Source organism: Myotis yumanensis, unplaced genomic scaffold, assembly GCF_028538775.1.
Source record: "Myotis yumanensis isolate MYYU_CA2020_CCGP unplaced genomic scaffold, mMyoYum1.0.hap1 SCAF_18, whole genome shotgun sequence".
Classification (NCBI taxonomy): Eukaryota; Metazoa; Chordata; class Mammalia; order Chiroptera; family Vespertilionidae; genus Myotis; species Myotis yumanensis.
The window spans coordinates 13,990,888-14,062,231 of NW_027223769.1; the positions used below are offsets into that span (position 1 = coordinate 13,990,888).

General features: G+C 46.2%; 2 protein-coding genes across 2 annotated transcripts; one reads left to right on the forward strand and one right to left on the reverse strand.

Annotated features, from left to right (window-relative positions):
• Positions 1-19,746: 19,746 nt before the first annotated feature.
• On the reverse strand, positions 19,747-28,852 carry COX4I1 (cytochrome c oxidase subunit 4I1). The gene is made up of 5 exons (XM_070398650.1): positions 28,743-28,852; positions 27,511-27,584; positions 21,644-21,811; positions 20,876-21,007; positions 19,747-19,996 (listed from the first exon to the last, which is right to left on the reverse strand). Exons 2-5 carry the CDS (start codon positions 27,581-27,583, stop codon positions 19,860-19,862), a joined length of 510 nt encoding a protein of 169 aa, XP_070254751.1. The 5' UTR covers position 27,584; positions 28,743-28,852; the 3' UTR covers positions 19,747-19,859.
• Positions 28,853-28,968: 116 nt separating this feature from the next.
• On the forward strand, positions 28,969-48,645 carry EMC8 (ER membrane protein complex subunit 8). Its single transcript, XM_070398649.1, has 5 exons — positions 28,969-29,461; positions 37,728-37,804; positions 46,801-46,870; positions 47,542-47,636; positions 48,168-48,645. The coding sequence occupies exons 1-5, from the start codon at positions 29,231-29,233 to the stop codon at positions 48,325-48,327; spliced, it is 633 nt and encodes a 210-aa protein (XP_070254750.1). The 5' UTR covers positions 28,969-29,230; the 3' UTR covers positions 48,328-48,645.
• Positions 48,646-71,344: the final 22,699 nt, after the last annotated feature.

The following is a 71,344-nucleotide window of genomic DNA, read 5'->3' on the forward strand; positions in this document are numbered from 1 at the left end:
CTTTCTCCCTCTTCCTTCCTCCCTGAAATCAATAAAAATATTTTTTTTTAAAGAAATTTCTTCCTTCCCTCATCCCTGAGGAGGACAGCTCCCTGCCACCCGCCCAGGGTTCTAAACTCTTCCTTCAGGCTCTGCGCACCTGCCACATCCTCTGAAATGGTCTTTTGGGAACAAAGCACCCTGCACTGTGCTAATTCGAGAGCCGTCTTTGCATGGGGACCTCTGACGCAGCCGCACAGAGCTCAGGTCCTCATATGTAAATGTGGTGGTCACACCTATTTCCACGGTTTTAATGAGAATTAAGTTGACGATAAATACGAAAAAGCTTCTACTGTTATATCCACTGCAGACACAGACTTACCAAAACAGATGGGGAAAAAGGCATTTTGCTGACTGTAAATTCAGCTGAGTCAGCAGTGGGCGGGGCTGCCAAATGCAGCTAGCCTCTGGCAGTGGGCCCTGGGGTCCTAAAGAAGGGAGAGGAGAGGCCTGCTGGTCCCCTCTGGTCAGGCCACAGGGAGGCCTGTGTTCACTTCAGGCATCTCACCTGCAGACCAGACTGAGATCCGAGCTAGCGAGGGGCTGGCGAGGGGCCCGAGGCAGGAGTGGGGTTGGAAGAACCATGGCCCGTCCCTGGAAAAGGGAAGCTGTGCGGGGCCTGCCAGCCGCCTTCACTGCTCCATGACCTGGTGAGCACTTGAGTTGAGAGCTCATGGCTCCTTCGCAAAGAGCCTGGACCCCTGGGTGGGTGGGTGGGTGGGTGGAAGCTGCCAGGAGCTGGATCTGGGCTCTAAGGGAGGACGAAATTTCTAGGGACTTGAGCTTCTAAAATAAAATGCCTCCCACAAGGGAGGAGGGCTCCTGCACACATATTTATTGCAGTATTGTTGGGGGAAATTGGAGATTCAGGGACCATCGATAGAACTGTCATAGCACAGGACAGCAGGCTGCATTTAGAAAGAGCACGCTGTCCCTGGGTACTGCAGCTCTGTCATAGATGGTTGAGTGACTAGAGCAACTCACAGACATGCATGTGTAGTTGAGGACGAAAAGAAATATTAGCAGAGTTGGGTTAGAATAAAATAGGGATCCATTATGTATATTAATGTAAGTGAATAAATACATGAGGAGGAAAAGAAAGCTCTTAGAGCAGAATGCCATCTCCTGTAAGGAACAGTGGCATTTGAAAAATCACCATTTGGCCATCCTAATAGCAATCATTAATTAAAAGAAGAAATATTCGTGGATTCTAAAATTAGCAAAAGGGGGAATAAGAGACAGGATTTTACATAGTCTCAACGTTTCTCTCAACAACAAAAAAACATATTAAATACAAAAGAGGAAAGTAACTTTACAGTGAAGAAACCGAGCAGCAACATCTTAATCAAGTGATCAAAGTCAATGCCACCGGGCTGGACAAATTTCCATCATGCACTCCCTCCCCACACTCACCCCAGAGGATGCACTGAGAACTCAGCATCATTTCTGTGATTTTCCAGCCAAAATGCACAACTTGGAAACATCAGACAAATCCAAATTGAAAGGCATTGGACAGAAGACGAGTCTGTGATATTCAAACAGGTCAGGGCTGTGACTGCCGAGGGAAGCCCGCAGAACGGACCCAGACGGAAGACTGTTCCACGCGTTATGAGTCGGGCCCTAGAACAACGGCTCCGGTCTATGGGCGACTTAAATGGGATCCCTGGATGAGGGGTACACAGGAATCCTTTGTGATGTTCGTATGTTTCTGTACATTTGAAATGGTTTAAAATTAACAGGAACAATGAACGTAAAGGAGAAAAATCACAAATAAGCAAAACCAAACGCTATGGAGCTGACTTCTGTGCCTTCTGATAAGAGACAATAGGAAAGGCATGGCACCCTCTGAAATGTTCCTGCTGAAAACTGACCCCAAGCCCGGCCAGCGTGGCTCAGCGGTTGAACATCGACCCATGAACCAGGAGATCACGGTTCAATTCCTGGTCAGGGCACGTGCCCAGTTGTGGGGTTGTTCTCCAATAGGGGCGTGCAGGAGGCAGCCAATGCACGATTCTCTCTCATCATTGATGTTTCTATCTCTCTCTCCCTCTCCCTTCCTCTGAAATCAATGAAAACATTAAAACACACACACACACACACACACACACACACACTCACACACCCATGGAGACACATCATCCAAGTCAGCATGTGAAACACTCTACAGGACCACCACCCAGTTTCTTCAACAAATAAATGGCAAGAGAGAAAGTAGAAGGTAAGGGAGACCTAAGAGACAGGTTGACCTTTTTTAAAAAAAGATGTTTTTATTGATTTTAGAGAGAAATGAAGGGAGAAGGGGAGAAAGAAACAGGGATTGAACCCAAAACCCAGGTATGTGCTCTGACTGGGGATTGAACCGACAACCTTTCAGTGCAGGAGACGATACTCAACTAACTGAGCCACACTGGCCATGACCTTTTTTTGGATCCCGATTCAAGCAAACCAACTTAAGGAACAGTTCACAGAAAAGTCAGAGAAATCTGAATACTGAATGGACATTAGATGATATAAAGGCATCACTGTGAAGTTGTCTGCATGGAATCATGGTATTGCTATGATATACAGTTTTCTAAGTCCTCATCTCTAAGAGCATTTATAAATGAAACAAGATGATCTCTGGAATTTGCTTAAATAAACCAGGGTCAAACAACCTAAATGTCCACCAAAAAATGAATGGGTAAACAAAATTCGGTTTATACATACAATGGAATATTATTCAGACATAGAAAAGAAATTCTAACACATGCTACGCCATGGATGAATCTGGAGAAACATCATGATAAGTGAAAGAAGCCAGACTCAAAAGGTTAAATATTATCTCACTTATATGAGGCACCTAAATAGTCAAATTCATGGAGACAAAAAGTAGAACAGAGGTTACCAGGGGCTGGGGAGGGAGGAAGGGGAGTTCGTGTTTAATGGGTACGAAGTTTCAGTTTGGGATGATGAAAATGTTTTGGAGATGATGGTGGTGACGATTGCAGAACAATGTGAACGGGCTTAACGCCACTGAACTGAACATTTAAAAATCGCTATAATGATAACCTATATGTTATGCATGTCCTACCACAATGTTCTTTAAAGTCCAGGGCCGGTGAAGCACATGCCTATAGTTGTTGAAAGTGAATGATGAGAGCACAGAAATTCCTTTTACTACTCTCTCTACTGTTATATATGTTTGATTTTTTTTCCACACTAAAGTGCTTTCTTTTTTTTAATAATTTTTAATTTATTTCAGAGAGGGAGGAACAGAGAGTGAGAAAGAGAGAGAAACATTGATCGGCTGCCTCCTAAACATATCAGACTGGAGACTGAACCCAAAACCTAGGTATGTGCCCTGACCGGAAATCAAACCCGCCACTTTCCAGAACACAGGATGGCATTCCAACCAATTGAGCCACACCAGCCAGGGGTAACGTGCTTCTCAAAAACTTACAACTCAAATAACAGTCCAAACACCCAAGGCTGATGAGGATTAAGTATGAAAACAAAAGCAGCATGGAAAAATGCTCATGAAATTATGTTGGGTAAGAGCTGGCTCCCCAGTTATGTCTACACTCTATATCATATGCAAATATATGCATTAGGGGGAAAAGTCTGGAAGGAAATATACCAAAATTATAATAACTATAGTGTTCAGAATGTGAGATACTGGGTAAATTTTGTTTTCTTTTTTTAAACGTTCTCTAATAGACTTACTTAGATAGTTTTTAGAAATAAATTACATATACTCCAAGGTAGTCATAGGAGTGGATATTAAGAAGCAAGAAATGTGAAGGATGCTGAGTGATAAGAAAATATATAGATGATTCTAAGGACTTCCTGGGAGAGGATTTACCAGAGAGCTGCAAACCCAGACCAGGGGGTCCGCACCTTCTGCCCACCTATCTGACCCTTGGGTTTAAAGGTGGGCACCCACCCTGCGGGCTCCTCCTTGGTGTGGTGTGTGTGAAGAATGGACCCCAAGGCGCCCACCCTGCACAAAGGGGCTCGTGAGTCCAGGCTGGGGGGGCACTTCCTGTGCCAACGCCTGTGGTCGTCCGGCCCCAATCTGGGCTAGGATTGTGCAACCCGCCATGCCTTTCCTGTTCCCCTTTTCCCGAGCGTGCAGCCTCTGCAGCATCGGCTGGGGCTCTGTGGGCTCACCACAGGGAAGAGCCAGCTCCCGGCACAGCCAAACCCCCCCCCACCCCAGAGCTGTTTCCACGTCTCTGATTGTTTTCCCCTCCCCGGGTTGCTAAACAGCATATGAAGAAACCCCTTTCTTTTGCTTTTTTATTTTAGGGAAGGAGGCTAGTGCTGTCTGTTTTCGAAGATGCTAGGACGGGCCAGCTAAGGCCATGGGACAAGCCCCGCTGCACCCCAAGAACAAGGTGGAAGCAGCTCCCCCTCCTCCATCTCCATGAGCAATGGTGCCCGAATGTGTCTGGAGGTTGCATGATAATAACACCACGAATGTTTACCACCAGATCGGGGAGCAAGCCCATCCATCCCATGCTCCCAACAGCCTTCCCTCCCCCACTTCCCCTCCCCCTCCCGTGACCCTGGGGTTTAGATGAGGAAACTGCAGAGGCACCAGGAGCTGACCCAGCTGACCTGGGTCAGGCAGGGGACTGGGGGTGGGGGGTGGGGAATGGGGCGGTGAGCAGAACCAGGATTGGACCACTCACTGTCCCAGGTGCCCAAGGGCCTCAAAGGCCACTCTGAACCCTGCCGCAACAGGGGTCCTTGGGAAAAGCGAAGACTCACTCCCAACACCACACCTTTTGGAAGGAAGCTGCAGGGGCAGGGAGAACACCTATGTGGAGAAGAATGTCACTTCTCTGGGGGTTGAGAATTGAGGGGGTGATAGAGAAGGGGTCCCAGTTAATGCTTTTTTTTCTTAAGCCAGATGACAACAGGTCCATGGGGTTCATTGTATCATCCTGCATACAATTTTGTGTCTGAAATACTTCACAATCTTAATGAAAGCAAAAACAAAAGCCCAGCTGCACAGATCCCTCCCCTAACAGTGGGTAAATGATCTGAAAAATACTGGCCAATATTCTGGCGTTTGGTCTTTGCCTCAAAGACACTGGGCTCCATTGTGTATCCCAAGACACAACCTCAGGATTCCAGCTCCCGGAAGACAACATAAAAGCAAAGCCAGGCCCTCCCTGACAAAGGCCCCGCCACAACCCGCCGGCCCCGAGGACCACCTGACCTCCTTTATAAGAACCTGTGAGACTCCCCACAGCAACCCGGACTCAGAGCAATCGGCTGTGCTTTTCAAACCCAAGGGAAGAAAAATTCAGGCTGCTCAGACATCTGAAACAAACATTGGCTTCTCTGATTCTGAGACCTGCGGGGATCTTTATTATGTAAACATCTGAGAGATCTGTTCTCTGCAAATGGACAAAAATACATAATTCATTTGCAACGTAAATAGCTCAGCATTCAACTGCTCCAGACCCTAGTTATATATTATTATTTGAAAAATCTCCTGAAGGTTTCATGGCCAGTGACCAATGCTCTGTCTCCATGAGTGTAAGTCTGGCCACAACAGGCTCCGTGTGGAGTAAGGGCAGGGAGAGCCTGGACTCAGGGCAGGACACAGTCCCTGCGAAGCTGCATCCCAACACCACCCCGGCTCCTTCTGTGCCAGTGGTGTGGGACAGGGGCTGAGTTTCGAGGTTTTGTTTTCTGGGATTGCTTCAAGTTAAAAACGCTTTTACGTGGTAGCAGGCTATTATTGACACCGGTACAGCTCACCTCTCTGAACCTGGGCTTTTCACCTGTGTCTTAGGGGGAGGGTGGACTAGATCCATGGTTAAAACGTTCCCCAGGAGTTCAAGGTCCCCAAGTTGACTCCTTGAAGTGTTTTCTAATATTTTTTTAATTAATTTCAGAGAGGAAGGAAGAGGGAGAGAAAGAGATAGAAACATCAATAATGAGAGCGAATCGTTGATCAGCTGCCTCCTGCACACCCCCTACTGGGGATTGAGCCCACAGCCGGGCATGTGCCCTGATCAGGAATCAAACCCTGACTTCCTGGTTCATAGGTTGATGCTCAACCACTGAGCCACACCAGCTGGGCAACCCCATGAAGTGTTTTGAAGTCAGGGGTCTTCAGCCACCAGTAACAGGAAAACACCTATTCTAAGCAAAGGGAAAGGAATTTATGGACCCACATAACTGGAAAGTCCTAGGGTAGATCCAGCATGTGGGTCTAGAGCCTTAAATAAAACTGCCAGTATTCAGTGTGTGTGTGTACATGTACTAGTATATGTGCATGTCCATGCATGTGTGCACATTGGTATGTGTACATATACATATGTGCATGTGTTCACACATGTACATTGTCCTGTATGCATGTGCATGTGTGTTGCGTTGTGTATGCATGTGTGTTTGAGCATGTGTACATATTATGTGTGTGTGCATGTGTATCTCTGAGACCAGGCTTCACAGAAAACTCGGAGAGACAGCTGGAGCAGACCCTGGAGTGGGGGTTTTCTCTGTCTGCTTCAGAGTCTGGTTAAGAACTAAAACACCACAGAAAGCAATCCTCCAGATCCCCCGCCCAAACCAAGGCAGCCGCTGCCCTGAAGTAGCATGATCCCACATGCCCACAGCCGTCTCCTTTTCCACAGATGAAGGTGTCTGTGAGGACGGCACATCACTGCCTGATCTAACATTTCTCCACCGTGGTTTCATGTGGTCCACGTCCTCAGCACCTCCCCCCTCTCCCTCCTCCGAATGGTTCCAAGATCTTCCTGGTTGATCCAGGTGGATCTGCTGTGTCCTGATTAACTGCTGGATATGAGTCCACGGTCCATAGTCCGTTTCTCCGTTTCTCTCTCTCTTTTTTATATTTTTATTGATTTCAGAAAGGGAAGGAGAGGGCTAGAGAGATAGAAACATCAATGATGAGAGAGAATCACTGATTGGCTGCCTCCTGCACACCCCACACTGGGGATCGAGCCCACAACCTGGTCATATGCCCTGACCAGGAATTAAACCGGGACCTCTGGTTCATAGGTGGATGCTCAACCACTGAGCCACGCTGGCCAGGCACTCTGTTTCTCTCTTGATAAACAGTCAGGTTCTTTCCATTTCCTTCTATTTTATTTTTATTTTTAAAATATATTTATTTTTATTGATTTTAGAGAGAGGAAGGGAGAGATAGAGAGATAGAAACATCAATCAGCTGCCTCCTGCACGCCCCTCACTGGGGACCAAGCCCCTAAAACCCAGGCATGTGCCCCAACCAGGAATTGAACCATGTCCTCCTGGTTCATGGGCCGGTGCTCAACCACTTAGCCACACCAGCAGTGCTCTATTTTATTTTATTTTTATTTTATTTTTTTAATATTTCTCCCCAAAAAAGATTTTAAATATAATAATATTAGCCCTGACCGGTTTGGCTCAGTGGATAGAGCGTCGGCCTGCGGACTGAAAGGTCCCGGGTTCGATTCCGGCCAAGGGCATGTACCTTGGTTTCGGACACATCCCCAGTAGGAGGTGTGCAAGAGGCAGCTGATCGATGTTTCTCTCTCATCGATGTTTCTAACTCTCTATCCCTCTCTCTTCCTCTCTGTGAAAAATCAATAAAATATATTTTTAAAAAATATAATAATATTACATGCAATAAATATTAATATTTCAAGAAAAAAAGATTTTAAATATATTAATATTACCAAAACTGTACTAATATATAATATCACAAAAGTTGTAGGAAATATTAAAAATCTGCAAATAACAGGATTACTTCTATTATATTCTAAAATATTTTTTCCTCTGGCTCTATTTTTGTTCATCAATTTATGTTGTTCATTATATTCCACAAATGAGTGAGATCACGTGATATTTATCTTTCTCCGACTGGCTTATTTCGCTCAGCATAGTCAGCAGGGCTCTATTTTAAACAATGCCACAGTGCATATCCTCAGACACTGTAGGGATCTACACGCCCAGCTTCGCCCAGTATAGTAGACCATTCCCCAGTGTGGTCCCACCCATCTAGTCTCTTCCCAGCAGTGTTTGAGGACTTTCTCCTGGGAGGGAGTGCTGCGATGACTGATGTCAGAGGAGAGGAGGGAGCTCTGGCTGATCAGCGCAGGAGATGAAGGTGTGGATTCCACGCTGCTCATGCTCTGATGAGTCTGGGAAGAAGAGAGACACCATACCCAGCTCTGTCCACCTAATCTCAGAACCTGGAAGGCTCCAGTGTGGGCTTCCAAGAACTTTTTAGCCTGGGATTCTTGGTACCCAAAAGGTCCATGAAAGAGACCCCCTGAGCCAATGCGCTCCCTCGCATGCCGAAGTCTGTGTGCTGGATTCTCAAAACGGGTGGGGACTCCAAGCCTTTGAACCTCTGTTTTTCAGATGGGTTCTTCCAGTTAAGATTTTTTAAAAATCCAGTTTAATCTGACTTGAGCAAATAAAGGAGAAAAAAAGGAATGTATTGGCTCACCAGGAATAACTGGCCTCAGGTAAGGCTGAATCCAGGGGCTCACACCACACGAAAGAGCCCAAATCTCCATCTCTGGCTCTACTTTCCTGTTAGCTTCGTTGTCAGGCGGACTCACTCCACCCAGGTCCCCCAGGGTTCAGACTCACACTCTTGCAGGCAGCATAAAGGGGGACTTCCCCAGTCTCTTCAGCAGGAGGCCCGGGAGCCAGTAGACAAGCAGGCCATGTGCCCATCCTCTGGCAGAGGACTGGGATGCTCCTGGAGGGCTCAGGGTCATGGCAGGGTGGCAGGGGCAGTAAATGTCCCCTATACTCTGAAGAGGGCTACCGCCTAAGTGAGTTCAAGCTCAGGTGCTCCGGTCTTCTGTTGTGACTAGTCATGGTAGTGACCTGGCAAGCCTGGTGCCATCGGTAGGGATGGCCTGGGGCAGCAGTGCCATCTGTTTTGAGTTAAACTGTGTCCTCCAAAAGGATACGTTAAAGTTACTGAAGTCTGACCCCCGGTACCTGGGGTGACCTTATTTGGAAATAGGGTCTTAGCTGATGTAACTGGTTAAGATGCTGGAGTAGGGTGGGACCTAAATCCAGTGTCAAGCCTCCTGAAAAGAAAGGAGGGGATTGCGCAGACACAGGGAAGGCCAGGTGGGGGCACTGGAAAAGGCAAGGGCAGATCCTCCCATAGAGCCTCCGAAGGGACCATGGCCCTCCCACACCTTGACTTCAGGCTTCTGGCCTCCAGAACTGAAAGAGAATACATCCCTGTTGTTCTAAGCCTCCCAGTTAGGGGTAGTTCGTTGTGATAACGACAGGACTCGTCCACCATCCAACTCTGATCCTCGGCTATGACCTATCAGTGAATCCAGGCACTGGCATGGCTCCTAAGTCTCTCCAGCCTGTCGCCCCTGCAGCCCAGACTCATGCGGATCCCAACCTGGTGTTTTCCAACGTGGCCTCGGAGAGGTTTGAGGAAGTGGTGGCCCTAATGGCTGGGAAAGTCCTTAGGGCAGCCCTGCGATTCTGCTTTGCAGGTGACCCCAGCAGGCTACTTGATCTAAGGGGAAACCCATGAGTCTCCCTCCCACCCAGCACGGCCATCACATGTGTGGAAACACCTGGGCAGCACCAGGAGCCAACGCAGCCACTGGCCAAGAAGCCCCAAGCGTGAAATTGCTGCCTACATCCCCTGTTGGTCACATCTTCTGGACACATGGGTCAACTTCAGCTGGTGCCCTCTACTATCTGGACACTGAATTGTTTCTGTAGCCAACAAAGAAGCTAAATCAAAGCCATCCCTGAGCTCAAGTCCGACCTGATGGCTGTGCCAGAGCCTCAGGCCACCATGGTGCAGAGCGGAATGCCCAGGCTCCGCAGCTGGACAGACTGGGGTGTAGATCCTGACTCCTGGGGTACAGCCTTTGGAAGTTGTCAAACCTCTCTGTGTCCCCATCTGGAACAGATACCTATACTTGCTACCTCCTGGGATTATAGTAAGCAGTAATTGAGATAATACACAACATAAATGTTAGCATGATTAAATGATGAGGAGGCACTGATTCCATAAATATTTATTAAGTACCTAATATGTGCCAGGCAATATCCTAGAAGCGAGGATTATAGTGAGGAACAAATCAGACACAGGGATTTGGAGCTTATGAAGATGGAGAAGGTGAGGATGGTGATGGTGATGATGATGATGATGATGATGATGATGATGGTGAGAAGGAGGATGGTGGTGGTGAAGATAGGCTAAAACTCCTCTCTAGACCATGAGATCCTCATGAGCAGGAACTGTGTCTCCTACTTCCTGCCCCCCTACTGTCCAGCACAGGGCCTTGCACACAGTAAATACTCAAGAAATGTGTGTTGCCTTAGCCAGTTTGTCTCAGTGGTTAGAGCATTGTCCCGTGGACTGAAGGGTCCCGGGTTTGATTCCAGTCAAGGGCACTACCTCGGTTGCAGACTCGATCCCCAACCCCAGTGGGGAGGCATGCGGGAGGCAACCAATCTTTGAGTCTCTCTCACATCGATGTTTTTCTGTCTCTCCCCCTTCCTTCTGTCTCTCCCCCTTCCTTCCACTCTGTCTAAAAATCAATGGAAAAATATCCTTGGATGAGGCTTAACACACACACACACACAAAAAGAAATATGTGTTGTTGATGGATTGATTCTTCAAGTTGCTTTAAGCAGAGGTTCTCTCCTTCAAGGGTAGCTCAAGCTGGCCCCTATGCAAATCATTTTGAAGTTATATGTTTTATCTTTAAAACTGACATGAGCTTTTCATTCTATTCAATGACATATCCATGTTTGTTTCACTTATAAACAAGAATTTTTTTCAAAACTTTCAGTGAAAATGATGCCCCAAGAAAACATGCTCTGTTTATTCCTGCGGCTTTTGAGACACTAACAACACACACACACACACACACACACACACACACACACACACACCAGTCCCCCGCCCCAGGCCACCCCCATAGACATCCAGAGGTCCACAGAGCCCAGGGCCAGAGCATGACCCAGGCTGTCCCAGGCTGTTAGACTCTCTGGAGAAAATGAGCCTCCCTCCTGGTGGTGCCGGGGCTGGGGGAGCAGGGAGGGCCAACGCCTCGAAGGCAGCTGGAGCGCTGCTCTGTGCTCCGAAGGGCAAGGAGGCTGAGTCTGGACTCAGCGACTTTAAGCTGAGAGCCAGAGTCAAAGTAAAAGGACCCTGAAGAGGTCTCTGGAAACTTTGTTTTCCTCTTAAAACCTAGTGTCATCAACGTGAGAACCACACCATCGCCCTGGACAGACCCTGGGTTACGAAGCGGCAGCATCAGTTCTGAGAGTCCATGAGCGTAAACTCTGGGAGTGCGTGAGTCCAGCGGGCACGTAGGGAGCTGCAGCTGTGTCTGGCCAGAGTTTCAGGATTTGCTCGGGCATCTTGCCAGTTCCCCAGTGACAGACAGCAAAAACAGGCAGGAAGAGGGAAGGCCTCAGCCCGGGTCCCTCTGACTTGCTTCAGAGCCTGCTCCCTGAGTGTCTATTTCCCCATCTCTAAAGTGAGTCTTCGACATGCTCTCTTAGATGGTTTTAGCTCTGTTACATAACATTCATCCTCAGAAGCTCTGAAGCATGGGAGTGGAAAGCAGTTTGTGGGTAATTTGGTCATGACACGTGTTCATAAGTAAACTGGAATTTACTGAGCGGATGAAGGTCCCTGAGGATGGGGTCCTGTCCTTCCCACAGCAGAAGCTTAGCATCGATGAGGAAATGAACAAAGGGCATAGTCAGTCTCATTTCTCCCCCTGCGTAGGCCAGGGGTAAGTCTGGGGCCCAATCATGTCGCTCTGAGCTTTTCAAGCCAGAGGAGGCACATTGACCTTTGATGTGGGCCGTGCCAAGAGGCTGCAAAAGCATTTTCTGGGGGGAAAGGGTGTCAATTATATTTGTAACGTGTGGGAACAATTATTTCTATATTAACACAAATACAGCCCTGGCCAGTGTGGCTCAGTTGGTTGAACCTCGTCCCATGCACTGAAAGGTTGTCAGTTTGATTCCTCGTCAGATTGTGCAGGAGGCAGCCAATCTCACATCGATGTTTCTCTCTCTCTCCTTCTTCCTTCCTCTCTCTCTCAAATCAATAAAAACATATTTTTTTAAAATACAGCAGTGTCATGGAGCAAAATACAAAATTCCCATGGATTTTCACAATCAAACATAAGACTTCTAAAGAAACATCACACGCATGGCAAAACAATTCAGGCCATTGCCCCATAATCCAGATTGCACAAAATCTCCTTCTAACTTTTCAGTAGGCGAGTCTGAGAGAAAAAAAATCAATGCAGAGCCAGCCTGCATGGGTCCAAGGACAAGCACGGAGTCTGGATGCCACCTCGTGTTCACTTGGGATATGACAGCCAGCTCCATGCAGCCTTAGTGAAGATGTCTGATTCAAATGTGGACAGGTGGGGGCCGTCCCGGGAGGTGCTTCCCGGATGTGTCAATAGCATTGTAATAACTGTGCATGCTGTCAAATGGGTACTAGACATGGGGGCAGGGGGAATCACTTCATACGTTATATACATGTCTACCACTAGCAAAGCACTTAAAACTAATATAATCTTGAATCACTGGCATTTAATAACTGAAAAAAAGTTTTTAAATTTTTTAAATAAATTACAAAAAATACCACAGTTAGAGCTATTTTCTGCCTCAGTAATCGGCAGAATCAATCAGCTAAATTGCAACACTAAGAATGCAGGGCTTGAGTGCTAAAACTGGGAATGTCCCAGGGAAACCAAGACAAGTTGGTCACCCTTATCCTCAGACCTACCTCAAACTAGCAATAATTGGGGCTGGATCTCAATGAGTGCATTTTTGAGAGTAGCAGCCAGAGCATCCATTAGATCTTTAAAGGCCTTTGTAATCCCCAAAGATGATAATCCTGCTTTCCACGCTTCTCTGCGACGCAGGCCCTGGTGGTGCATGGACCGAATCTGCCACTCGCACCACACAACTACTGTTACGAAGGGAATGGGATGCCTAACACCCATCCCAGGATGAGGTGCTGCCTGCAGGGCAGGGCAGGGCAGGGCAGGCAGAAAGGGCTCAGTAACTGGTCAGTTTGAGAGCAGTGGACATCTGAGTTTAGCTGATTTTGTTGTTGAAGTTTGGTTTGGTTTGGTTTGGTTTGGTTTGGTTTGGTTTGGTTTGGTTGTGAGGTGGCTATTAGGGCAAAAGATGAAGTCCTGTGAAAAGCCCCTTAAGATTTGGGCATGTTTTCTTATTTGCTAAACACTTACTAAGCACCTACTATGTGCCAGGAGTTGCACAAGGTACCCAAGCAAAAACAGTTACACAACAGGCATTGACTGGGCTCTGGCATAGGCCAGTGGGGATTCAAATACCAGCTCTGCCTTTACTGGCTGTGTGGACTATGGACAAGACACTTGACCTCTCTGTGCCCCCTCCCTTAATCTGTAAAATGGGAGAATGACTTCACAGCTCAAATGAAAAAATAATGCACGTAGGGCAGTAAGCCGGGGCTGGGACCCAGGCAGCCCGAGTTGGTGACGGTCCACTTAACCCCTTGCCGGCCTACTTCAAAAATAAAGTCCTGTGCACTTTGACTTAGAGTGCAGTGGTGTCAGAAGCTACCTGCAACTGGCTCTCAGGAACATTTTTTCCAGCGTTGTAAGCCTACATCACACCCTCGTACATTATGTTTTGCCTTTGGTATCTGTGCCAAGTCAGAGTCGTGCAAAGATCCCTGGTGGTGAAATGAAGTTTCCAGAGCATGTCCCTGTGGGCCTGATGATTCTGCAGGACAGAGAAAAGGCAGCTGGAGAGGAAATCGCAGTGAATGCCTGGTGAGTGATGGGTTTGGCCAGAGCTGCCCTGGGAATCCCTTGCCTACTGGTGAAACACAGCTATGAGTAGAGACACGTAAAGAGGAAGGTGTGTGGACAAGTGTGCCATCCCTGCCTCACCCTCTGGGCTGGAGGAAGCTCCAGGGGAAAGCCCCTGCTCGCTCTGCCCTGGTACTGGTTTCTGGATGCCCCTCTCTACAAACAGGATGGGTTAGGTCTCAGCACACCGTCTGCTGTTCAACACTGAGAATGCAGCCCACTGAAATACCAGGTCCAACTCTCCAAGACGCAAGTCCAATCGCACCATATGAGACACCTGAAAGCTAAAGAGAACCCTTTTTTTTTTAATTAAATCTTTATTGTTCAGATTACATTTGTTCCTTTCCCCCCCCCCAGTTCCCGCCCCACCCTCTGCCCTCACTCCCCACCCACTGTCCTCATCCATAGATGCACGATTTTTGTCCAGTCTCTTCCCGCATCTCCCACTCCCCTTTCCCCCCCAAGAATAGTCAGTCCATTCCCTTTCTATGTCCCTGATTCATTATAATCACCAGTTCATTCTGTACATCAGATTATTTATTCACTTGATTCTTAGATTCATTTGTTGATAGATGCATGTTTGTTGTTTATAATTTGTATCTTTACCTTTTTCTTCTTCCTCTTCTTAAAGGATACCTTTCAGCATTTCGTATAGTACTGGTTTAGTGGTGATGAAATCCTTTAGCTTTTCCTTATCTGTGAAGCTCTTTATCTGACCTTCAATTCTGAATGATAGCTTTGCTGGATAAAGTAATCTTGGTTGTAGGTTCTTGGTATTCATCACTTTGAATATTTCTTGCCATTCCCTTCTGGCCTGCAAAGTTTCTGTTAGAAATCAGCTGACAGTCGTATGGGTCTTCCCTTGTAGGTAATTGAGTCTCTTTCTCTTGCTGCTTTTAAGATTCTCTCTTTGTCTTTTGTTCTTGGCATTTTAATTATGATGTGTCTTGGTGTGGTCCTCTGGATTCCTTTTGTTTGGGGTTCTCTGCGCTTCTTGGACCTGTAAGTCCATTTCTTTCACCAGGTGGGGGAAGTTTTCTGCCATTATTTCTTCAAATAGGTTTTCAATATCTTGTTGTCTCTCATCTTCTGGCACCCCTATAATTCTGATGTTTGTATGCTTGAAGCTGTCCCAGAGGCTCCTTTCACTATCTTCGTATTTTCGGATTCTTTTTTCATTTTGCTTTTCCGGTTGGGTGTTTTTTGCTTCTTCGCATCTCAAATCTTTGACTTGATTCTTGCACTCCTCTGGTCTGCTATTGGCTGTCTGTATAATATTCTTTATTTCAGTCAGTGTATGCTTAATTTCTAGTTGGTTCTTTATCACCGCATCGAGGGTCTCATTAGATTTCGTGAGGCTCTCATCAAGTTTATTGGCAGCTTCTAGCACATTATTGCAAGCCCTCAAAATTGCGTTTTTTAGCTCTATATCCTCCATTTCTGTCATGTTTTTTTGTCTCCGCATTTTTTATGCTTTCTTGGTGCACCCCCTTGTGGTCTTTGTGTGCAGTCTTGTTCTAGTTAAGCCTTGATTGTTGTAGTTAATACTAGAGGGATTTGACCACCTGGCCGACTGGCTGTGAGAATCACCTGTATCTGCAGTGGGAAAACTTCTGTCCTCTGGAGAGGTGCTAATCTAGCCTTTGCCTGAGACTATCCGGCAAATGGCTCTGCGCAGGGCTTGGGCGGGGCGGGATCAACAGGGCAGGAGGAGGGAGCAGTTATGGCTGCTCTCAGTCCCGTTCCCAGAGGCTCTGCTTCTCAGAACCCCAGCAACCACTGCAAACCTCGGAGAGAAAGCTGCCCTCACATTCCAACTGATGCCAGACAATCCCACTTCTCCCGTTTGAGTCTGAGTCACTAGAGACTCGCCCGGATCTGGAGCACAGAGTCTGAGACTCCCTCCTAATTGAAAACGACAACCGCGCCCTCAGCCACCAGTCCGCTTTGCGAGCGCACCTCCGCACCTTTGTATTTTCCACACTGCGCCTCCTCTGAGCCTCGGTATGCTGTTCTCTTTCCTTCTAGTTGAAGAGTCTCTCCTCAGCCAGCCTTCCTGTGGTTCTGGGTGATGTCCGTTCCGTCTTTTAGTTGTATTTTTGAAGTGGTTGTTTGCGGCAGCAATCTCCGGTGTTTACCTATGCCGCCATCTTGGTCTCTCTAAAGAGAACCCTTTAAAAGGCATCTGAGCCCCTGCTCTGGAATGGGAACTGTGGCTCAAGGCTGATGAGGACACCAGCACAAATTAACCATATCTCAAGTGGGCAAAGGACCTGAACAAACATGTTTCCAATAAATATATACTAAAGGCCAACAGGTATCTGAAAAGATGTTCAATATGACTAATCATTAGGGAAATAAAAGTTAACACCACAATGAGATATCACCTCACACCTGTTAGAATGGGTATTATAAAAAAGGTAAGAGGTAACAAATGCTGGCAGGGATGTGGAGAAAAGGGAACCCTTGCGCACGGGTGGGAATGTAAATCAGTAGAGCCACATTGCAAGCAGTATAAAGGATCCTCAAAAAAATCAAAAATATAAGTACCATATTGTGGCCTGAGTCAGTATTGAACGTGTCTGAGAGTTGCAGGAACAGTACTGGTACTCCTCATATCTAGAGCAAAACTCCAGTTTTGAAGTGAAATTAGACACAAACGACTGTCTACCTGAATTTCTGCAAAATCCCCTGTGTGTAAGGAAGTTCAAAAGATGGCCCTTTCTACACCTCCTAACCTAATAACAGCTTTTCCCCCTTCAATGCCAATATCAAAGCTAAATTAAAAATAGATGTTCAATTTATTCAATTGTTCTTTTCCAAAAAATTCACCATCCTCCCTTTCAGAGCATTCTGCGATACCTCGTGGGACCCGGGAAACCTCAGGCTTCTTAAAGCTCCGTCTGACGGCCTCTGAGCTGCACGGGAGCTCATGCAGACACTCCTCAACATCTTGGGCCTTGCTGTGTGCTGCTCTCCCCCAGCGCCTGGGCTTCTCACAGAAGTGTGCTGAGGCTGCTCCTGCAGCGTGGACACAACTGAACATCAAACGGCTGCAGCTACGGAGAGAACTGCCATTGCTGGGGTGAACACACCTGCTGGGTGACACTCACAGGAAGTAAATAGGACACCAATAGAAAGCAGACAGCAAACAGAAACAGACAGGACACAGGAAGCAGACAAGAAGAGCTCCTTTCTCCTCCAGCCTTCTAGGCTCCCTCAGGGCTCCTAGTCACAGAGGCCAAGCCAACTGGCCAAGCTGAAATTCAGTTTGCAGCCTCCCAGCGCCCACATCTGTCAGCAGGTATGGAAGGGTGGGTTTGAAGCTGCGAGACAGTAACTTACCTGGCACAGTCCGTCTCTTAGGCTACTCAGAGACCACGCACATTGCTCTACACATTTATGAAACTCCATACATCAAAACAAGTCTACAGCCCCACCAAATAAGATGCAAATATCCTTCATTCGAAAGATATTCTTGCCCTCATCCCAAAATGAGGACTCAGTAAGTCCCACAGTCATAGATTTACCCTTGAGCCGTGTGAATTGCTGCTCAAATTCAGTCACAGTTCCTTCTGAATATCCTGTTATCTAAAGGCTAAATTGTAAAATCAACCTCCAACAAAATTGTATAAAATAAGGGAAAGAGAGGCCAAAAAAAGAGACCTCAACCCAAACTCATTCCCAGGCCTGAGGCCCCATACTCAGGCATCCGCACTCTCCACCCTCATCCCCACATCCTTCCACTCTCATAGTGCTCCAGATCAGGCCCCATTGATGTCTCTTAATTCCTGAACAACCTGTCCTGCCTTAGGGGCTTTGTGTCCTTCCGAGTTTGGAACTATCTCCACCTGTCACCCATCTTCACTCAAGTTTTGGCGTGAGTGGCACCTTCTCATTCAAGTCTCATCTCACGAGTTACCTCCGCGGTGAGGTCTCTCCCAACCAAACTCAAATTGTTCCCACACCTACCCAAATATCCCCCGCCTCCCTCAGCCCCAAGGAGCATTGTTAAATCTTCCCACTATTTTATCCATTAATGTTTTACTTGTCCTTCATGAGGGTGAGGGCCCCAAGGGTCATGTTCACCATTACATCCCTATGACATAAAGATGATCAATAAACGGTCAAGTAGATCCCCAGCTTAAGGATGGTGGGTTGAATCTAGCATTAACTCTACTCCCTCCCAAATTTGCACTAAAATGACATTAAAGGGTTTTTTGGTTGTTGTTTTTTTTTAAGACCTAAACTCACAAAGACAAAGAGAATGGGAGATAAGTCACAGTTTAGAATCTGAAACTGATGTACAAGTGGAATCCTCTTAGCAAGTTCAAGAGAGCAGGCTCCTATGAGGTAAGGGGAAGACCCAGGAGAGCCTGATTATTCCATGGAAAGTCTCGGGCTCAGGGAGACTGAAGCTCTTCAAGGATAGAAACGGTTTGGGGCTCAGAAGGACTTGCAAACACCATTTCTATCGCCTACTCGTTTCCACTCAAGCAAAGCCCTGTCTCCAGCCCGTTCAGTTCCAAAGTGTAATCCAGGTTAACAGCCCCTTCTCTAGGGGTTGTTCTAAGATGGTGGTGTTGGGAGTGCCTGGCCCAGGGAAGGTACACCACCAATGTCATTTAAGAGCAGGTGATGGGCCAGGTCGGCTCACCTTGGAAAGGAACTGAAAATGGCATCACTCAGTAGGAGGTCCAAGATTTGTAGCCAAAGCCATCTCACAGCCGGACCCGCACACTCCCAGACATTTCTTTTTCCCCACCAGGCAGGAGAGCCTCCCAGGGAATCAGCTGGCCCTTTGAGAACCAGGGATCAAGGGCATTTCTAAGCAGCCAGAAGACACTACAATCACAGGCTATATTTAACCTGCTCTTAACTTTAAACTGGTTAACTACCTAAGGTCCTCCTCCTGTGACATTCCCTTAAGCAAGTTCTAGGGACAGAGTTCCCGTCCAACTTAAAGCTGGGCTTCTCCAGGGTCACCTCCCACCCTCACCTCATTCCTACACTGATACTGCTGGGAGACCCTTTGCACCAGATTCTCTGCAGCTCTCCCCATGTAGCTTGTGTTCCAGGATTTATTCTGCTTCTCCATATAGGGCAGCAGTTCTCAACCTGTGGGTCACGACCCCTTTGGGGATCGAACAACTCTTTCACAGGGGTCGCCTAAAACCATCGGAAAACATATATATAATTACATATTGTTTTTGTGATTAATCACTATGCTTTAATTATGTTCAATTTGTAACAATGAAATTGGGGGTCACCACAACATGAGAAACTGTTTTAAAGGGTCGTGGCATTAGGAAGGTTGAGAACCACTGATCTAGGGTCTCCTGGGACCAGCAAAGGGAACTAGGGTTAGAAAGGGGCAGAACAGGACAGTGGGATGAGAACCCTACAGGAATCTTGCCAAGGGCCAGGATAATGCTCCTTAAATCACTGCCTTGCCTGACATTGGCTTTGTTGTAGCTTTTTGGATCAAAGCCTGAGTAGCCAGGGAACTGAGCAAGCCACAAGTAGGCGAAGGGAAATGAGTCTATCATTGAGACCTCCTGCCCTTCCCAGGCATATGGTCCACCCACCCAGCCAACATTGATAAATGTAAGGGGAAGTGACTTCTATCCATCTGGCTACAATGAGGGGATTTTACTCATAAAAATCTCATCATAAACCGAATTAAAACATCACATATCAGATGACTCTATATTTTTAGTTTTTACATGATGTCCCTGTATACAATCTACTTTTGCTGTTTCATTTACACCCAAAATATATTACTTCAGACACTTGGGAGAAACCTCTTGTGTTACAAATAACGGACATTTTCATTTAGTTATCATCAAGAAACCAATCACAAGGATTTCAAGTAAACTGTGCGTTTATTTGCATTGGGACTGCAACAGAGCAGTTTCCAGTGAATATGCAGAACTGCAAGGAAATGACAGAACAAGGTGAGGTGTGAATGGCAGGTTCTTATTTCTTCCACTCGTTCTTGTCGTAGTCCCACTTGGCAGAGAAGCCCTGGATCGGGCTGACCTTCATGTCGAGCATCCTCTTGGTCTGCTTGGCCACCCACTCTTCTTCAAAGGTGTGCGGGATGGGGCCATACACTACAGTCCAAAACAACGACATGAGACAACAGTATCTTGACTAGTTGTTTCTAAAGTAATGCGCTATATTGGTTAGGTCTGCTAAACATACTGGCAAGCAGGTCAGTGAAGTCATCTGCCACTCAACACCAATGCCTATGCAAATGCACTGGTTTTGAATTCTGGGCACTGACAAGTCTTGATAGTTCCAAATTATTCCTTTGTACGTTAGCAATTAAACACTTAAGCTAAAGTCAGAATGTTTTCTCTAAAGGACATAGCTAATAGGGTTATAGAGTAGCACAGAGGATAAACAGAGCCAAGGTGACTTGGGAGAGGATCAAAGATATATCCACAATCAAACCGCAAGTACAAGATTATTATCTACTCAGAATGGGAAAATACCTATTCTGCCTGGACATACAGAACACAGAAGAGGCAGCACTAGGATGGGTAGACAACTCCAACACTGAGCAGAAACTGTTAGGTCTTCTGACCCAGAATTCTAGTTATTGAGATGCAGTCCCTAAACAGCTAAAACAGTCCTTTAATGAGTAAGTTTTCTTCTCTTTTTTACTACATCACCTGATAACTGACTGGTGAGCAAATATCTACTGAAAATGTGGTGTACGGTACAAAGTAGGTAAGCAGTTCACTACCATGCAGGTATGGCTCACCCTGAATGGGATTCTGGCTTAGCCAGTTTCACAAACCTGATCAACAATCCTGGGATGGAACCTAGACTGGAGGACACTACCTTATGTGAAGGCTCCCCCACCCCAGACCACTCCTGGGAACTGAAAGACGAAGGTGTGCTGGCTAACTCCGGCTCTTCTGTTGCTGGGGGCTTTTCACCTGAACCATTCCAGGCACACAGCCTCTAGTTTCCACTCTACTCACCAAAGCGCTTCTCCCAGATCAGAATGAGAGCAGTGAAGCCGATGAAGAACATGGCCGCACCCACAACTGTCTTCCATTCATTCGTGCTCCTGTTCATTTCAGCAAAGCTCTCGTTGAACTTAATGCGATACACTGGGAGCATAAAGAACAGCCATTTGCAGGCGTAACAAGCTACAGAGACCAACCACTCCCTCATCCACAGTGCTCCACCATTTCTCCCCACAACACAGTGAAGGATGAACATGGAGCTGAGAAATACAACAGAGGCCTGAGGCCATAATACACTCATGCATGTACACACACAAGCTGTCACACGTGCACATAAGGGGTCACGGAGGTAAGAAAATGCACGGAGTTTGCTTTGGGCAAAACAAACGATAAAAATTAAAGAAATGAAAAAAACTGAAAATCTTCCATAGAATACAGTATAAAGGTCAATTTAGTTATTTTCATTCCCCTTTCCTACCTGTTTTGCTGACCTTATGTCAATCATTTACAGTAAACCCAGTCCCACCCAGCAGAGGCAGAGATGCTGCATCCACATGCTACAGACTCAACTGACCCAAACTTAACTGTTCTGCATCCATGTTCATGCTTCTCCCCAGATGAGGTCCCCAGCCAGCAGACCACAGAAACTGGGCCCTGGAACAGCCCCACAGAAACACAACACACCGAGCCTCGGTGTATGCTGGTCTCTGGGCAGCACGCCAGTGCTCATAGTAAAAATGATCTCTCACACACTGTACCTTACTTCCCTTCAATACTCACATTCAACTTTTTCATCAATCGATAGACTATTCCAGGGGTTCTTCTCCTTCTCTTTCAAAGCCTTCTGGCTGGCAGAGAGGCTCTTGACGTGGGCCACATCAGGCAAGGGATAGTCACGCCGATCAACATAAGCCGGGAGAGAAAAGTCTTCACTCTTCACAACGCTCCCTAAAAAAACAGTGGATAAATATTTGAAAATTCACATAGATTCACAGTTACAAACCAGGTGGTACTTTCTAAAAACCAAAATAAGCACATGTATGCACACTCTGAAAACCTGTCATCCTAAGGGGCTGCAACCACTGTTTCAAATAGCTAAAGGACTATCATATGGAACAGGAAGCAGAATTGTCCTGTGTGGCCCAGCCGGCCGAATGAGGATGGTAGGTAAACAGTTAACAGTAGCAGGTTTCATCACAGCAAAACAGAAACCTACCAGGAGCAGCTGCTCAGAGAGGCAGCACTTCTTGGAACTAACAATAGTCACGCAGAGGTAAGACAAAGGCTCCCAGGGTTCCCTGCCCTAGATGGACACTGAACTAAAGAAAGGCCCTTCTGCAAGTGACTCAAACTAATGAAGAACAAAAACAAAACTCATAAAAGAAGTGTTTTTCTCACATCAATGTTTCTCTCTGTCTTTCCCTCTCTCATCCACTCTCTCTAAAAGACAATGGAAGCCCAGCCAGCGTGGCTCAGTGGTTGAACATCGACCTATGAACTAGGAAGTCATGGTTCAATTCCCGGTCAGAGCATATCCCCCGGTTGCAGGCTCAATCTGCAGTGTGGGATGTGCAGGAGGCAACTGATCAATGATTCTCTCTCATCATTGATGTTTCTATCTCTCCCTCTCCCTTCCTCTCTGAAATCAATAATAACATACTCTTTAAAAAAAACAATCAATAGAAAAATATCCTCGGGTAAATGTTAACAAAAACAACAACAACAAAGAAGTATTCAAAGTTGAGAAACAAAGACATATGAAAAGATGGTTACTGCTTCACTGTTTGTTATCAGGGGGGAAAAACACCTGTATCCAATACAGGTTAGCCAGCTCCTTAGAAATGTGTATCACTGAGCCATTCATTCACCTGTTCAACAAATGTTTATTGAGTATCTGCTATATCCTAAGTGTGATTCTAGACATCTGAAATCATTAGTGAACAAAGCATAGAATACCACCTACTGGTGACTACATGCTCAAAATGGGAAACAAATAAACATAACAGACATGTAAATTACAGAGCATGTTAGAAAATAAGTACTCTGGAAAAGAAAAAGAGCAAAGGAAGAGAATCAAGAGGATATATGTATAGCAGGAAACAACTCACTACAGGAGAGAGAAGATCCATGTGTTCAAAAGGAAAAAACAATCATGTACTCATCAAGTCACAGAACAATATCAGAGTTGTTTTTTCTTTTTAAAAATGTAAATCATGTATATATACTCATATAAACACAGAAACCTCTTGGCAAAGTAAATTCAAGTTGTTATCAGGAGAAGAGGAGAGGATGAAATGGGATTTCTGCTCAAATAGGAAGACATTTTAGTTCCTTAAAATAAGCATGTACCCATGTATTACTCAATTAAAGAGGGGAAAAGTTCAGATAGCAGAAAAGAATATTTTAGTTTTTACTTAGGGTTTTCCCACAGCTAAAAGCTGTTTTTTCAATTCTATCAAACATCTGCAAGGTGTTCCAAATTGATCTAGAACAGAGGTTCTCAACCTGTGCGTCGTGACCCCTTTGGGGGTCGAATGACTCTTTCACAAGGGTTGCCTAAGACTATCAGAAAACACATATATAATTACATATTGTTTTTGTGATTAATCACTATGCTTTAATTATGTTCAATTTGTAACAATGAAATTGGGTGTCACCACAACATGAGGAACTGTATTAAAGGGCATTAGGAAGGTTGAGAACCACTGATCTAGAGGTATGAAGTCCTGCAAAAATGCTTTCCTTCCATTAGCTTAGTTCCAATGGTTAAAATCTCCCATATCATGTTAATAGTAAAATAAAACAGTCAACCTAAAGCAAAGCAGTATAATTTCTCTAGATACTTATCTTTGTCACACAAATGACTACCACTTTTATATTTTTACTTAATCTTAACCCAAAAGGATCTGATATGAAAATGGCTAGAATTACTTCCCAATTTTACAATTCTAAGATTCTATTAAAATGATGAGTGAACTAAAAATAATGGCTGTATACTAGCACTCAGCTTACACATGAATTATTAAAAATACGCCTAGTGCCCAGCCAGCGTGGCTCAGTGGTTGAGCGTCGACCTATGAACCAGGAGTTCACGGTTCAATTCCCGGTCAGGGCACATCCCGGGTTGCAGGCTGAATCCCCACTATGGGGCATGCAGGAGGCAGCTGATCAATGATTCTCTCACCATTGATGTTTCTCTCTCTCTCTCTCTCTCTCTCTTTCCCTCTCCCTCTCCCTCTCCCTTCCTCTCTGAAATCAATAAATATATATTAAAAAATATATATGCCTAGTGGTGTCATAGCCTGTATAACATTGTAGCACAATGCATTACATATCACATTATTATGTGTGTTGTGGTGATGCTGGTGTAAACTTACTGTGCTTCCAGTCTTATATAAAAGTATACATGTACAGTACATATAATACTTAATAAATGACTATGTTACTGGTTTATGTATTCATTATACTGTACTTATTATTATAGTGTCCTCTTCCTACTTAGAAGTTATCTGTTAACAGTATGCCATGTTACACTGGCAGAAGCCTCATACGTCTCGAGTTTACCATTCTTAATTACGTCATTTTCTATTTCACTCAATCTCGTGTTGTTTTGTTCAGTGACATGCTGCACAGGCTTGTAGCCTAAGAGCAATAGGCTATGCCACACAGCCTAGGTGCTAAGTAGGCTCTACCATCTAGGTTTGTAAAATAGCCTAACGACATATTTGCCAGAATGTATCCCAGTTGTTAAGCGGGGCATGACTGTAAATGCTCATAACCTAGGAGCACTGTAAGCATAATACTGCATTTTCTAGAACAAGAATGGCCAATTTGTGATCTCAGATCTGCTAGAGGTTCTTTAGCACTTGGGGCCTGACCTCCAGTAAATGGAGGGGGGCAAGAAGCAAAGATTAACATACTAAACATTCCTTTTCAAAAGAGAGAAAAGGGTTTGACTCAGTGGATAGAGCATCAGTCTGCGACCAAAGGGTCCCGGGTTCAAGTCCGGTCAAGGGCACGTATCACAGCTGTAGGCTCCTCCCCAGCCCAGGCCCAGGCCAGGCACACGCAGGAGGCAACCAATCGATGTGCCTCTCTCACATCGATGTTTCTCTGTCTTTCCCTCCTTCTTCCACTCTCTCTAAAAAAAAAACAAAACAAAAAAACAAAAAATCAATGGAAAAATATCCTTGGGTGAGGTTAAAAAAAAGAGAGAAAGCTCTAGCCAGTTTGGCTCAGTGGATAGAGCATCAGCCTGCAGACTAAAGAGTCCTGGGGTCAATTCCAGTCAAGGGCATACTAGTATACCTCGGTTGCAGGCTGGGGACGTGTATGGGAGGCAACCAATCGATGTCTCTCCACATCAATGTTTCTCTCTGTCTCTGTCTCTCCCCTTCCCTTCCATTCTCCCTAAAAATCAATGGAAAAATATCCTCAGGTGAGGACTAACAAAAAAAAAGAGAGTAAATGACCTGACTTCTCTAATGGACTATAGTTTCCCCCATCTGCCTACGGTGTGCTAGAGATGCAGCAATGAGTAAGACAGGCACGGTCCCTGGACTCAAAAAACTTGCACTCTAGAGCAGTGGTTCTCAACCTTGGCTGCACATTGGAATCACCTGGGAATCTTTTTAAAATCCTGATTTCTGGGCCTCATCCTCCGGAAATTCTGTTTCTTTGTTACTAATGTTGTTGCCCCACCCCATAACAAAGAAACAGAATTTCCAGAGGATGAGGCCCAGAAATCAGGATTTTAAAAAGATTCCCAGGTGATTCTAATATGCAGCCAAGGTTGAGAACCACTGCTCTAGAGGCACCAACAGACAATACTCATATACACACACATACAAACCCACAGTATATAAGTGCTCTAAGGAAAAACAAAGCAGGGTGATGTACGACAGAGCATCTTTAGAACAGGTGCTCAGGAAAGGCTATTCTAAAGTAACATTTGCATGGAGGGAGATGATTAGAGGCAGCCTCCCACAACTCAGGAGCTGAGGCAGGAGGGACCAACCTTCTGTGTGTGAGGAAAAAAATACTGTACCACTGACAGCTGGGACTTTGAGCAAACAAGGAGGGCTGGTTGGGCTCTTTACTTGAGTATGGTATAATGAGATCAGAAAGGCCAACTTCAGATCTTCCTTTAGGTATGAGAAGGCACTGGAGGGTTTCCAAGAAGGGACTGATTTGATCTTACTTCCTCACCAAAAACAATAGCTAAGAGTAAGTCATAGCCAATACCACCATAAGGAGATAGAAGTTGGCTTCTTATAAAAGAGCAGAATGACCAAAGGTAGATGAAGGAATTTGGGGGGTGATGGAGATGTATGTCCTGATGGAGTCATCGTTACACACTGTGTGAGCTTATCAAAATCCCTATTTTACTTTCCATAAATTATACCTCAAACTCAACAAACAAAAAACTATCAGCAAACCAAAATGGAAATAAAATGTGATCTTTGTCATAGGGACCTCTTAGGCTTTTAATGAAGGTGTTTCTTTCTGTATGTATGAAACAATGATTTTTTCTTTATTACTTACTTGTTTAAATAACAGACATTTCAATAACACTCTTAATAAAATGATCTGTTTGAGAGTCTGTATCCATAGTGTTATCCTGGGCAATAAGGAATATAGAGAAATTTAAGACAACAGTATCACTAATTAAAGGACACAATTTCAAGAAAAATTCACATATAAAGCAGTTCAGTTAATAGAAGTTATGAGTTATTGATCCCCTAGATACATAAACCTTGCTTTCCAAGTTCATCATCCATCACTCAAGCCTTGCAATTGACCCTCAGTAACACACCTTGCCATGCTGACTCACATTTTGTCCTTTTGCTTCCTTTCCCTCTGCCTGGAATGCCATTCCCCTCTTGAATGTGAGGTTAAACCTGCTAGTCTTTCAGCAAAGCAAAGCCTCTCCTCCAGAAGCTTCCTCTGAACTCCAAGCCAGGTTAAACACTTCTCCTCAGGGGCCATCTGTTACTGAAAACACTGTCTGCATGTATCTGTCCCTCTCCAGACTGCAAACATTCTTGTGGAAAGATTCCGCATTTCATATTGGTTTTATTCTCAGTGCCTGACAGTGTCTGGCACAAAGAAGATGCTTGATAAGTGCAAAACTGAACTTGCTATGTGCCGAGCACTGAACTAAGCTCTTTACATATATTTCAGGTAAGAAAACAGGTTCCTAAACTTAAGTAGCTAGTCTAAAACTAAAATGAGATTAAACCCAGCTCAGGCAGGAAGCCCAAGCTCTTTCCCTTCCAATGCCCCAATAATGTAAACAGTATTAAAGGTAAGTGATTGGAAGTTTTTTGGAGGGGGAGGAGGTCATTAAAACCAGGTACAGTGAAGAGGAACTCTTGAAAGGGGTGGAACTTGAACTTGAAAAGGAAAAAAGGAGAAAATATCAGTAGAAGCAAAGACCCAGGACTAGTATTCAATGATTCATAAATAATCTTTAATATAGAACTCTGTATCCCCTGTTAAAATATTTATCCCCCCCCCCTCCCCCCCTCAAATCCCTCAACAGCAGGATCTTGGCCATCTGTGTTTGAAACCCCAGCACAGGGCCTTACACATAGCGAGAGCAAAATGAAATTAGCTCAGCCTACTTAAAAGTAAAGTTAACTTACCGTGTGCTCGTGCACACACCGAGGTGGAAATTGCTCGCTTGCCAATCAGGCTAAATACTCTGGTTGTCAACATTCTGAAAGATAAAAGCGTACACCTTCTCTATGAATGAGGGCAAACACCCACGAGGAACGATTCTTCTTTTTGCCCCAGTGCATTTTCAAAGTCAGTGCAATTCTTTTGTTTTCTTCTCCCCAACATACATGATCCCTTCATTACTGACTCTGAATTCACAAAATAACCTAGGATAAGGTTTTTCTTGGTAGTCAGCACGTCTTTATGGAACTTCATTATAAACCAAATGCCATAATATATACGAGATTCAGGCAATTAGTAGAAAACTGGCTTCCTTAAAAAACAAGAATTATAGTAAGGACACTGAAAAAGCTAGAAATAGTAAAGCACTGTGCTGCCAGGATGGGCTCCATTGTTTGGAGGGAAAGGGTAAGGAATGGCTCCGAGGAACGGTGGCATGTGCTGCATTCCACTTAGTATTTAGGACGGGAAACCCGGGAGAAAGGCTGCAAGCACGGTCCTGGTTCAATTCCAGTCCCTGCAGATAACGGGTGACCTGGATGACCCACGCCTCACTCGACCCTTCCTGACTCAGGCCTATCTCCCCTACCTACGCTTCCTTTAAAATTGGACCTTTTGGGGGGCTGTTGCCAATGAATAGGCTCCCCAACACATTCAGAAAATACCCCAATTAGGGCCGAATAAACAGAAGCATGACGTCAGAACCGAACTTACTCCCGTATCGCTTCTCTTCTTCCCCCCATTGCCAGGCCGCGTGTGGGTGGACGCTGGACGCCTTCCAGACGGGGAAGCGGAGCGTCTCTACCCGAACCCCGTGAAACCCGGGGAGACCGTGGAGACATCGTTGGAAGGGGTCAGAGCAGAGGCTGCAACGCAGGCCCCGGGCCGCTCCCGGAAGGCCAGCAGGCGACCTGCCCCTAGCGTCCGCTTCCTCGACTAGCGGGCGCTCCAAGGTCAGAGCCCGAAGCCAGTCCGCGGTCAGGGCAAGGCGGGAGGAGCCGAAGGGAGGCTTCGGAGCCGCACATAGGCCGCGACCCGGCGGACCCTTAGTCCGGAACCCCCGCAGTCCAGCCTCAATGTCAACGGGTCTGAGGGCCAAACGCCGCTTCCTGCTGGCGCCGGGCCGCGGGCATTCAGGCCCGATGGCTTCCGGCCCCCGACCCTCCCCAACCTCCCGGCGGCCCGCCGCTCGCCTCACCTGCCGCCTCCGCCGACCAGCCGCAGCCCACCGTGCCCGCCGCGACCGCCCTCTACACCCGGGTTGCTCGCGACCGGAAGAGAGCGAGGCCGTGCCGCAGAGCACCACGGGATCGTGGAAGACTCCACCTCGCGCCCGTCAGCGCTAGAGGTCACTGAAGAGGAAGGAGGGGAAAAAGCCGCGAACGTCGTAAAACGCCGGGCTGGGCTGCTTTCCGGCGGGCGCTGAGGGACCGCTTTCCGGCGGCGCCGGGCGAGTTGCGGGAGTAGAGTCTGAGGCTCGCGTGTCGACTTCCTCGTGCCGGAGTCGATGTCCAAGGAATCCCAGCCCAAAGTGGGAGTGGGCCTGTGGGGGGCCTCCGCCAGTGGCCGGGCCGCGCCAAGCAGTTGCCACCTCCTCCCACTTCCCCGCTGAGGCGTCGCGCGGCCGGGCAGCGGATCCAGGCCTCAGCCGGCGCCCAGGGCCTCCGGGGCCATCCCGGGCTCAGCATGCCCGGGGTGAAGCTGACCACTCAGGCCTACTGCAAGATGGTGCTTCATGGAGCCAAGTACCCGCACTGCGCCGTCAATGGACTGCTGGTGGCTGAGAAGCAGAAGCCGCGCAAGGAGCACCTGCCTCTGGGCGGCCCGGGCGCCCACCACACGCTCTTCGTGGACTGTATTCCCTTGTTCCATGGCACCCTGGCCCTCGCCCCCATGCTGGAGGTGGCCCTCACCCTGGTAAGCGTGGGAACGGCTCCTGGCCGCCCCTCGGAGATGGCCACGCAGTCCCTGCCGGAGGCTGACAGGCGTCCGGCGGGGCCTGGAACCCGCCCTCTGAGGTCGCCGTGACGGTGAAGGCGGGGACCCGCGAGCGCGCGGAGATCGTTGCCCGGCGCTTAGGAACTGCCCGCGGATGGCAGCTTGTAGTAGCGGTGGCCCGAGGATCATCCTCACCGTCGTGGGTGTTCTTAAAGGCGCTGTAGGCAACGAGTGATCCATGAATTTCCTCAAAACAGTAGCCTTTCTAGAAACACGCTGTCGTTAACTGGGTGATGGTTCGAAGGCGTTGCCGTTTGGGATTTGGAGTCGCGGGGAGGGTTGAAGCCTTGACACCCGCACGCTGGAGTTGGGTTCGAGCGCACCTCCACCGAGCCGGCTCCCCATCCGACGTGGGGTACACACGCTGTGGCTCTTTTGATGTTGGGACTCCGCAATCCCACAGCCGAGACACGTTAGAGAGGTGGCAAGAGGTGGCGTTGGCATCACGGGCACTGCGCCCCTTGAGCGCGTGTGAGCAATGTTAAGGTGAACTTATCTCTCCCCGTTTGTGACTTATCTAGCATGCTGCCCCGGTTTTAAGGGCTCAAGAAGTGGGAGCAGTGGTACCTTCTATCCACCACACTTTTATGTGTCTTCTTACGATGACTGCTTTATTGAAGCTCAGTGGGGAAGACCTTGGGTTACGTGTAAACTGCGTGGTAACTGAATTATAGGCAGTAGTTTTTGCGGTATCGTGATCAATAAGGGGGAAAAGACCAGCTATAAATTCCTGTGAGTTGTTCAAACCTTGCAGCGGTTCTCAACCTGTGGGTCGCGACCCCTTTGGCGGTCGAACGACCCTTTCACAGGGGTCGCCTAAGGCCATCCTGTATATCAGATATTTACATTACAATTCATAACAGTAGCAACATGACAGTTATGAAGTAGCAACGAAAATAATTTTATGGTTGGGTCACAACATGAGGAACTGTATTTAAAGGGCCAGAAGGTTGAGAACCACTGCTAGAGAGAGAGAAACTAGCCTCAGACCTGCCTCAGTACCTGAGCTGAATGAAATACTGTGTATTTTTCTTTTACGTATAATAAACTATGACTAAAAACATTTAATTTTTGCAAAAAGTAGAAGGCATAGGTAGAAATCCTATCTCTATACATCCCACCAAGTAAAATAAGTCCATTTCACAATTTGCCTGATTATGGCACCCATGTAAATTGGTAAGCAGGAAGTACCTTTGGGCAAATGGTCCCGGCGCATGCTCACTGGGCACACCTTTGAGTGCCTGTTAAACTGAGTCATTGTGTGAATTTCTTCATATCATCTCTAAGCAGGAGGTAGATAAGAAGTAGATGGTATTTATAAAAGCAACCATTTTAGCTTCTGAAGAAATGTACTGTTAATACCAAAACATCACTGGGGTATATACGTGTATATATTTTAATACAAGTCTTTTCAACAAGCTGTCTTAATTATTCTGTTATCAAGGGAATCGCAGGCTGCTTGGATGTGTAGTGTATTCACTTGCAGAGAATTAGATTTACCAATTGCATTAATGTAGGATTACTTATTTCTCCAACAGTACCAGGCCTGTGATGGAGGGATTACAGCTGTATATGAAGCACAGTACCTGCTTAGCAGTTGAATTTGTGCCAAGCAGACAAGTACAATGCTGAAGAATAAGTGTCATGTGGGGTTAAGAAGAAGGTGGTGAGGGGTCCAAGAGAAAAGTCAGCTAACCGAGGCTTACAGAGTTAGGAAAGGCAGGCTGCCCAAAGAAAGAGACATGCAAGTAGTGGCCCAGTGGGCCAGCCATAGTAACCCAGGGAGTAGAGGGAGAACATTCAAGGCAGAGGAACCAGCATGTGCAAAAGGGGCCAAGGGTAAAGAGGTGAGCAGTGGACAGATATCATTGTAGAGGACCTTGCAGATCACACAAAAGAGTTTGGGCACCATCATGAGGACAGGGAATGCACTGGAGGTGGGTTGCGTGGTCAGACTTTTAGAGTGATGGTTCTAGCCTATAGCAAAGAGAATGTTGGGGCCCTAGCTGGTTTGGCTCAGTGGATAGAGCGTCTGCCTGTGGACTGGAGGGTCCCAGGTTCTGTTCCAGTCAGGGGCACATGACCGGGTTGCGGGCTCAATTCCCAGTAGGGGTCGTGCAGGAGGCAGTTGATCAATGATTCTCTCTCATCATTGATGTTTCTATCTCTCCCTCCCTCTCTGAAATCAATAAAAATATATTTTTAAAAAAGAGAGAGAATGTTGGAGACAAGAGTACATACAAGACTAGATGCAGAGAGGTGGCCTAAACTGAGTGTAGTGTGAATGCAGAGAAGGATCAGGGGGAGCCAGGAGGGAAAATCCACAAGACTTGGTGACTAATCCAATGTGGACATAGAGAAAAGGAAGCAAGGGGGAATCCTCAGTTTCTGAGTTAGGCATTGAGAGGACAGTGGTGCCTTTCATTGAGGGAACATGAAGACAACCTAGTGTTAAAGTTGAATGCGTCTGGAGCTCAGAAGATGGATGGGCTGGAGACATAGATTTGGGACCAATAGCTTCTCAATGACTTTTGAAGCTATAAGAACAGGTCATGTTGGCCAGGACTGTGTGTAGAATGAGGAGAGCTATGAACAGAAGCCTAAGGAACTATAGCTTTTGCAGGGTGGATGGAAGAACAGGAGTCACAGGGTAATTGAGTAGCCAGAGGGGTAGGAGGAAAAGGAGTATTGCTTTAAATCCATATACAGTCCTGTCAGAAATACATAGATAAAGACAGACTTGAACTTCACTGGGAATTAGCAATAAAAATATTCCTAATGCTCATTCTTAAGTAACCTTTACAGAGTTAAAGAGTTACGTTCCTATAACAAGATATGAGTGCAACACTTGAGAGAATGAAATCTGCATACTAACTATAAACAACTGCATTTGAGTCACCATTGCATGAATTTCCCCATGGAGTAGGGCTGCTTCCCAAACCACTTACCTGGTCGGAAAGATGCCCAGAGGAGATCTTGACTCTTAAGATGGGCCCACTGTTAAGAGGGAAAGAAGTCCTGTTCTAACCTTTCTCACCCTGTGTCATTACACTCTGCACTCCAGACTCTCAGCACTTCCCCCTTCATTGTTTGAGTCTCCCATCCTGCAAACTTAAGTCCAAACTAGATTCTCTGAAACCACTTTTCAAAAGTAAAAACAAACATCCGAAGTTCTGTACTTACCAAGCAGTGGTGGTTTATGCTGGCTTTTCTTACTTACATTGACAAAAACTTTGAATCGTAGCCTCAGTATTTGACAAATATGAAAAAGATGCCAATCAAGTACAAATTAAATAACTTTCAGGGTAAAGTTATAAAGGAAAATTTTGCCTTCTGAGTCCATCCAAAAATTCTGTATTTCACTTAAGGTATTTAAATTTATATCATTTAGCTTTTGACTTAGCAACTTTGTAACCTAAAGGCAATGAAAGATCTCAGTGCAAGGAGCCATAGTTTATTAGTGTATCGGCTGATACACTGATGGAATTTTAATAAAGCACCTAAGTCCATAAAACTGTATAAATGAGGCCTTATTCTCAGGGTTGTTGTTTTTTTCTATTTAGAAAATTTCATATTGTAATTATTTTTTATAATTGGGAAATGCTGACTTGATATATAGCCCATCATAGGGCAACATCAGATTCTTTTGAAAGGCTTTTCATTATAATTTTCCATTTTAAAAAAATCCTTGCATTTCTGGGTGCTTTTTATTTTTTTATTTTTATGCCTGTTACCTTATTTATCTTTATAACCCTTTGATGTAGGTAGTGACAGAATTATGTCTAAGAGCAAAAACCCATAAAATGTTAGTAGGAAAATTAGCATAGACCTGCTATTTCTCTAAGCCCTCTTTGTCCTTTTCCCTCAGATTTCCTAGTACAGTGGAGCAGCCTTTGATTACATTCTGCTCAGATGACTTTCCTATTTGCCAATTGGCCTGGATTCTTTCTGTTTCTTCCATGTGTGCCTTCTCTGGGCTCATTTGCTGGAGCTGCTGTCCTCTAGCCCTTTCCTAAGCCCCCTGTTTCCTTCTGCCCCTTGTTTATTTCCAGAACATGCATGTGCTAGCCTGGGAGAGGGAGATGTTTACTCTGGGTCTTCCTTTCAGTTCTTCCCCCTGACTTCTCCCTCTGTCCCATCCCATTTACCTCCAACCCTCTTCTTTTATGGAGCCAGCTACTTTCTATTCCATAGAAAACTCAGCATCCCACTTAAGAAAGAGCTTTTCTTCTCAAGGAAACGAACAACCCCTCTAAGTTTAGCTTCCAAGGCCTGCTTGTTGCCACAACCAGCCTCAACTTGTAAGTGGCAAGCCCTCCTCAGAGTGGCTCTCTTTATCAGTTCGCTTTCTTGCCTACATTATGTCTGTTTTATAGTCATGAGAGGTGAGTGATAGTGCTTTGAAAATTGTAACGTGCCTCACATATGCAAATATTAGCAAGTTTGCTGAGCGAAGCTACTTTGTACTATATCTAATTGGGAATGAATGGGTTGAACCCAGTGCCTTTAATTCTAGTGTCTGGACTGGAATAAGCCAAAAATTGCATTGAATAGAGAGGGTATCAGGCTTATGCCAAGGCTGAAGTGTCCTTCTTTCTCTCTGAAAAATAAAAGAAACTGCATGAATAAATACAGAATTGGGACTCTTCTATTCAGAGTCAGTTTTACTAAGTTGACATCAGGTTTCAGGGTGTTATATAAACTTTGATTTTCATTTTGATTATTCACGAAATGCATGACAGAAGTAGGGAATCATAGCAGCAAGGCAAGGAAAAAGGAAACAGAACAGGTTCACTGAGATCAGAGGGCAAACTGCTTCTCAGCTCTTTTACCTTACCCTGCCCCACTTGGGAGGAAGCAAGTTGCCTTTACTGAGCAAGTTACTGCTTAAATCTACTAGGATTTTTATTAATGAGCCATTATGTTGGGCTTACTGCAAGATTCTGGAGGCCCTCCCTGCCCCATCCCCACCACAACCCCTGCCCACACTGTTCATCTTCCACACACTGACCTCTACTTCACTCTCACCTAATATCCGGTACTATTTTTAAGACTATCAAAGAAAACTCTTCCCTTCTTATTAAAACCTGTTACCAGGATAGAGTGGCTCAAGTGGTTGAGAATAATCTTGGGCACCAAAAGGTTACGGGTTTGATTCCTGGTCAGGGCACATATCTGGGTTGCAGGTTTAGTCTCTAGTCGGGGCACTTATGGAAGGCAACTAGTTGATGTTTCTTCTTTCTTTCTTTCTTTCTTTCTTTCTTTCTTTCTTTCTTTCTTTCTCTCTCTCTCTCTCTCTCTCTCACCCTCACCCTCACCCTCACCCCTTTCCCCCTCCCTCCCCCCCCTCCCCCTCACCCTTTTCCCCCTCCCTCCCCCCCCTCCCTTCTTTCCTCTCCCTAAGCATGTCCACAGGTGAGGATTTTTAAAAAGGGGGAAAAAAACTTGTTTGCCCTTCTCTCTGGGCTCTGGTGGCGGACGGAAGGCCTTAGTCCTGCATTTCTCACTTTGTGTTCTCCATTCCGCAATTGGTGGCCAGTTCTGTCTATATCTGGACAGCTGCATACAGTTAACTTGGTTATTCTTGTTTAAATCATTTAAAAGTTTCTAAAACCAAGCAGAGCTTTGTGACCTGGTTCATTTTTTAGGATAGCCTATTCAGAGAGTTCTACTAGAAGTTCAAGGTCATGACATTATTTTTATGCTGGAATTTGACTAGGCCCTTTAAGTTTTTTATACAGGAATTTGCCCTTGTCAGCTAAAGTGTAAGTCAAGGTGTGCAATGTGTTTGCTGAGGAGTCCTGTACCCTTGCCTTCAACCCAGGAAAGGGATCTAATAGCAGCTTAGACTGCTCATTAAAAACTGCTGCTGGGGATGGTCAGGACATCACCAGTAGCAAATAATTATCTTATCCTTATATTAAAAGTAGCTGGTGTGACTCAGTGGATTGAGCGTCATCCCATGCACCAAGAGGTCACTGGTTCGATTCCTGGTCAGGGCACATGCCTGGGTTGCGAGTAGGGGCCATGTAGGACGCAGCCAATCAATGTTTCTCTCCCATCAATGTATCTATCTCTCTTTTCTTCTCTCTTCCTCTCTCTAAAATCACTTTCAAAATATATATATTTTTTAAAAGTAGCTGTGATCAGCCCAAAAATATCCCCCCAAAATGTCCACATCCTAATCCCTAGAACCCATGAATATGTTACTTGTCAGATGAAGATTATGGGTTTTGAGACGGGGAGATTATCCTGGATTATCTGATGGATCCAGTGTAAAGGTTCTTAAAAGCAAAAATTCACTCAAAGATGTGATGACAGAAATAGAGGTCACAGTGATGCAGCCACTAGCTAAGGAATGTGGATGTCCTTGAGATGATAGAAAAGGATAGCATTCTCCTGTAGAGCCTGCAGAAAGAATCAGTTCTGCTGACCCATTGAAGACTTCTGACCTATAAAATAATAAGTATGTGCTGTGTTAATCCTCTAAGCTTGTGTAACTTGTTACAAGGACAATAGGAAACTAGGACAGTAGCCAAACTTGGGACACATCACTAGTTCTTACTTGGGATATAAGGACAAACCCATACCAGAGGGCAGGGAGAGGGACACCAAAGTGGGCAGAGATAAAGATCACTTTGAGTGAGGTGAGGACACACTCAAGAGGGTGGTCTTTGATTAGAAACAAAGGCTGGGAAGGCTACATTAAAGGGGTAACTAATGGGTCTGAGTGCAGGGAAGGGGGTCAGATACCACATTTTAAAGCTGGACTATACCCTTTGGTGCTACATAGAGGGTGTGTGTGTGTGTGTGTGTGTGTGTGTGTGTTAATGAAAGACATTACTGCTATGAGCAGCAATGGAAAGTTTCTAGAAGTCATTCTTTTAAGGGGTGAAAGAACAAAATACTGTATAGGTAATTTTGGAGTCATTTGCAGCAAAGTTACAGTGAAAGAGCCATTATAAATATTTTGGAGACACGGCCCTAATCTTTTGGGCGGATGGCCATAATATCTAATTGGTTCAATAAGCCTTGGTTTTGACCCAATATGGTAATTCATGAGCTCTTAGGAGGCCAGAATTATTCTAATCCTGTGAGCCAGGGAACCTTGAACTGTAACCGTCTTGTAATGTCTGCTTTTAGTCATAAAGAAGACTGAGGTCCAAACCAGAATTCAAGAAAAAGAGCCATAGGACTATATTAAATAAAAAAATGAAAAAGAAAAACATTTTAACCAGTTAATTCGCTGTGAAAAATGCGAGGATCAATTTTTGTTCTTCTTCTGCAGACTGAGAATAGAATTTATTGCAGTGTATTATTAAAATTCCATTATGGCAAAACAGGATGACCTTTTGTTTTTAATAATAGCATTAGACCTGCAGGAAGCTAAATCTGATGAGAGAAGAGTGGCATTAAAAACAGACAAAATAACTTTCAAAGTCAGCCACCATGCTCCCATTTAAAAGCATGCCACATGGAATTGAGTGTATGTGCGCACCCGCACGGGGGCATTCCTGCCTGCATCTGCCCACCTGTGCATGTGTACCTGTTTACCCCACATTCCAGTATGAAGGGTTTTTCATGGTATGTTGCTAGGAATACTGAAGTATAGTACAAAAAGGCTTGGTTTCAAAAGAGACTTAGATGCCCTACCAGGTTACGCAAACTTAAAACCTCTGAGCTTTAGATTGCTTATCTGTGAACGATTGATTTAAATGACCTTAAGTATTTTTCACGCCCGGAATGCCTCAGTTCTTTACATTGTAAGAGAAGGTGAGTAAAGATGGTATCCTCTACCCCTTCTCCCCACAGCACTGCACCTGTTTAATATGTCTCAACACTGGGGCCTTCCGAAGGGACTTGGTGGAAAGGTCATTCCTCATGTCTAGCCCCACCCCTTCTGGTCATTACAGGGAAGACATCTATGGGAAGACATACCACCTCAATGAGAGTGAGGGGCCCATGCTCTTCTGTGCTCTCTCTGGCCTGTGGAAAGCAGGTTGGAATGACCTTTTTCCTATGAACACCCATTTCATTTATTGTAGCCCTTCTGGGGAGAAGGATACAGGTTTATATGGTGTCTTGTCTCAGCATTTGGAAGGGCGAGGTCTCCTGTGTTTATTAAGACTTGATACTTAAGGGATAATTATTTATCTTTTCTTCCCAATTTTTGTTCCTCTTTCAGATTGATTCATGGTGCAAAGATAATAGCTATGTGATTGCTGGTTATTATCAAGCTAATGAACGAGTAAAGGATGCCAGGTATGTTCATGCAAAAATTCTCTGTGGTCTGAAAGAATGATCATGTGACAGACAAAGACATCTCTGATGTGCTTTTTGATCTTCTTCTATAGGCTCGAGATGCGAAATCTGTGAGAACAAAACCCCTCCCTGCTCTCTGTGCTTGTTTATAGTGTCTGAGGGGAACTGTGGAGTGGATCATTCTAAACAACAGAAAGTCTAAACATTTATATTAACTTTGGGTTTCTGTTTTGTATCTTCTTTATTTTGCTTGAAGAAAATTCATGCAATGAAAGCAATGGTCACGGACCTCCAATCGCTGTCCCCACTCAGCTCTGCCTTGCTTCCCATTCCCAAACTAGGAATGATGTAGGACAGAGTATTAGGAAAGAATACCACTCTCTTTTGGGATGAATAAAACAACTTTTAAACTTGGTGCTCTAAAGGTCTGATACTATGATGAAAATATGGCGTGTGCTGCTTCCTTCGTTTTGGCTCCTAGGAGCAAAATGGAGAACTCTGCTTTATTTTTGCCTCAGTATCAGTCACAACAGAGAAACAGATGACACACTAAAATTAGGATAATTTAAGGAGGACTTAATAAGCAGATTATTTCCAAAGGTGTGAGAGGTATGTAAGAAACCTCACAAGAGAATAGTGCAGTAACCGAAAGCTGGTGACAAAAGCCAATACCATTCCTGGGCCTGATAGGACAGGGAGGAAAGTTGAGTACAAAAGTCCACTTCAGGAAGGGATTAAGATGTACAAATTTCCAGTTATAAAAACAGTCACAGGGATGTAAAGTACAGCATAGGGGATGTAAGTCCACACTATTAGAATAAGTACTAGAAGCCCAGCGCACAAATTGTGCACGGGTGGGGTCCTAGGCCTGGTGATTGGGGCCGTCCAGGGGGAGGGACCATGGGAGGTTGGCAGGCTGTGGGAGCACACTGACCACCAGGAGGCAGCTCCTATGTTGAGCATCTGCCCCCTGGTGGTCAGTACGTGTCATAGCAACCAGTCGTTCAGTTGCTTAGGCTTTTATATATATAGACTAGAGGCCCAGTGCACGAAATTCATGCACAGAGGTGGGGGGGGGTCCCTCAGCTCAGCCTGCACCCGTTTCAATCCAGGATCCCTCTCACAATCCAGGACCTAACCGCTCACCTGCCTGCCTGCCTGATTGCCCCCGCTGCTGGCCTGGTTGCCCCTAACTGCTGTCCCCTGCCAGCCTGATCACCCCTAATCGCCTCTGCCTCAGCCCCCGCCACGGTGCTTTGTCTGGAAGGACATCTGGAAGGATGTCCGGAAGATGTCCAATCTAATTAGCATATTATCTTTTTATTAGTATAGTAGATGTGTGGTGTCAGCTGAGTACTTGACATATGGGTTGATCACTTCATAAGTTATATAAATGCCCAATCACAATGTTGTACACCTGAATCTAATATAATATTATATGTCAGCTAGAGGCCCGGTGCACAAATTTGTTCACCGGTGGGGTCCCTTGGCCTGGCCTGCACCCTCTTGCAATCCGGGACCCCTCAGGATGTCGGAGAGCCAGTTTTGGCCCAATCCAGACAGGAGGAAGCCCAATCCTGTGCGTTGAGCGTCTGTTCCCTGGTGGTCAGTGCATGTCATAGTGACCGGTCAACTGGTCATTCGGTCGGTCGTTCACTTAGGCTTTTATATATAGAGATGGTAATAGAAAAAAAATTTAAGAAAAAAGAAGTCTGCTTGGCCGGTGTTTCCCAGTGGTTAGAGCGTCAGCCTGCACACCAAAGGGTCTCAGGTTCATTCCCAATCAAGGGCACGTACCTGGGTTGCAGGTTCCACCCCCAGCCCTGGTTGGAAGACAACAAATCAGTGTGTCTCACATCAATGTCTGTCTCTCTCTCTCTCTCTCTCTCTCTCTCTCTCTCTCTCCATCCCCTGCCTCCCCCCCCCGCCCCCTACTTACTTGCTCCCTTCCTCCACTCACTAAAAATCAATGGAAAAAATATCCTTACTGAGGATTAACAAAAAAAGAGGTCACCGATTTTCAATTCCCAATCAGGGCACATGCCTGGGTCGTGGGCTTGATCCTCCATAGGGGGTTACAGGAGGCAGCCGATCAATGTTTTTCTCTCACATCAATGTTTCTAATATATCCTCCCTTCCGCTCTCTCTAAAATTAATAAATCACATATATTTTTTTTAAAAAAGGAAGGAAGGCCCTAACCGGTTTGGCTCGGTGGATAGAGCGTCAGCCTGCAGACTGAAAGGTCCCAGGTTCGATTCAGGTCAAGGGCATGTACCTTGGTTGCGGGCACATCCCCAGTAGGAGGTGTGCAGGAGGCAGCTGATCAATGTTCCTAGCTCTCTATCCCTCTCTCTTCCTCTCTGTAAAAAATCAATAAAGTATATTTTTTTTAAAAAAGGGGGAAGGAAGGAAGATAAAAGTAGTCATCCTCAAGAAGAGCAATGCCCTTTGGTTGAAGGACATGGCCAGCAGCCGGCCTGAGGTGTCCTCACCAGAGGAAGCCCAAAGGAGTCATGCCCTGACACACACACACCGCCCCCCTGAGTTCTTCCAGCCAGTAGCCTGGCCACAGGGGAAGCCAGGAGCACAGTACATAATGGGAGGCACTGACACACTGTCCTCACAGTGGCTGCCTCCAATGTCCAGGCAGTTAGGAGATGCAATGAAGGACCTTAAACCTAAACTCCTCCTGGAATTATGTCCACTTGACCAGGACAGGCGAGAGGTTGGACTCAATAGCATTTTTGGAAATAATAAAATAAGCTGGTGACCAAATATTGCTATCACTGATGAGATACAAATGCACTTCGGGGACTTAAACCCTCTTAACCTTGGAGGACTGAGTCCAGTAGGGATTCTGAGGGAGTCAGAGTAACAAGGGAAACTCTAGGCTCAAAACAACTATTGAAGCCTCCCCTGGGATGACAGCACATAGGCACTCTCTGAGCCCAAGAGCACCACTCATTCTCCTCAGTTGCATCTCTTACTAACTTCCCTCCTTCTAGGACCTCTTCTCCATTTCATTCTATCCACCTTCCATGTATTGATGACTCAGTGCATTCCCATATCTGATCTAAAGCCTATTCATGGGGCCATGTCAGGCTTGGTCTTTGACTTGGCACAGAGTGCCTGCCCTGAGCAGCCAAGCTCTGATGAGCAAAGCTAAAGACTCTGCCCTTGCCTGCAGGTTGCTGAGTTGAATATGAAAGATATTGCCAACAGGACTAACACGAAACAATAGGCCAGTTGCCATGAGGGTGGTGCAGAGGGCTGTAACAGCCAGAGCAGGGAGAAGTTGAATCTGTTGATATGACCAGAGAAGCCCACAGGAAAGGGAGTCATTTGAACTGGGCGTGCAAAAGTGGACAGCATCTTGTCAAGTAGGGACCATGAGGGGACAGCATTCCAAGAGGGGACAACATGATGAAGACACCAGCTGGAAAAGGGGGCAGGGACATGGGGTGCACACACAGAGGAAATGGTAGCAAGGAAGTCTGGAAAGGTAGGGTGAGGCCATACTCAGAGCTTTAAGATATTTTGAACTTTATTATATAAGGAGTAGAGAGCTGTCCTTGGAAGGAGGGTTTTCCTGAACCAAGCAGTTCTTTCCCACAGCTATTCTTTTATATATATTTTTATTGATTTCAGAGAGGAAGGGAGAGAGAGAAACACCAATGATGAGAGAGAGCCATTAATTGGCTGCCTCCTGCACGCCTCTCACTGGGGATTAAGCCCACAACCGCATGTGCCCTTGATCGGAATCGAACTTGGGACCCTTCAGTCCGCAGGCCGGTGCTCTATCCACAGAGCCAAACCGGCTAGGGCAACCCACAGCTATTCTTGAAGAAAGGAGAGGAGACTAGGCAAGAGGTAAGGGCACTTGGCTTGTCAGGTGATTGTAGATGCCTCCCCTGCCTTTATTCCCCACGCCTACCCCCAAATCCATGCCACAGGGTCTCATCCACATGCCTCCTTTGGCTCATGGCCTCTCCATCTTCCTGCCTCTATTCAGACCTCAGACCTTATTTTTTTAGCACAACCCAGTAATATCTTAGGCACCATTTTCATGCTGTTTTATACCTGGTTCCTTCACCTGCTCTGTGCTCAGGAGGTTTTGCATTCCCCCATTGATGTTGATATTTAAGTACCTACTAACCAGCCATTTCTCAGATCCATAGAGAAAATTGAACATTAGTAGGGGGAGGGAGTGCAGAAGTGTGCCCAGTAACTCTTTAGTTCTTTCTGATGAGTCTGCTCTGCTTCAGGATTTCATCCCTCCCTCCCACATGCTGGTATTGTGTTAGGAGTTAACCTGGAGTCCCAAACTCTGTTCCCAACCTGAGGCTTTACTGGCACTGTCCTATGTAATCCTCACAAGGATGCTCAGGTGAAGAAACTCCAGCCAGAGATGGTCCCTGCACAAAGGCCACATGCTTGGAAGCTTAGGAGCTGAAATATACCAACTTCCTTCTTCAGCACTATTTGCATCTACCTGAAAATCTTTCCTTCTCTCTTCAGCCAGACCTAGATAAAAATATGCTCTTCTTTTAGAAATGTCAGCTGATTAACTGTCTCTCAGAATAAGCTTTGGAGCCAGGGGATGTGGATTCAAATTCTAGGTGACTTACTGATTCACCTCCTTGACCTTGGTGGTCCTATCCGTAAACGGAGCTAAAAGCTTGTACCTCAGTGAGTGGTTGTAAGGATAGTGAAGGAACAAGCAGCATTTTAGTTTTGTGCTTCGTTCAAAGTAGGAGCTGGCACTATTATTAGCCCTATGATTACTTTTATCAAAAAAGGATCATTCAGTATTTTATTATTAAAAAAAGGAAATGTAAGATGTTTGTAACTGTTTAGTCATTTCCTAAACTTGAGGTTTTTCCATCGTCTCATTATATCATGTCATAATTACTGGTGTTTTGTTTCAAAATCAACATTTCATGTATAAATTTCAGTACTGGGCACTGTGCCCTGGCCTAAGGTAGATACTCAGTAAAAAGCTTTTAGACACAAAATGTAAGATTTCAGTTAGGAGTAAATGCCTAGCTCTGTGCTAGTTGGGAAGGGGCTTAAAAGTGGTCCCAGTCTCCAGGGTCCCTGCAGTTTGATGTGGCAGCTGATTCTTCACAGGAACAGTAGTTGATATGACCTGGTTAAAACTTCTTTCAAAAGAATAAATTTTAAATTTGAGTTCTTGGGCATCTAAAATGGTAGTTCTTATTTTTAATGACTGTTTCTTGATTCTCGTTCCCAATAAAAATCACCAACTACACAATAATCATAAATGTTAGGATAATAGTTTTATTAGTTTCTTCATGGCACATGCTTACAAGTCCCTAGAGCCGTGGTCGGCACACTGTGGCTCGCAAGCCACATGCGGCTTTTTGCCCCTTGAGTGTAGCTCTTTCACAAAATACCACGTGCGGGCGCGCATACAGTCCGATTGAAACTTCGCGGCCCATGTGCAGAAGTCGGTTTTTGGCCTGGGCGAGTTTATTTTGAAGAAGTACTGTTGATATTTGGCTCTGTTGACTAATGAGTTTGCCGACCACTGCCTAGAGGATCATGCACTTAGCACATGCCAACTTCTTTTCCCTTTGCACGTGAGGTGTGAGTCGGGACCGTTAATGATGCAGAGCAGTCAGGGCATCTCTTCCCATGTGAGCTGTGGGAACTTGGCCCTTGTGTACAGTGAGGCACTGCCTTTACTTTGGGAGCTTTCTGTGCTGCCCTGAGAGACAAGAATCTCTAGGCTCCTTTCTCAATGTTGTTTTTTTATTTTTTTTGTGGTTTTTTTATTTTCATTTTTCTTAACATAATGCAAACTTATAATCAGCATATCACTATAAATTCCCAGTTTTGAAAGTGAAAATAGGTTAAGATATTATAAAACACAATTCTGCTTTTTTCAGTTTAATCACAAGGTAAGGATTGTAATTGTATAGTGTGTATTGTTTTTTTTTTTAATCCTCACCAGAGGATTTTTTTTTTCATTGATTTTTAGAGAGTGGAAGGGAGAAAGGGGGAGAGGGAGAGAGAAAGAGACAGAGAGAGAGAAAAAAAGCATCAATGTGAGAGAGACACATCGATTGGATGTCTCCAGCACGCACCCCGACCAGGGCTGGGGATCGAACCTGCAACCCAGGTACCTGTCCTTAACCAGGAATCAAACCCAAGACCCTTCGGGTGTGGGAGTTCCTCCAACTATTGAGCAACAATGGCCAGGGCATATAGTGTGGTTTTTTGTTTTTTTTTAAATATATTTTATTGATTTTTTACAGAGAGGAAGGGAGAGAGATAGAGAGTTAGAAACATCGATGAGAGAGAAACATCGATCAGCTGCCTCCTGCACATCTCCTACTGGGGATGTGCCCGCAACCAAGGTACATGCCCTTGACCGGAATCGAACCTGGGACTCTTCAGTCCGCAGGCTGACGCTCTATCCACTGAGCCAAACCGGTTTCGGCATAGTGTGTTTTTTTAAATAAATTAAAAATAATTAATGTATTTTTATGTTCATTAAAATTCAGGATGTCCCAAAAATATATATACGCTTTTAATAATTATTAATTCCAATGGGTTAAATCGTAAAAGAAAGGGACATCAGTTGAGCTATCAGCTGTTAAGTGTATATACATTTTAGGGGAACACTCTGTATATAGCTCAGTATCTGTTCAAAAAGCTGAGATTCTTATTGTGTGGAGAAAATAAGATGCAAAAAAAGACAGCTGCACACCAAGAATTACGTGTCAAAGCCTTTAGAAGTAACCAGTGTTTAGAAACAGGACAAATAGATCTCATATGGGGCAACTTGGCAAGCCCTCCCAGCAAGGATGGCATTTTCTAGGCATTAAAGATGGGAAAGAATTAAGCAAAGATTGGTATCAGAGGGCATTCCAAACGGACCAGTATGGGTGAGGGAGGTGATACATAGACAGTTTTACTGAATATGTAAATAAATAAGTCATTTACTGAAATTAAAGACACACAGAGCTTTGTTCCTTGGGTAGGAACGGTAGCTAGGTCCATGGTGAGAAAGGCCTGGATTTGCCAGGCTGAAAAAGGTAGGCTTTTATCTTACAAGCGGAGGTGGGGAGCATGGAAGTTTCATTTTAGGAAAATTGATCTAAAGAGCGTTTTCAGAATGTATCAGATAAGAAGAGCCTAGAAATTTAGACCAGTTAGGAAGCAATTTTAAAAACCCATGGCTAGCTCTGGCCGGTTTGGCTCAGTGGATAGAGCGCTGGCCTGTGGACTGAAGGGTCCCGGGTTCGATTCCAGTCAAGGGCACATGCCCGGGGTTCGGGCTCTATCCCCAGTAGGGGGCGTGCAGGAGGCAGCCAATCAATAATTCTCTCTCATCGATGTTTCTCTCCCTTTCCCTCTCTGAAATCAATAAAAATATTTTTTTAAAAAAAACAAAAACATGGCTAGATACCCTGAACAAAATGGATGATGGAGAATGAAGGAGACAGAGGCAAGGAAAAAATCTATAGTGCCTGTTGAGTGAGTGAAGAAAGGTGGGAAAGATAACCTCAATCAAAGAAATTAGAAAAAGTCCAGCCCCACTAGAAGGCTTTGGAAGTGTGGCAATTGTTTGGTAGGTTTCAAGGGTGCTGGCCCGCAGAGGTAAAGAAGTAGAACCACAATGCACAGTTGTATGAGAAAATGGAGCAAGAGGGACAAGATCATCAACTTACCAAAGTAGCTTAAGAAATATGGTCGAGCCCTGGGTGGTGTGCTCAATGGTTAGGGTGTTCGCCCATGCACTGAAGGGTCGCAGGTTCCACTCCCAATCAAGGGCACGTACCTGGGTTGCAGGTTTGATCTTCAGGCGTCACATCCATGTTTCTCTCTCTCTCTCGAAAAATCCTTCCCTCCCCACCTCCCACTCTCTCTAAAAATCAATGGGAAAAAATATCCTCTGGTGAGAATTAACAAAAAAATTTAAAAATAGAAATGTGGTTGAAAGGGAGGAGAGAGTTTAGACAGTGGCTAGAGGGAACCAGTTAAATATTTTTTTATCCTAAATAGGAAAAGACTTATTCAGATTTGACAGCAGAGCTGTCAGATTTAACAAAGAGAACATATGTAAATTTTTTTAATATGTTTTTATTGATTTTAGAGAGCGGGGAAAGGAGAGGGATAGAGAGATAGGAACATCCATGAGAGAAACATCAATCAGCTGCCTCCTACACGCCCCCTACCAGAGATAGTGCCCACAATTGACCGGGAATTGAACCGGTGACCTCTTGGCTTATGGGTTGATGCTCAACCACTGAGCCACCCTAGCTGAGCAACAGAGAGAATATAAATAAGACCCGGAGGAGGAGGTCAGAATGGATAGGCCCATGGGTGGGAAGAGGCCTCTTCCTAAAATAGGATAGAAAAATAACTTTGTGTATGGGGGTAGCCAAGGATGATGTGGAGCCAATCTGTAATTCGTTTTATTGACTGAAGGTAGAAAGTTGTCATTTATCAAGGTCGGGATGGGACAGGGCCCTAGCCAGCAATTCAAAGGTGACGAGCATGGTGAAGATTTGGAATGGCTTGGGAATTTTAGAGATTTTCTTTAAAAGAAAAGGCAAGCAACTCAATTGCCAGCAGCTAAGAGGTGGACAGAGTCACTTTGGGAGCTTGCAGATGGAAAAGGTGGGCCCAGGAAGCTTCCAGCCTGGAGCTTGACGCTAGCCTGGAGCGTTGAGCAGCAGTTCATCTAAGTGCCTTGGGTAGCGCTCTCCCCTGGGTTCCAGGGAGCCTTTCTGCTTAGAAGATGCCTTCTCAGGATCCCCTTCACAAGGGCTTCCTGGTGGGATGAGACAGAACCTGCTTTGCTCTGGGCTCCCTTTGCCCTCACAGCATTCTGTGTCCTCGGCACAAGTCATTGCAGCTAGACCACTGGTCTTTTATCATTGCTTGTTAACTATGCTGTAGGTATACAGTGTTGAGTTGCATTAACTAGAATGTGGTAAACTCACTGGTTCTTCTTTTGCAGTCCAAACCAGGTTGCAGAGAAGGTGGCCTCCAGAATTGCCGAGGGCTTCAGCGATACAGCTCTCATCATGGTAAGTCACTTCATTGCCTGTTGTGTTTTCTATTTACAGGATGGCTACTGAGCATTTCCTTACTAACCTAGAGCTTTGCTGGATAAGCAGTCTTTCTTTCTGCAGATACTTCAGACCATTGCCACCTTTTTTGCAATCACAGCACACAAGCCTCCAGAAGTGGGGAGTCATTTCTCAAAGTGGGACCCCCATGCTGGCAGTATCAGCACCAGCTGGGAAACTTGTTAGAAATGCAGATTCGTGGGGCCCAGCAGTCTGTTTTAATATGCTTCCAGTTGATTCTGATGCACCCTCAAGTGTGAGAACCATTCAATTAGAATACCCAGCATAGCCTCTAGGGAAAGAAGAAGGAAGGAAGGAGTCAGATAGGTAGCTAACAGAGCCTTTTTAAATAATCTCAATTTAGATCATTCTAACAGGGAGGGAAGAATAAATGTTTAAAAGCTCTACTTTTGTGAGAAAACAATGAAATGGTATTTATCCTGAATAGCACACAATTTACCTTAGGCCACACTATGGTACGGTTCCACACATCACATTTGCAGTGTTTGCACATTGTAAGGCAGGATTTCTGATTGTGGGCCACGAGGAGGTGCTAAGGACTTCCAGAAAGGTGCTGGTCCTTGACTTTTTGTTAGCTCTGTTACAACTGTCCTTTGTCTTGTGTGCAGGTAGACAACACTAAGTTTACGATGGACTGCGTGGTACCTACGATCCATGTGTACGAACACCATGAAAACAAATGGCGGTGCAGAGACCCACACTAGTGAGTGCTGTGTCCTCAGGGTGAACTATGTCAGAGTATGCTGGGGCCTGTTCCAGCTACCCAGATCCACCGAAAAGTGGGTCCCAACCTCCGTGTTTTTTTCAGTTAGCTTATTCTCCAGAGGAGCGCCCAGCCCTCATACAGAAATCGTGTGTGTTCCTCGGCTCCTGGAGGACTGAGGCCAATAAGGCTGCAGAGCAGTAGAGAGAATCTGAGTGTTACTCAGGGTATTCCCACCCCAAACCTCAGGACACCTCCCCATAAACCAAACCCTCTTTGCAGACATGTGGTTTGGTTTACTGGTAATCACTCAGAAAGCATCAGTCATCCACCACCAGCTTTGTCAGCATGTCATTTGGAGGGTGTCTCATTTTAACCACATTTTATATTGTTGCTATGTACAGTTACATGTTTGCTAGTACTCATTATTGTCTTCTTTATACCACTCTGTGTATGGCTTTTTGTTTACTCTATTGAAAAGCCAGATTTTTTTTTCATTAAGAGATTGATTTCTCCTGTTTCACCTCGTAGTGATTACTGTGAAGATTGGCCAGAGGCCCAGAGGATCTCAGCGTCACTCCTGGATAGCCGGTCCTATGAAACGCTCGTCGATTTCGACAACCACCTGGACGACATTCGGAATGACTGGACAAATCCAGAGATCAATAAAGCTGTTCTGCACCTGTGTTAGGGAGGGATTTCAATGACTAGTCTCTAGGTATTTCCACTAGGCTGAAGAAAAAAAGCTATTTTTAAATGTAAATAAAATATCTCATTGCCTGTGTGGAAAGCTGACAGTTTTCAGAAGTGGCGTGTGCCTTGAAAGAGGGCAGAATGTTTCATCAGTCGTCTTTTTAATGTAGAATCTCTAGAAGAGGTACGGACTGTCCAATCTGACCATCCCTGTGGAGTTCTTCCCAGTTGTACGTTGCCATAATCCTCCCAATCAAAGCTGTTTCTGCTTGTCCAAGATTGTTCCTATTAAACAGTTTTAACTAACCTTTTATAATCTGGAGAGGATACTTTTTAAGACTATGGACTATCTTTTTTTAAAAAAAGCCCATATCTTATACCTGTATGGGAGTGTTTGTGAGTTTTTGTCCAGTTTGAGTCAATGTCATCCAGTCCTGGGACTGGGCGGCTGCCCAGCCGGTGCCTGAGAACCTATGTGTTGGTGTTCTGTGTCGGGAGGCTACAGCTGTGAACAGCACTGCCCCACATGATGTGGAGCTAATGTAGCTGCAACTCTACACAGTGGGAATAAAGCCACTGTTGCCTGAGAAACCTTCATCACTAAGGATAAAAACAAACATGTTGGTAATGGGAGCACAGTGTAATGCTTCTCAATCAACCAGAAAGCTTGTAACCTGTGGAATCAAGAAAGGGAAAATGGAACAGTACTAAGATTATTTTTAAAAGGCAAGAAACAGTCCTAACTCTAACTAACTTGCATGATTTTCTAAATGATTCTAATTTATGTCTTAAAAATAATTATTTCTTTTGTATTCAAAGTAACAGGAGCAAAACGAAACCTAGATTCCCCAAGTTTTACAGAGCTTGTCTGTAATGTGCATACATAGAAGTTATTGTGGTTAAACTTCCAATCATAGGAAGTTGATGGGGAAATTTGACGGTACTGTTGCATTTTTTTATATGAACTGCCAGAATCCCTCTGCACGGATTTGTGCACCAATGGGGTCCCTCAGCCTGGCCTGCACCCTCTCGCAATCCGGTACTCCTCAGGGGATGTCGTACCTCTGGTTTTGGCCTGATCCCCACCCATCCAGGCCTGGCCTGTGGGAATCGGGCCAAAACCTGCAGTCCGACATGCCCCGAGGGATGTAGTAGGGTGCGAAGCAGCGGCTGGGAAGGAGCCTGAGCCCGGGCCGAGCACCCTGACACTCCTATTGCACCTGCCGCCACCTCCGCCCGTCAGTCAGCTGAGTGGCACTCCCACTGTGGGAGTGTGCTGACCACCAGGGGTCAGCTCCTCCAGTGAGCATCTGCCTCCTGGTGGTCAATGCTTGTCATAGCGACCAATCTTTCAGTTGCTTAGGCTTTTATGTATATAGATTGTGCAGAGTTCAGAGAATCCTATCTTTCCTACTGTCTTTTTCTTTGACTACATGAAGGAAATTTGTAACAATTGGCATGGTCTATTGAAAGGGTTTGGGACACAGCATTATTTTCTCTTGACAAACAGGAAAAAATTTTCAGACATTGCTTATAGTAGATGTGCTTTGATCCACCAAATTCCCTCTTCCTCTTCCTTCAAATACCTCTTACCCTTAATTTTTGAAGCTGACATTATTTTGTGTGGGAAACACAAATGAAAGGGTGATGGATCAGTGCACTTTATCTTCCTCACTGTCCTCACTTTAGAGCCCAGCACCATGGGCAGTCATGTTCAAATGGGTTTGTGGGTTTGTTTGTTTTTTCAAAAAGGAAGAAGAGTCACCTCCAGCATTTACCACAGAAAAGCCTGTCTTTTCCTGCGATTTAAATGTATGTGCTATCTGTAGTTAAAGGTCAGAGCTACTTGGAATCAAGGTGTGCCTAACACTAGTTTGGGAGGCATTTTAAAGATAGTCTTAAACCATGGTTGTTTTCCCTCATTTTTACCTCTATGTGGAATTCCCAACAGCTTCCCAGGAGCATGTGTTATCCTCTAGTTTGGATTTTAACCTGGAACCAGATCCTTTCTATGGCTGAGTCAGATGTAGATTTTCAGAAGAAAGCATATAATTATTCGGAAGGAAAGGACCTATTTGTGAAAAAGTAAAAACGTTTCCAAGATATAATACCTGTTCCTATATCTGAGTATGAAATGTATTCATACTGTGCCTTTGTATAGAAAAGATTTAAAGGAGCAACATAAAGTATATTTGTACATTGGAGACATCTTTGTCCATCAAAATGTTCTTAAATAATTTTTTCTTAAATCTGTAGGGCTTAGAGAGGAGAGGGTATGTGTATGGAGATATCCCTTAGAGCCATCCATATGCTTAAAATCATTCTGGTGAAAAATTTTATCTCTTGTATAACATCCATTCATTAAGAGGTGAGTAGGAGTAATTAATTAATTATATAAAAATTGTCATTTTCCGTTTCTAATGGTTGCATTTAAGAACAGGATACTAAACATGGAAAAGTAAGCAGTAACATCATAAATAACAAAAAAGCAATGTGCTTGCTAAGGAATTGGTTTTGCTAGTTCTAATAAAATTAGGTTACTTAGAAATCTTGAGTAATTTGAATTATCAGGTTAATTTCCCTGGGATCTGGTATTTTTAAGTCTCATCAGTGTAAAAAGTTCTGTATAATTAGGTTTGATTTAATAACTTATTTTTCTGATTGATGTACTTGGAAAATCTGTTCCCACATATAGTAATTCTCACCTTTCCTGGCCTATCTTTTTTGTTTTGCCTTCAAAAGAAAAATATTTGCTTCTAAAACTGCCCTTTTTTAGTATTAATATCTGTCTTAACACAGCAGCTACTTTATGACATCATGGTAAGTGGAAAACAGCCATGGGCATTAATCTCCATACCCTGTGGACATTTTTAGCAATTTTAGTGAAGAGAACTGAATTTAAAAATAGACTTCCGCTCACTAATTGACATTTGTTAAAGCTTCCATCAACCCACTGTCTCTTAAGCATTGGATTTTTTTTCGGTTCAATAGCCTGGCACAAATGTTAGTTTGTGTTCCCCCTGCCAGCTCTCTGGTAAGTGATATGTTAATTTAACTTCATTTTCATACACCTCAGAATCCAGAGGATAAATATGTTTGTTCTCATAATGTTGACTGTCACCCCTTAAAATGCTGAAGATATTCTTAAATGGGATGCAAAATCTGATCAAGTTTAGTATTTCTTAGAAATAAATAGTCATTCTAAGGAGCCTTGTCTTCCTTCAGGATTAATTCTTGGGGTGGACATTTCCTTGCAGTGATCTGGAGATTTTTCTTTAGAATGTGAGACCTAGTCCAAAACTGCAAGAATTGTATTGACTGGTCTTTGCTTTTAGAATATCGCAAGTGCCAGCCAAGCATCCACTGGAATTTGACTGGAGGAAACCTTTGCTTGAACTTGTGTCGTCTTGTAAAGCAGAATAGCATCCTATATTTAGTGCTGTCTGAAACATTCCAGATACCATCAGTAAATCTGTAAATAATGGAGTATCAGAATACTGTTGAAGTTCTATGGGCAAGGCTTCATGGGGTGTCTGCCCCAAGGTAGGAGACTCGCTGAGTTTGCCAAGGGCCCTTGATGCTCCCCAAGCACTGAGGATTAAGTGAAAACCTAAGATGGGCCGGATTTAGTGTCCTCCAGGTTCCCTACTTCAGTACTAAAGAAGAGTTGATAATTTCTCAGGATTGGATGTTCTCAAAAAAGAATCTTCCTGTTGCCCCCAGCAGTGCTTCATTTCTTGCTTGATAATTCCAGATGCTGCAGTGGTGTCTAGTAGCGGCTAATAGGAGGAGGTTTGGTAGTGACTAGTCCGAGTGCCAGGTGTGGAGCCCAGCTTGGCCATTTTCTAGTTTTGTGGTTGTGGACATTACCTCCCGTGTCTTGTCTGAAAAATGAGGGTGATAACACCTACTTGCAGTGATGTCATAAAGGCCACAGGGTCTTCACTTAATAGAATGTATTGGGCCTGCACTGACAAAAGTTCTTAACTGCTGATGTTTTAACAATTCTAGAACATACTATTGGCCAGACTGACAAGTGCTTATTCATAGTAAACATTCAGTGAACGTCTATTGAATGAATAAGTGAGTAAATGAAAACATTTGTTCTCAAAAGATAACAACAGCTTACATTTCTTGCTTTTGTTTGTATTGCCTTCCCAACCTGTGATGTTGAGGAATGAGTGTAAGTAATAAAGAGGAGTCATTATAGTCAAGCTGCTAAATTACTAAAATCAAGTAACTGAGGCAGAGGAACCATCTCTTGCTTTATAACCTGGAATTTAAACTTTTGAACCTCAGATAAATAGGTCCTATAGGTAACCCTGATTACCCCTGAGGGACTTAGGAAAGAATGGTCACAGGTCCAGAACACCAGTCGTCTAGAGAATCACCATCTTGGACCAATCCAAGGGCTTTCGTGACTGGCCCTGCTGGTGTGGCTCAGTAGTTGATCATAAACCAGGAGGTCACAGTTCGGTTCCGGTCAGGGCACATGCCCAAGTTGTGGGCTTGATCCCCAGTAGGAGGCAGCTGATTAATGATTCTTTCTCATCAATGATGTTTCTCCCTTCCTCTCTGAAATCAATAAAAATACATTTTTTTAAAAACATGTGGGACTGATTCTTCTTAAGAGCATACTTTTTACTATAAGAACTCTCAGTTTTTCTTCAGAACACTCTGGATATTACCTACTTGTGTTTTTGATTAACAAAGCCTAAGAACTTGAATAAAACCATTTATTTCTAGCCAAAGTCTCCTGACTTTTGTACTCAGTTGGGAAGGCTGATACCAATATTGCTATAGTTAACATTCTTGCATGTGCTTTTTCATGCACATAGGTACACAATTCTTTTAGGGTCTTATGTATATATGAACCTGTTGAGGAGTGTCTGTTCAATTTTTTAGAATATATTCTCAGTTGAAAACCCTACCCCACAGTGTGTGAGAGCTCCAATTTCTCCGTATCTTCACCCAACACTTAGTTATTAGTCTTTTTAATTTTAGACATTTTGATAATGATTAATGGTATTTTATGGGTTATTGGCCTAAATATGAAGAGTAAAATGAGAGAGCTTCCAGAAAATAACAGGAGAATGTATTCATGACATTGGGCTTGGCAAATTTTTTTATTGATTTCAGAGAGGAAGGGAGAGAAAAATAGAAACATCAATGATGATAGAGAATCATCCCTGCACTGGGGATTGATCCCACAACACGGGCATGTGCCCTTGACCCGAATCGAACATGGGACCTTTCAGTCCACGGGCTGATGCTCTATCCACTGAGCCAAACCAACCAGGGCTTGGCAAAGATTTTTAAACAAGACACAAACAAATTGTACTACATTAAAATCACAATACCTAAAAAAAAAAATCTACCCAAAATATCTATCAAAATATATTTTAAATTACAGGTCAATTTAAAAATAAATTGATCAGGCACCTCCCAACAGAAGACACCCAAATGGCCAATAAGCATATGAAAATGTGCTCAACTAATGTTATAAAAAAGAAGCAAATTGAAAACCCGAGAGTTCGTTTTTTGTTTATTTTAATGTTTTTACTGAATTCAGAGAGAGAGAAACATCAATGGTGAGAGAGAATCATTGATCAGCTGCCTCCTGCATGCCCTCTACTGGGGATCGAGCTCAGAAACTTCGGTATGTGCCCTTACTGAATGGAATCATGACCTCCTGGTTCATGAGTCAATGCTCAACCACCGAGCCACACTGGCTGGGTGAGAGTCCGTTTTTTAATGGGAAGAAAATGTCAAGAAGCAGAATTCCCTGCATGTGCACATTCCAAGTGTCCTGGATACCCGGGGACAATGTCACACACTTGACTCACACATTGTCAGAATACAGCCAAAGAAAAAGCAGCCTCCATAACTCTAAGAAACTGGATAGGGAAAAGAGAAACATCAATGATGAGAGAATCATTGATCGGCTGCCTCCTGCACGCCCCCTACTAGATTAAGCCCACAACCCCGTCATGTGCCCTTGACTGGAATCAAACCCAGGACTCTTCAGTTCACAGGCCAATGCTCTATGCACTGAGCCAAACCGGCTATGGCTGGGCAGGGCATTTTTCAAACAGCTTTCATATCTAGCTAGGCAAATACTAACAATTTTGGCTTTGAGGATCTTAGCTGTGGGTTTCTCCTAGCCTACTTAGGACGATTCCCCCTGTACTCTTTCAGGAATATTACTATCGATGTGGCCTGCGGCCTCTACCATCAGGCCTCTACCTGGTCCTGCCCTGCAGCTCAGAGCTAGACCTGGAGTGGAATTGTTCTGCTAATCACCTATAATTCCTGGGATTTACTCACTGCCTGCCTTCTGAGGAGCTCAAAAACCATTTGTAGATCCTGCTGATAAAATGGCTGCCCTGAGGTCAGGTAAGCTCTCTGCCAAATTACTTCTGGGCTAAGAGGCAGTCCTCAAACTCCACAGAGACCCGGGGTGCTTTTATAGCAGGCTCTTCACAGCTGGAGCCCTGGGGAGGAAGGTGCTGTGCATCCAAGCATTATGGGATTATCCTGGAGGGATGTATGAGAGTGGTTATCAGTGTGAGCTCATGCACCCCCAGATGCAGCCACACACCAAGCTACCATTCACATCTGGGCAGAGGGAAACTGAGGCAGGCCAGCAGCAGAAAGGAGGAGAGTGTGTTTTGGTTGGGGGACTAGTGGAGCAAATAGATGGGGAGAAGCCCAGGGCCCCAAGGACGTTAAGATTCAGCTCGGTATTTTTCTGGCTCCCTTCCCAAATGTGTTTTCCAAGATACCCACCATTGAGACAAGCCCCATCAGGGCACGGCCTAGGTCATTCTTCTGTGGACCCCATTCCTTCCTGAGCCTGCAGGAAGATTGGGAGTTGGGTGCTGGGAACTGGTTCCCCACCCTCATCTCTGCAACCTCTAACCCAGCTGACTCACTGCCCCTCCATTACTTAGCCCTGTGTTTGGGACAGTAGAGGCACAGAGATGGACACACCAGGCTGAGTGTCCCATGTCTGGCATGGAGGAAGTATGTGTGAGTGCTACCTGCACAGGCTCCATGGAGCAGAGGAAGGGGCATTTAGGAAGGGACAAAATTTTTACAGTGAGTCAGGAAAAGGAAGTGGTCCTATGCACAGATGTCCCTCATCTCTGCTGATGACCAAGAGGCTCCCTGTAATAAGAGAACACTGGGGATTTAAGAGCATACCCTCCCTCCCTCGCCCACCCACTTCCCACCTTGCCTAGTATCTCCTGTGAAACTGCCTTTGCTGGGTCCCGCTTACTGAACCACCTCGGGGGCACCTGTCACAAACAGACCCTCAGCCCCACCCCAGATTCTCCAGAGGAGACCACAGGGAAAGGACTTGGAAATATCCTTCTAGCAAGCTTGGCTGTCTGCTTCATTGTCTTTGGGTTGATTTGGATAGGAGATTGAGGGTCACTAGCTAAGCCTGGAGCTGAATAAATCTTGTCATTTATTGTCCCCTCTCCACAGGGAGCTGTCAGCTGGGGCAAGACCTCCCCAGCACCCTAGACAGTTCAGCTGTCAGTAGCCAGTTTGCTGAGTCACTGAGGAAGGAGCACCTCAGGCTGACAACTGGTTGGATCCCACTGCATCACAGCTCGCCTCTCCACCCCTCAGAGAGATGAGACTTGACATCAACCGCCCCCACCGCTCGCAGGGCCAGGAGAACCATGGTTTTGTGGTGGCATACTTAGCCTTCCTCAGCCAAAACCTGCCATTGCGCCAGGGCAGGGAAAGCCTACCCAGTCAACTAAAGAAAAGGTGAAGCCACCTACCAACCCAGAGGGCAGGATGCAAAACCCCCAAACTGCAGGCCCTCCTCCCTTCAGGGTGCCCGGGAAGTACACACAATCACAAGCTGAGCTGGGGTTGACTGGGCCTACAGTGATATTCAATACTCAGCCCCAAGCTGCTGGGGCAGGGCTCCTGGGACGGACTTAGACTCCCAGCTGAGGATGGAAGAGGCTGAGGTTAGAGTCAGATGGTCCTGTCAGGCCGTACCTGTCCATGTGACAGGCTGCCTTCACCTGCACCCTTTCCACCCTAAGCAGAGGATGAGAGGAGCAGCTGAGCTGGGCTGGCACTGGGACTGTCCTGGGCGCTTTGATGCATGTGGTGACAATTCTAGAAGTCAGGACAAGTCTGGGAAAATGCCACCACGACCATTCCCCTCCTGCCTTCCAGCTGCGCCTTGGGACTCCCTCAATTACTGCAGGAGCCCTGGTTCCAATCTGCCTCCAGCTCCTGTCATCTACAACAGAATGGGTGAATATCTGCTGTGGCTTGGTGGTGGTCAATGGGTAGAGGCCAAGGTCGGCCTAAAGACACTCTAGGAAGAAAAAGTCACTAAGGTTGTCCCACAACAGTGGCAGAGTGCCCTGGGGTGAATACGGTCCTCACACAGGCTCTCAGTGGGGAGAACCCAGAGTTCGCTCCTCTCTAGTCTGATCTTACCCAGGCTGCAGAAGCCAAAGGCCTCTGCTTCTCCCACTCGGAGATGGTGTCTAGGCATGGGGTGGGGGTAGGACTCGGCCAGCCCACAACCTCCTGTGCCCAACACCACTTCCTGTGCCTTCCAGGGTCCACTGCCAGCTTTAATTCCAACCACATTCTTTACTTGTGAGGGGGTCAGAGTTGAGCCTTTTAGTGATGCTTTCATTTGAACCCCAAAAGGCTCCGGAGCTAAGTGGCAGCCGGGGGAACGTGCTGAGAAAGGAGGCCGTATACCCCCTGCCTTGGTGAGCCTCGTCTCCCCTTCCAGAAATGCTGTGAATGAGTGGATTCGGTGCTCTTCACAGGTCTGAGCAGGCGCCCTTGCCATGGCTGACTTGGTTCTTGTCTGCTTGCTGGAAATCCCAGTCTCTGCCCGGCTGGTCTCACCTCCCACCACAGCGCTGGGCCCTGTGGGAAGACCTCGTAGCTCTCTACCCAAACTATCCACGCGCTCACCTGCGGCTGCCTGTCTGGCCTGTTGCAGTTTGAAGTCCCCAGGCCAGGATCAGAGTTGCTCTCTTGCTCTGGGGCTGCTTGCCTGCCATCTCGCGTGGGCTTCATTTGAGCACAATACCCAGTCCCACCACCATTACGAGGGCACCAGTCCTGCTGCAGGGGACAGCGGTCTGCTTTTCCTCCCCAGGCCACAGGCCGCCTGTTCATCAGGGGAGTCTGTGCAAAATGACCCTGGAGCCTGGAAACAGTCCTCCCAGGCTCTCAGAGTCACCAGGTCAACCCTCCCCATAAACCAGGTGTGGTGGCATATGCCTGACACACCCCCACTCGGGGAACTCAAGGGTCTTGAGGCAGCTCACCCCAGTTCTGACTGCCAGAAACTTCCCCTTCTGCTATATATAAACCATTTCCTGAAACTCCCCCACTGCGGCCCCACAGGAGTCCCAGGAGAGCCTTTGGAAATGGTCACGTCCTTCCTCCTTCCTCTCCTGTCATGGTTTGATTCCCTTTACCACGTGGTTTCCGTCCTCTGCATGGGCTCCAGTTGGTCCGTTGCTCTATCCTCAAGGCCAGAACTGGGGGAATGAGCCAGGGATTAATGGCACAGAGTAAGCTTCGAAAGCCACGGGGGCCATTGGAAGGCTTGAGCTTAAAGATAATTTCCCTTCTCTGCAAAGGGCAGGCATTTAGTCCAAATGGGCAGACTCAGGAGAGAGTCAGGCCAGCAGGGGACAGGGAGCAGCCACAGCCCAGATGGCCACCCCAGACGAGCGAGCGAGCGACTCTCCAGGGGCTGAGATGCCAGGCGGCCACTGATCTCTTCTAGAGGTAGGAGGGGGGCTGCCGGGAGCCTTGCAGGGGCTCCCTCGCAGGACTTGGAGGGAGAGCAGCCCGGTCCCTGCTGCCTCCAGAGGCTTGGGGAGGGCCCTCTCTTTTCGTACTTGCCATTTGACTTCTCATCGATATTTAACATCACCTGTGTGCCCAGCAGTGTGGCAAGCACTTTCCTATACCTCTTTTCCTGAACTTTAAAAACTGTATCGTTACTTTCGTATAGCAAAAGTCGTAAACACTCCTGGGTTTTTTTTTAATGAGTCAAGATTACAGAGTTTATACTAAAGAAAGAAGCGGCAGAGCTGCTTCCTTCCACCCGACCCCCACCCTCAGCAAACCACAGTTCAGTGTAGTCACTCCAATTTAAATTAAATGAGATATTGAAATTAAATGGCATGTAGAAAAGAAAGTTCATTTTCTTCTCACTGTTGACTGCCAGTGCCCGGGGGAACGTGGTATTCATCTGTGGCACAATTCATTTGCTCAGACAGTGGAGCCTGCTGCCAAGGAATTTCCGAGCATTCGGTTTTGTCTTTAGGCTGCAAGGGAGCCGTGACCCCCTTTGGTCCCCTGCTGAGGCTGCCAGGCCTTCCTGGGAGGTGAGCTGCTCTCTCTCGGTAACTTGAAGGCAGATCTAAGATTCAGAACTCCCCCTTCTGTGCCTCCCCCCAACCCCCCTCTTAGATATTTTTATAGCTGGGAGATGTAAAGATGAGACTGCTGGTGGCCAAGGCCTCAGCAGCATTTAATAAGCTGATTGAACTCGGTGCATGAGGGGGCCCCCTAAAGTCAGTTGGTAGCACTTTGGTCTCCCAGATGGGCTTGTCCATGGCAAGCTTTCTGCAGCCAGAGCAGGCACCACCTGCCTCTCCCAGGACTAAACTGGGCCCTGAGCACTGGGGAGTGGTTTGCAACTGCGGACTTGAAAAATGATTTTCAGTCTCCAGGAAAGGAAAGAGATACAGCACTGATTCCAGGCAGTATACGGAAGGGGGTCAAAATGCCAGTTGTGAACCTGGCTGGCTGGCTGAGCTCAAATCCCGGGTCCTCCACTTACTAACTGGTACAGCTGGGCAACTTAACCTCTCTGCCTCAGTGTCTTCATCTGTAAAATGGGGATAAGGATGCCTTCCTTTTGTACTTGTCATTAAGTCAGTTCATTTATGTCCAGCACATAGTTAGCACTCAAATATTCACGACAATTATTGATTAAGGGCTTCTATTATCAGATACTGGTCATGAAAAAATAGCCATATTTTTGCCCCACGTCAACTCAGTGTCATAGGTATTATTATTCCATATTTCAGATGTGGAAACTGCAGCACAGAAAGGTTAGGTGACTCTCAAGGCTGTTCATTAATTCCTATTTTTAATTCAGAGGAGTTTTGATGTTTTCATTATGAAATAGCTTAAATGTAGAAAAGTACAGAAAATACCTTAACATGCACTCATAGCATGTACTTAACGTAGATTAGCCTTTTGCCATATTTGCGGAAGTTTCGAAGAGATAAAATGTTGAGATCATACTTCCTTTCTCCGCCTCTTCCAGAATCATCCACTCCTCTGAAGCCCTCTCAGAGTTCTACAGTGTTCATACACGTTTATAAACTGCTTTGTCTTTTTTCAAATGTTCAGGTCGCTGTCATGCCATGTAATTTTGCTTTTCTGCCACTCAATACGCTTTTGAGTTTTCCCAGGTGGATACACGTAGATCTAGTTCTTTTATATTGGCTGCTGTGTGGTTTTCCATTGAATGAGTAGGTCATGATAATACGCCACAGATTGTCTATTCATTCTTCTGACAAACAGAGCGTTTACAACTTCAAACTTTTGCCCAAGATGCTAGAGACGCATCCATCAGTGGGTGGCAGGGCCCAAGCTCCCCCAGATGTTGCCAGGTTGCCCCCCAGGAGTTTCACTTCCACTCCACGAGCATGGAGAGAGTTTTCAGCTCCCTGGCCAGGACCAGCACTTACAAATTTCCAGTCTGATAGGCATCTCCCTGTGGTCAATTCATTAAATGCTTGCCAGCATCTGCAGCTCGCCAGGCACCATGCAGGGGTACCAAGTGACAAAGCAGGGCCCAGGAGCCCAGTCTCCAGAGCCCACATGGGAGACTAGAGTCTAGAGCAGTCGTGGGCAAACTACGGCCCGCGGGCCGGATCCGGCCCGTTTGAAATGAATAAAACTAAAAAAAAAAAAAAGACCGTACCCTTTTATGTAATGATGTTTCCTTTGAATTTATATTAGTTCACACAAACACTCCATCCATGCTTTTGTTCCGGCCCTCCGGTCCAGTTTAAGAACCCATTGTGGCCCTCGAGTCAAAAAGTTTGCCCACCCCTGCTCTAGAGTCTACAGACCACCTCACTCTGGAACCCTGTCGTGCTTACTTAGCTCCGATGTACTAGTACATAATTGGCTGTACTAGTTTGCCCACCCCCATACTAGGAATGATCCCCTCCAGTAAGGGGAATGGGTGTTACTGGGTTTTGTATCTCTGGATCAATGCTGTCTGAAATGGCAGCTGACGGCCACATGTGGCTCCTGGGGACTTGAAATGTGGCTGGTCTGATTCAAGATGTGCTCTAAGTGTAAAATGCACACCAGCTTTGGAACACTGAGTATAAAAACAAAGAATGTAAGCGATCTTATTCACAATTTTTACATTGATTACATGTTGGAATGATAACTTTGAATTACTTAAACTGTTATTTAAATGCATTTTGCCTGTTTCTTTTTACTTTTGTAATAAGGCTCCTAGGAAATCATAAATGGCACCTGTGACTCAGATTAGATTTCAGTTGGATGGTGCCACCCTAGACTTTGCCAGGTCAGTCGGTGCCTTGTGGCAGGTGCCCAGGGAAAGTCGAGTGAATGATGCTTGAGAACAGGAGGACCACAGTGTGTCTGAGTCCCTCTGGCTCCATTCCTGTCATTCTCAGGCTGTTCAGAGAGGCTGGCCCCTTGCATAACAACCCTGACACCCTTCCCTCCTCCCTTCTTCTGCCCCAGAGGGAGTGAGGGAGTGCGCTGCCCATGGAGGGAAGATGGTTGTCTGCCAGGCCAGCCTCCCCCTGAGCAGGGCCTCACAGAAAGCCCCACATATACCAGGGAAAAGATGTCCTTTGGGGGTCTAGAGAGCACCCTCAGCCCTCTCCTAGCTCAACCCTGCTGGCACTGTCCCTGTACGTTCATTCAAAGCCCACGGGAGGCCAGGGCCACACTGTAGAGGGATGTGAGCCAGCTGCTCTGAGAAGAATGCCAAGGGTGCTTGGTCCCCGGGCACAGTGCCCAGGCCCTGCACCCCACGGCACCCGCTTTGATGCCTTGCAAAAGGTTAACTTTGAAGCTGCCAGTCAGGCAGCTGAACCAGGCAAAGCTTGAAAAGAAGAGCTCTCAGGGCTCCTCTCATCCACAGCCTCCTGCGGAGTGATCCCTAGTAGATGGTCTGAATTGTCTGGGAATTCCCCTCTCTTTCCAAAGATGTGCAGAAACTTACCCATTTGTAATCTTTGGGAAGAAATAGATTTCACTTAAGGTTTCTGATAACTGAATCTTACCCTTTTAGGCACAATGGTTAAACATATTTTAATGGTTTCATATGGGAAACATTTAACAACAGCATATCTTTTTCTCTGTGACAAATGGTGACCACTAGGTATGAGGCTGGACCATTGAATGGCAATGCCCTCAGGTACTATTAAGCATGGAGGACTGTCCCTCCACCACTGTCCCCAGTGGCCACACTTTCCGGGTTCTGGGTTTGCTTTTCACAGGTCTTTCTTCTCCTGCTCTAGTACCAGGCTCCTCATCAGCCAGTGCCGCCAGCTGCCTCTGAGCAGTTGCCCGCCCCCACCCCATCTCTCCTGACCTCCTGTTCTGCAGGCCCATCCAGATTCCCTTTGAAATGACTCTACTAAGTCATTTCAAAGGGGATCTGGGGGGTGGGGGGTGGAGCCAGGCTTATTCAAGTAGATGTAAAATAAATACAGAGGTTTGGACTAGGTCTTGCCTCTGAGCCCTGGGTGGTCTTTAGCACAGGGCTTTGGGATGTGGACAGGTGAGGTCCCCAAACATGCTCTCTTTAAAAAAAAAATGTTTTTATTAATTTAGAGAGAGAAAGGGAGAGGGATAGAGAGATAGAAACATTGATGAGGGAAAATCATGGATCAGCTGCCTCCTGCACGCCCCACACTGGGGATCAAGCCCGGAACCCGGGCATGTGTCCTGACAGGAATCAAACCAAGGACCTCTTGGTTCGTGGGTCGATGCTCAATCACTGAGACACTGGCCGGGCCCCAAACATGCTCTTAAATAAATGGCATTGCTGCCCTTATAAGAACACATTGGTATGTGAACAAGAATGCCTATCAAAAGCAACAACTTGCCCTAGCTGGTTTGGCTCAGTGGATAGAACATCAGCCTACGGACTGAAGGTTCCCGGGTTCAATCCCGGTCAAGGCCACATGCCTGGGTTGTGGGCTAGATCCCCAGTAGTGGGTGCAGGAGGCAGCCGATCAGTGATTCTCTGTCATCATTGATGTTTTTTTCTCTCTCCCATCCTCTCTGAAATTAATAAAAATGTATTTTCTTTTTTAAAAAAGCAGCAACTTCCATACAGCTCACAAAGGACCAATCTTGTTGTCTTCAAGATGGTTCCAAGGTCTGCTATTTCCCTGAATTTGGCACAATCTAAATTAATTCAATGAAGTAAACTTACCCATGGGCTTCAGGAGGCACAGACGGGAGCCATTCTTGACTGATCCTGCCCCACACATCCCACTGCTCCCTCCCCGCCTCTCAGGAACTCGCCCATCTCTCCATACTCCCCACCTCAACCCCAGCCCAGATTGGGGCTTCTGAATCTCCTGCCTCTGGAGGTCCCGCCCCAGAGCCCCGCACACATGAAATCCCACCCAAACCCACCATTAAGCACCAATGGTTTAGAAACATTTTAAAAAATAATTCTTATAATTTTTCATTTGAAATTATTTGGCTGGTAAGTAACTTATTAAATTTAACGTCGGTTTTGAGTGCTCAGGTCATGCATAGGCAGAGGAGTGCTTGGGAAGGAAGCTAGACCTCAATGTGTTTTCAAAGGTACTGAAACGTTGTGAAGGCTGACTTTAACGACAAATAACATTTCAATGTCTTAAGTAAACTTCTATTAGCTTCTGTTTTGTAGCTTTCTCTATATTTGGAAACCCATGGATTTCTTTTTTAATTTAACTTTTGGACTGGGTAATCCATTCTCCTGATTCAAGTTTCAAAAGGGACAAGGGGATAAAGTCCCCCAGGGCCTCTGTCCAGCCCTCCCTCCCTCCCCTACAGGGAGCTGGCAGCACTGTGTCTGGTGGAGCCCTCCAGACACTTTATGTAGAATCATAAGCAAAGGCACAGCCATGTTCTTTTCCTTTATTATTATTTTTTAATATATTCTTATTGATTTCAGAGAGGAAGGGAGAGGGAGAGATAGAAACATCAATGATGAGAGAGAATCACTGATTGGCTGCCTCCTGCACTCCCCACACTGGGGATCGAGCCCACAACCTGGGCATTTGCCCTGACCAGGTATTGAACCCTGACCTCCTGGTTCATAGGTCGATGCTCAACCTTGAGCCACATGGGCCGGGCTCTTCTCCCTTCTTAATGAAAGTATTGAACATCTTTATTAGGGCATAAAGAGCTATTATTCTTATTGCAGAGCAACCTTTTCTGTTTTTGTTCTCTGGAACAATCTGATAGGCCCTGGGAGAGCCCACAGAGCCAGGCACGGCCACCTCCGGGTGCAGCACCCTCCCCCTCCAGGCTGAAGCCCTGAGGCAGTGGAGCCAGCTTTCCAGCATGCCTTTCTCTGGTCTGGCCACTCCCCTGCTGAAAACGCCTCAATGACCAGCTCCGGCCATTGTCACAGAGTCCAAATTCCTGAACAGGATCCTAGAAGCCCACTGGTCTGGCTGCCTGTGACCTCCGGCCCTGGTCCACACCCTGGAGCCCTCACTTTCTCAGCACCTCCCCAGGCCTCCTTCAACCCTTCCAGGCAGGACTGCCCTGCTGTCACTCTCATCCTGCACCTTCCCTCAGAGCCACCTTGTCCCTGAACCCTGCCATCTGCCTCTCCCACGTGACTTTTGCTTCTACAACCCCCATTATGCTTACCATCATATATGCTAGGCTCTCTGCCCTGCGGGCCTGCAGACTCCATGAAGCAGGGTCTTGCTGGTCAGTTCCCCAAACTGCCAGCATCTGACTATGCAAATGTTCAGTAAGGAATGAACGAATAGCTCTTCACCGTCACAAGTGTGGGATGGGAATCATGTGACTTCACTCCTGATCCCACACATGACCCTAATTCTCAGGGCCCTGGGCCATCCAGTCTGCCTGTTAATTTGACTCTCATCTGTGTCATGGGAGGGGCGGGGGGGGGGGGGGGGGGAGTTCCCAGGCAGCTGGGGCCTTTTCCCTAGGTTTCTCCACTTCCATCTCCTTCCTTCTCAGGTTGCTTCCACTCTTTGTATTCCTTCTTGTCTCTGCCCCCTTCCAGCCCGGTCTTCTTTAGGACCTTTGCCCTCAGGCCTACTCTGCTGGTGGTTTGTCCTCCCACCTCCCCACCCCAAGTTTCCAGGCTTTTCTTTCTGCTGTAGACCCAGCCCACATGCTGCTGGGGGTCATTCACCCTCCTTCTTTTCAAATGCCCTGGAGCCCAAAAAGCCTCCGCCCTGGCTGCAGGGGTTGTTCCAGCATTTTCTGGTCACCTGGTCATTCTAGTGCCCCCCCCATGTCCCTGGGGGAGGGGCCTCTTCCTCCCTTTACTCTTGTGGCCTCTCACTCTTGGGAAGTGTTTCCATGGCAGCCATTGTGATTGTTGTTATTTTACAGCTTTAATGAAATGTAACTTACATACCATAACATTCACCTGTTTTAAGTGCACTGTTCAATAATCTTTAGTAAATTTACAGATCCCTCCGCATTCCTAGCCCCAGCCCTTGGCAACCACCAATCTGCTTCCAGTCTCTATCCATTTGCCTGTCCTGGACATTGCATACAAATGGACTCAGGCCCTATGTGTCCTTTTGTGTCTGGCTTCTTGCATTGAGCATACGGTTTTGAGGTGCATCCTTCCTTCTTATGGCTGAGTGATAGTCCATAGTATGGTTGGACCTCAATTTGTTTCTCCACTCATCAGCTGATGGGCATCTGAGTCATTTCCACCTTTTGAGGACTGTGAATAAAGCTGCTGGGAACATTCATGTTCAAGTCTTTGTATGCAGATATATTTTCATTTCTCTTGGATAGGTACCGAGACATTGAATTGCTAGGACATATGGTAAATAAATGATTAACTTTTTAAGAATCTGTCGAGCTGTTTTTCAAAGTGGCTGCGCCGCTTTGCACTCCCAGCAGTCACATAAGCATCTCTCCACAGCCACACCGACATTCGGTTTTTCTCCTTTTTTGATTCCAGCCATTGGTGTGCATGTGAAGTGGCATCTCCTGTGGTTTTCATTAGCATTTCCCTAAGGACCAGGGCTGTGAGCTTCTTTCCATGTGTTTCTTGACCATTCGTGTATCTTCTTTGGTAAAATGTCTATGCTAATCTTCTTTAATTTTTTATTTAAATTTAAATTTGTAATTGGGTTATTGTTACTGAATTTTAAGTTCTTTATGCATCCAGTCCCTTGTCAGATACATGGTTTGCGAATGCATTCTCCCAATCTATGGCTTGGCTTTTCACTCTCTTAATGGTGTCTTCTGAAGTTTTTAATTTTGATGAAGTAGCCTTCGATTCTTGTGACTTTTCATCTGTTGGCAGATGCTGCTTTTTCTGCTGGATGCAAAGGCCTGTGCTTTCTCGGGCTATTTTTTCCTGTGTCTTTCACACATGGACAGCCCCTGATTTTGACTGTGTCTGTGTGGCGGGGGGGGTGGGGGGGCAGATGGCCCTGTTCTCTCACACTGACTCTCATCAACAGTGAAGGGGCAGCACCGTGGGGAAACCCTGGCTCTGTCACCCACTAGTCCAACCCGGGGCCTCAGTCACCTCTTCTGTAATGCGAGGTATAATGTACCCACCTCAAAAGCCGTGCAGAGTTAGTGCCTAAAACAGAGCCTGGTGCCTAATTAGCTCAGAACAAACATTAGCTATGATTTGTCCGGCTTTTTCAAAGTTACAATGAACTTACATCGCTCTCACTTTGGATCCTTACTGCAGCCTCTGCGCTGGTGCTCCGCACCCCATTCTAGGAATGCAACACTGAGACTCAGAAAGTCTGAGTGACTTGCTTAAGGTCTCACAGCCCCTGTGTGGCTTGCTGAGGTGTCAACCCAGGTTGGGGGGACTCCAGGCCAGTGGCTGCTCCCCAGAGGCAGAGATACATTCAATGACCCAGCAAGCACAGGTAGATGCTGTCCCTGGCCCCCTGAGCCCATGTTAACACTGCTCATTAAACCAACTTGTGTCAGATACGGCTGGGACAGGGGACCGGAGGTGAGAGGCTCATCATTGCTGCCCCAAGCTGAGCCCTTTGCCCCCAGGGAAGACAGAGCTGCTACAATGCAGTGTGTTCTATGCAAGGCTGGGAGCTCTGGGTTTGGGGGAGCACTGAGCAGGGGGCCAGAATCAGCCTCAGGGGGCTTCTCAGCCTCCCCCAGGGTGCAAGGTGAGTGTGTGGCTCTCAGGTGACTTTCTTAGGCAGACACGCCCACAGTGATTGCCTGTGGAGCCAGCCTATCCCTCCACCCCACCCCCCAATCCCCTCTGCTCCTGGGGCCTGTCTCCCAGGGACTGTGTTTCTTTTTTTTGGGGGGGGGGACTATATTTCTTTAACTTTTACTTAGGGCATTTTCTTTTTTTTTTTTTTTTTAATATATTTTATTGATTTTTTACAGAGAGGAAGGGAGAGGGAGAGGGAGTTAGAAACATCGATGAGAGAGAAACATCAATCAGCTGCCTCCTGCACACTCCCCACTGGGGATGTGCCCACAACCAAGGTACATGCCCTTGACTGGAATCGAACCCGGAACCCTTGAGTCCACAGGCCGATGCTCTATCCACTGAACCAAACTGGTTAGGGCTACTTAGGGCATTTTCAAGCATATATGTAAAGAGAGAAGGGCACAACCAATCCTCATGTACCCATCACCCAGCTCCAGTAGGGACCACTATAGGGCCATTCTCCTCTATCCTCCCATCCACTGAATAAATTCCAGGAGTCACATCATTCCATTCCTGTGGCCCCCATTTCCAAAATTCTGTACAAGTGTGAGCATACACATGTGCACGAAAGTTACCCCAGAAAGAAAAAATCCACCTTCCACCCCATCGGTACTGTATTGGTGGGTCCTGGTGAAAGAGCCCAGTTTGCCCTTTTTTAGCCATGAGTCCTTGGTCCAAGCCATTTCACCTCTCTGAGACTCAGTTTCCTTGTCTATAAAATGGGACACCAATGCCTACTGCTGGCAAGCTGGCTATGGTGACTAACCAAGGCTACAGACGGTGTGTGTGTGTGCACAGGCATACAGCAAAACACACACAAAAAACACAACAGGAGAATCAACCCCCACATCAGGATGGGGAGGGAGGGAAGAGAATGGGACTGGGGAGGGGTACACACAGACACTGGAAAATCTATAACAACAAATCACTTAAGGGAAAAAAATCAAACAAATATAGCAAATTGTAATAGGTAGGTAGTTGGTGAATATGTAAGTAGCTTTTCTCCTGCTCTATGCCTTTTTGGGGTATTAGGATTAGTTCATAATTCTAATTGCAACTCTAAATTAAAACATAGTTTAAAGAAAGCAATAACTCAGGACATGTCTATGCTTGGCATTTAGTAGGCACTTGTCTCAGTTATATCTTGCTGTGTAACAAAACATCCCAAACTGCAGTGGCTTAAAACAACAACCATTTTCTATTTTCTCCCAATTCTGTGGTTTTCCTGGGCTTGGCCAGGTGGTTCTTGGGTAACTCCTGACACCGCCTGGGGCTGCTGTCACCTGATGGGGACTTGCCTGGGATGGATGTCCCACCTGACTCACACACAAGGCGGGCAGGTGGGGCTGGGTGCTGGCTGGGAGCTCTCAGTGGGGCTCTCTCCCTGGCCTGGGCACCTCTCAGCATGGTGGTTAGATTCCAAGAGGGAGCCTTCCTGAGAGCAAGTGTTCTAGGATGAAGGAAGCAGAGCAGCAGGGCTTAAGGTGTAGTTTTCTCTGTTGTATCTTGTTGGTTATAAAGTCACAGGGCCACAGGTTCAAGGATGGGGAAATGGGCCTTGCCTGTCAATGGGTGAGGCTTGAAGAATTTGCAGCCATCTTTAACCTACCACTCTGCTCAATAAATGATTGTTGAATATGGAACTGAATTTCAGAGACTTGCCTCAAATAGGGAATTATCCGCTGGTGGGACTTGGGGAGTTGTGAGTGGAGAGATCTTGTCCCTCTTAGGCCTGTCCCTCTGTGGCACCTTGTGGGCCCAAATACCTCCAAAGCCGCATGTGATTGGTTTGTGCTTCCAGAGCCACACAGAAAGGTCCACACAGGGTCTGTCAGGAGGCCAGTGTGCTGGGCCCTTACTCTCCCCACACGCTGCCATGGCTGGGGCTCCCAAGCACTCTGTTCAAGGCCGTCCTGAGCCAGGATGATCTTCAGTGAGCACGTGGGTCCCACGGAGCCTCAGACCTGCCCTCATGTCCTTCCAGGCTCATAGAGTGTCTGGGGGCAGCCACACCTGCTGGCCAGTGTTGTCTCAGTCCGGACCCGCCCTTTCTTCCTCTTGTCCCCTCTCCTCTGTGGCTCCAGTAGAGCCACCATCCCTCTCATCATCTATGCTGCCACTTTTTGGCAACTGAGAAGGGGCACAAGTGAGTGAGGCCACACAGACACACCAGCCTCTCCTGTTTCTGGGCACAGCAGCCTCACAGAGACACTCTCTCTCCTACAGCTCCCCAGGCAACTCCTCTGGTTTGGCATTTTGGCAGATGGCTTCCTTTGGGAATGGGCTGTGGCACCTGCTCCTTTACTTGGAATGTGTCGGGTCCCCTGTTTCCCGGAAACCTTCTGAGCACTTGTCAGTTCTTTGTTCGCGCATTCAAACCCCTTTCGTTCTGCAAGGAAGCATGGCATTCCTGCCCTGCGCCGGGCTCCGGGCCGCCCACGAGCGGATAATGGCCAGCAGTGCAGACCCGGTCCCTGCCTTGCAGGGCTCACCCACTAGTGGAGAGACAGCCCTGCAGCAATCATATGGATGAACCCACAACAGTCTGCAGTGCACTGGGTGGGGTTCCAGACTGGCAGAGACACTGCTCAGAGCTATGAAAGAGTTAACGGGGCAAAAGTGGGGGGAAGGAAGGACATTTCAGTAGGGGGAGCTGGTCTACAACTCTAACCCCTTGGTGCCCTCCTTGGGCTGCACCCTGAACCCAGAACCCCCATAGCAAGCACTTCCTTCTAATAGCCATATTTTCCCGCTCCCCTCAGGGGTGTCCTCCATGGCCACATTCTCGAAGAATCTCTCCGTGTCTGCCTAGTCTACAATTTTAGCCCCCCCCCCCCCCCCCCCCCGGCCTCCTACTCTGTTATTTTTCCTCCTCTGTATGCAGATTCTAATGTCCATGCGGGGCAAGGGGTTTTAATGGCTCATTCAGTTGCTGTATTCTCAGTGCCTAGAACCGTCCCTGGCACATGGTAGGCAGCCAGTCAACACTGAACTCTTGTTGAATCATGCACAGGAAGTTGCTCTCCAAACCGTTCATCCCTGAGTAGAGAGGAGGGGCAGAATTGCGCTAATCACTTGGCTCCTGCTTCCTCTGCAGACCAAGGGGTCTTGAGCTGAGGAGGGAGGGCTTTGGGGGACAGGTGTCAGGGGCCTAACTCCTCCTCCTCCTCTTTCTTCTCCTCCTCCCCCCTCCTCTTTCCCCTCCTCCTCCCCCTCCTCCTCCTCCTCCTCCTCCTCCTCCTCCTCTTCCTTCTTCTTCTTCTTCTCCTTCTCCTTCTCCTTCTCCTTCTCCTTCTCCTTCTCCTTCTCCTTCTCCTTCTCCTTCTCCTTCTCCTTCTCCTTCTCCTTCTCCTTCTCCTTCTCCTTCTCCTTCTCCTTCTCCTTCTCCTTCTCCTTCTCCTTCTTCTTCTTCTTCTTCTTCTTCTTCTTTCTCTCTCTCTCTCTCCAGATCCACACCTAGGAATCCCCACCTCCAGCACCTGCCTTTTCCCAAAGCTCCAGGTGTTGTGATCACAGGCAGATGTGGGGCCACTGCCTTGGCTTACTTTCCTGAGTCTGTGGTTTCAAGACTGTCCCCCTCCTCTTCAATTGTTGCAGCTGCTTCCAGGTGGGTGGTGCAAGATGAGGCCCCTGAGCTTGACTCTCCTCCCAGAACTCAGGGGGTCACCACCATCAACTTCTCACTACCCTCACCCAAAAACCAAGGCCAAGTTCCTCAGGGGATGGGGCACCTCACCTGGCTTCCAGGAACACAGTGTCCAAATGGGCTCTCTCTCTCTCTCTTAAATATATTTTTATTGATTTCAGAGAAGAAGGGAGAGGGAGAAAGAGATAGAAACATCAACCTGGGCGTGTGCCCTGACCAAGAATTGAACCGTGACCTCCTGGTTTATATCGACCCGTTCAACCAGTGATCAACCACTGAACCACACTGGCTGGGCGCTCTCTCTCTCTCTCTCTTAAACAAAACCCTTTATATTTCAGAAAATTTCAAACACATATACAAATATAGTATAATAAGCCTCCATGTACCCATCCCCTAACTTCAACAGTTATCAACACTATTTCATTATTGTTTCGTCTCTCTCCATCCCACCCTCATTTTGCCACCTTTTTATTTTCCTGAAGTCATTTAAAGCATACCTAATCTTCATACTAATTTAGTAATAAGCACTTTTCCGTATGTATCACTAAGGGCTTTAAAGACACGGTGATACCACTATCACATCTATTAAAATTAGTAATAATTTTTATATTATCTAGTACCCAGACTGTGTTCAGTTTTCCACTATTATCTCACAACTATTTGTTTTGTCCAAATTGGGATCCATACAGGTTTCACACACGGCATTTGTTGATTTGTCTCTTCAGTTTCTAATCAGTGGCCGCTGATTAACCTCCCCTGTGAGTTTTTACAAAACGCCCATGTCTGGGCCCTACCTGGACCAATTAGGTCAAGATCACTAGGTGAGCTTGGCCTGGGTGTTAG

Bases quoted from the DNA above. Each gene is read 5' to 3' on its own strand.
- EMC8 (XM_070398649.1), top strand. From the start codon at position 29,231: ATGCCCGGGGTGAAGCTGACCACTCAGGCCTACTGCAAGATGGTGCTT. The intron at 29,462-37,727 runs GTAAGCGTGGGA...TTCCTCTTTCAG, and splicing joins TGGAGGTGGCCCTCACCCTG to ATTGATTCATGGTGCAAAGA. The intron at 37,805-46,800 runs GTATGTTCATGC...CTTCTTTTGCAG, and splicing joins GAACGAGTAAAGGATGCCAG to TCCAAACCAGGTTGCAGAGA.
- COX4I1 (XM_070398650.1), bottom strand. From the start codon at position 27,583: ATGTTGACAACCAGAGTATTTAGCCTGATTGGCAAGCGAGCAATTTCC. The intron at 21,812-27,510 runs GTAAGTTAACTT...CTGTTTTTTTAG, and splicing joins GGTGTGTGCACGAGCACACG to GGAGCGTTGTGAAGAGTGAA. The intron at 21,008-21,643 runs GTGAGTATTGAA...TTATGCTCCCAG, and splicing joins GATTGATGAAAAAGTTGAAT to TGTATCGCATTAAGTTCAAC.